The sequence below is a fragment of the Pseudopipra pipra genome, chromosome W (genome assembly GCF_036250125.1).
Source record: "Pseudopipra pipra isolate bDixPip1 chromosome W, bDixPip1.hap1, whole genome shotgun sequence".
Classification (NCBI taxonomy): Eukaryota; Metazoa; Chordata; class Aves; order Passeriformes; family Pipridae; genus Pseudopipra; species Pseudopipra pipra.
Window position 1 is genome coordinate 25653068 of NC_087580.1, and position 69342 is coordinate 25722409.

General features: G+C 53.3%; 2 protein-coding genes and 1 pseudogene across 2 annotated transcripts; 1 reads left to right on the top strand and 2 right to left on the bottom strand.

The window, feature by feature from the left end:
• The first annotated feature begins 13208 nt into the window (after positions 1 to 13208).
• LOC135406406 (uncharacterized) lies at positions 13209 to 15375 on the top strand. Its single transcript, XM_064640801.1, has 7 exons — positions 13209 to 13256; positions 13422 to 13598; positions 13642 to 13881; positions 14040 to 14141; positions 14349 to 14451; positions 14724 to 14780; positions 14930 to 15375. Exons 1-7 carry the CDS (start codon positions 13209 to 13211, stop codon positions 15034 to 15036), a joined length of 834 nt encoding a protein of 277 aa, XP_064496871.1. The 3' UTR covers positions 15037 to 15375.
• A 19775-nt stretch (positions 15376 to 35150) lies between these two features.
• On the bottom strand, positions 35151 to 38777 carry LOC135405600 (maestro heat-like repeat family member 5). Its single transcript, XM_064640307.1, has 11 exons — positions 38582 to 38777; positions 38173 to 38360; positions 37947 to 38084; positions 37706 to 37820; positions 37397 to 37534; positions 36965 to 37141; positions 36695 to 36850; positions 36437 to 36538; positions 36208 to 36310; positions 35913 to 35957; positions 35151 to 35601 (listed from the first exon to the last, which is right to left on the bottom strand). The coding sequence occupies exons 1-11, from the start codon at positions 38717 to 38719 to the stop codon at positions 35510 to 35512; spliced, it is 1392 nt and encodes a 463-aa protein (XP_064496377.1). The 5' UTR covers positions 38720 to 38777; the 3' UTR covers positions 35151 to 35509.
• Positions 38778 to 46270: 7493 nt separating this feature from the next.
• LOC135405562 (solute carrier family 35 member F4-like) lies at positions 46271 to 50966 on the bottom strand (annotated as a pseudogene).
• Between the last annotated feature and the right edge of the window lie 18376 nt (positions 50967 to 69342).

The window sequence follows — 69342 nt, forward strand, 5'->3', positions numbered from 1 at the left end:
CTAGGGAACCCCTGAACTCCTCTGCTAAGCCCTCCCGAGCCCTCCAGCCTTTCCACCCCCAGCCGCGCTCCCCGCAGCCCCCGAGGGGATCCCCAGACCCCGCTCCCCCCGCAGACCCCCCCAGCTCACACACCCAAGCGCAGCTTTTCCCGGGGCCGCCGCCCCCGAATCCTCCACGCGCCAAAGATGGCGCCCTTCGCGCGCTGCGGATGGACACACCCCCGCCGCAGCCAATCAGCGCGCGGCCACGCCCCCTGCCCGCCCTCCGCCCCGCCCCCGCCTCGCGCGGGGCACCCCGGGAGATTCCCCAGTCAGTGCCCGGGAACAGCCCCGGCAGCGCAGCCCCCAAGGGCACACGATGGGCTGTGGGCTGGAGAGGACCCTCCTCAGCCTGGGCAGCAGGGCTGCAGGGGGGATTCCCTGACCCTCCCCAGATGGGCCTTCCTGCCCAACAGCTCCTGCTCCAAAGGGCTCCCACACACCCTGGGCCACTTGTCCCACTTGGGCACTGGAGCTGCCCCAGGGCATCTCTGGGCAGTGGCCAGCTCTGGCACTGCTCTGGCAAGTCATGGCCTGAAGCCACGAGTGTGGAATTTAGGAGACACTTGAAACCTCTGCAAAACAGAACTCTTGATAATTGCTGAAGGCTTCCTGGCCAGCATTGACAGACCTTAGATTTTTTTTTTTTTTTTAATCTCAACAATTTTTCTCCATTTGTTTCATTGACAACACCTTCTATATATTCTATTAAGCTGATTCTTTCATTGTCTACATGAATAGTTTTGTGCAGCTACTTATCAAAGTAAATATCCCATCAGTGAGTCAATTATGGAAACCTGGCTCAGAGGAAGCTGCTGATTTTTGGGGCACCTTTCATCTCTCTAATTTTGCCTCTTTTCTTCTTCCTCTCCCTATTTTTGTCTTCAAAAAGCTCTCCAGGATGTGTGTGCCTGGGAGTATATTCATCCTCTGAGCTTTGCCCTGTGCCATGGGACAGGGGACAAATGCACCTTCCAGAGAAATCTGCCCCTCCTGCTCACAGAAGCCCTCTGAGTGCCCAGGTGAGATGGTGCCCAGGCTGCTTTGCTGGTGTGGAATGAAAGGGCCAGGCCAGAAAGGCAGAGGAGGGTGATGGAGGAGACAGGGCCATTTGCAGGGGATGTGTGCGAGGCTGGGGAGATGAATGTCCCTGGGCCAGTGAAGGCTGTTCCTGGAGTCACCCCAGAAGTGTCAGGGCTCTGACAGGGCTCCAGAGGGCATCCTCAGTGCCCCTCCACCCTCCACTTTTGGGGGGTCCCACTCCCCTCCCACTCAGTTTGGGGTCCCACCACCCCTTCTGTCCCCTCTGACCCTCCTTTTCCCACCGACCTTCCCCTTCCCACCACCTGCTCACCCGAGAGCTCCTCGCCCGCAGCCGGGGGGGCTCCCAGCACCACCAGTGCCCAGAGAAGTCCCCCCAGAGAAGGGGTTGGGTGGGATCCTGGGTGAGCTTTGAGTATGTTTAGGCAGTCCTCCAGAGCCTGTGTGGAGGTTTAGGGGGTTCCCAGCACCTTTCTAAGTGTGCTGGGTGCCTTATTGAGGGGTTAGTTCCCTCCCAGAGCCCCCCCAGAGCGGGCTGACAGGGGGGAACACAGGGGGGTCCCCATTCCCGATCCATCCCGGGGCCGGTTCTGCCCCCCCCCCCAAACTCGGCTACACCCCTTGGGATTCCCCCAAGCCCCTTCCCCACTGCCCCCCAATAACCGGGACTGGGGAGAACTGGGAAGCTTTCCTGGGATCAGGAGTGGCAGCAGGGGAGGGGGGGACACACGACCCCCCCAAAATCCTCACAGGGACAGGAGGGGTCCAGGCTGGGCCCGAGGCCCCGGGGAGGGGCTGCGGCCGCCGCCGGCTCAGGAGCTCTGTGGGGAGAGAAAAGGGGGTGACACCGGGGTGGGGGGTCCCCGGGGGGGCACAGACGCTCTGGGGGGACACACGACTCCCTGGGACCCCCCTCACCTTCTGGCGCAGGTAGAAGCCGAGCCCCAGCGCCAGGGAGACGAAGGCCAAGAGGAAGCCCCCGGCCCCTCCTTGGCAGCAATTGCTCAGGCTGATGGAGCCCGGCAGGGCCGGGGCCGCCGGCGGTGTCCGATCCCGGCAGGAAGCGGGGAGGGCCCCGGGGAGCGGCGGCGGCGGGCGGGGCCCTGGGGGAGCCGCCCCGAGGGGTCCCCGCCGCCCGTGGCACTGAAGGAGCCGCCCCGGGACGGGCCCTGGCGGGGGTCGCCAGAGAGGGGGGGCGAGCTCGGAACGGAATCAGCTCCGGAGAATAAACCAAGGAAAACCAAAGGGCCGCGCCGGGGGAGTCTCCGCCGCCCCGGAGCTGAAAGAGCTGCCCCGCGGGACGGGCGAGGAGGGGCGGCGGTGAAACAGTCGCCCGGGGTGTGGCGAGGGAGGCGGGAATGGGATAAAAGAGAGAGAATAGAGGGAGAAATCGCTTTGTTTCCCCCCTCCCTCCCCACCCCAACTCCCTTTTGTATACAGATAAAACCAGGGATCAGCATGTGCTTCCCTTCCCCCTTTTCCCCTCAGGGGAACAAAAAACAGAAAAGAAAACCTTGGGAAAGAGGGGGAAAAGCCAACGCTGGAAAACTATCTCGTCTAAGATAAGTTGTGCTGCCAAAGGAAACGCTGACTCCAGAGGTGCCCCAGCCCTGCAGAGCCCCCACCCTGCCCACTCACACACTTCAGCTCAACATTGGGGTTTTCCCCTCCCTGGCACTGCCCAGTCCAGCCCCTCCCTGGTCCCTCCATCTCCCTGCCCCTGCCCCAGCCCAGCAGAGCAGCACACTCAGGTCTGGCCCTGCAGCAGGACATGGAGGCCATGGAGCTCAGGGACAGGCCCTCTGGGTCTGCAATGCTCAGCACATCATCAGCTCAGGCAGCTCCTGCAGCCCCAGGGCCAGCCCCGCTCCCCAGCACAGCAGCAGAGAATCGGCCCCGGGCTCCTCAGGCCCCATTTGCCATCTCCAGGGGCACTGGCCACCACCAGCACCAGCTGCAGCAGCCTCAGCCCCTCCAGCCCCCACAGTGGGACCCTGAGGGCAGCACACGGACTCCAGGGAGAAACCAGCAAGGCAAGGACCCTCTGGAGAGTCTGCTCCTTGGCCTTCTTCTTGAGAGCCCTGGAGAAGAAGAGCTGAGGCTTCAGGCTGTGCCCGGAGCAAATGGAGCCCCTTGTGTGGTGGAAAGAGTGCAGTGGAGCCCAGCTCATGCCAGCAGTGCCATGGCCACAGGACTGACCCAGCCCAGCCCAGGGACCAAGGCCCAGAGCACTGAGGCCTCAGCCGAGGCCCAGAAGGGGAGGGGGGCAGGAGAAAAAGAGCAGCTCTCAACAGGCCAAATGCTGCTGCTCCCTGGCACTGCTGCTCTGCTGGGACTCTCTTTCCCTGCCCCTCTGCACACAGGCACTGCCCTGCCAGACTCATCAGAGGTCTCAGAAGACTGAACTGAGAGAAACAAGTCACTGAAGGATCCTTGACTTTGTTTCAATGCATTCCTCATTTACACAGGCTCTGGGTCAAATTCAAGATGTAGGCAGTGACCCAGACATGGGATGAATAATCAATATTCACTGTACACAACTTTATCCCAGGAGAAAACCCACATGAAAACCCTAACCCAGCACCACAAAACCCTGAGCAGGCAGGCTGGAACAAGGAGTCCCATTCTGAATGCTATGGAAGAGAAAACAGGCCCTTTGTGCCTTCAGAAAAGCATCCAGTCATCATTTCCCTCAGGGCATCCTTGAAGCAAAAGATTTCTTAAGACAGATGCCAGAGCTTGGCAGCAGGCTGTCCTCCTTAGCTTGGAAAATCTCTGCTAACTTCCCTAACAATGGTACAAACCCCCCACAGTAATGTTGTCAAACAGCTGCATCTGCAGGATTCATGTTCCAGCATTGCCTAATGCACAATTATCACACCTCTTTTTAAAATTAAAGGAGAGGGAAAAAAAAAGCAGAGGGTGGGGGGAGAGTCCCCACTCCAGTCATCCATCAAGTGTACATCCTGGCCACTGCTCCTAAGGAATTTAATATATGCTAAAGAGATATAAAAAGACATCAAAAGCTTTCAGAAATAAAAGTACTTTAGAAGCTAGATTTCAAGATTGCCAAGTGGGTTTTGGCCAGATTATAAAGTTGACTGAAATGCCAGGATACTGCATTTTGGAAGCGGCAGCAGCTCACATATTGCCTTGTATTAGTGGCTGAAGTGTGTTGCTGATTCCAGAGCTGGACTGTCATCATCTGTGGGGAAGAGTAGATAAATAAATAAATAAAAACTGGCATTCCCTACCAACCCTGCTGCCTTGAAGCACTCTTTTCAAATGCAGCCTCCACAGGAAAAAAAAGTTAAGAGCACTTTCTTTTGATTATAGTGCTTTCCCCAGGCAGGAATTTTTATTTCAGTTAGAATCTTTGAACCATTCCATTTTCAGTGAGGCATTTTTATATTTACAGTTGACATTTTCAGAGAAGAATGAAACCGTTGAGCAACAGCTCTAAAGCATGAAAGTTGCCTGCAGGAAATACTTAAATTATTTTACATCCAAATGGAGCCTGTTGTTTTTAGCTAAAATTTAATAAACCTTAAATCAATGACCTTTCTTTTACTGAAAGCCTGCACTCTAAAAAACTAACTTTCCCAAGAAAAATATTTGGGTGAATAAATGCCAAACAAAGGGCTATTGAAATCTAAACATTTTCTCCATTTATAGCTTGTGAACATTTAGTTCCTAAATTCCCAACTGCTACCTAATGTACAGAACAGTGGTGCCTTGGTTGAATCACATATCATTGATTTCAGAGTGTCACAGGGATCTCATTGACAGGAATCAATTAGAATCCAAAATCAATCAAATATGTTTGTGCACTATCAGTCATCGAATTTGAATATCCCCAAATTAATTGTAAGCATGTGAAAGAACCTAGAAATAAATTTTGAAAAGGTACAGAAATAAAAATCAGTCAACTTTGAGAAGATAATAGTGCATCTGAGCATGTTTCATGCCTGCTGGGGTAAGTTAATGGTGAATCACACCTTCCCTTCCCAGCACAGGCTGAGATATATTCTTTTTGGAACATGAAAATACCCAGGGACTGAAGGCAGAGGACACACCAGTCAATGATCCAGCATTATTTTATGTACAGCCTGTTACACACCCAATATCAAACATGCTGCCAGGATATTACAAAATGCACAAGGATATTACACTCTGAAAAACTGCACATTGTAAGGGAGCCACTGCACTTCAGGGAGAAAGAAAGGAGAGAATTATCGAGTCTCTACCAAAAAAAGCATGAATAGATGTGGCCACATATCCAAAGAGCTGTTCTTGTTGCTGAGAACTCCTCTCTGAACACATTCACTTGTAATTCTGTCAAGGTAATAAACCCTTCCACTCCTTACAGCACACTCAAAAGCACCCTGCTATTTAATGTCAATGGAAAAATGGCCCAAAGTGCCTAAAACATTTCCTTTTGCTCATGTAAAAGTGCTGGCATTTTACTTCCTTCCTGATAAGCCAGTGCCAATGGACCTGATTATTCTTTTCTTATTCAAAGCATATCAGTAGTTCCAAAGCACTCTCCATCTTATCAGGTGTCTGAACAGCACAGTTACTGAAAACAGTTTGTCCTGCTCCTCTCTCCTTCTGCCAGGCTATCAGATAAACCCAACTAACTCTCTGTATTTACACACAGTCAAACATAAGCTGTGTCTTCAACCCACTGTAGCCTGTTTCTGGCATGTTACAGGTTTGCTGCTTTACATTAGTTGTACCCAAAACAGCAGCAGTGAATTAGCTTAGAACAAAAATATAGTCACTCCATGGTAGGTAACACAAAAGGGACAAATGATAGGAAAAAAAAAAAAAGAGACATTTTGTGAAGTAAGAATGATCACTCTCATCTCAGTAGTTCACAGGTATTTATCTGGTGCTACTTGTAAAAGAGCCTGGAAGCAGCAGGATTCAAATGCATTCAAAACAGACCTGACACAGGCCTCAAGAGCAGGAAAAAAATATTTTTTTGTTGTTTATTTTATTCTCCTGTCCTCTAGGAACTGTCTCTGATTTGCAAGGGGTGAAAAAGTGAAAGAAAGGAAAATGGTTACAGCATCTGAAAGCAATTAAATGCCTTTACAGTTTTTGTCTGTGACAAGACTGATTTTCATGATCAAACCTTCATTTGGCTCTAAAAGACCCCCACAAAAACAAACCAAAAAACCACTCTCCCCCAAACACTCTCAGCAACTCTCCTTTTCATTCAGTGTCTCAGATACAGAATTTTCAGTGCTGACTACTGAGGAATAACACAAGATCAACTCCTCCAGAAGGGACACGGCTTTGAAGGTTTTGCTTCCTGCACAGCCCTAGGGAATAGGCACAGCATCTCCCTTCCTTCTTCTCAGGATGACAGGATATCCTGGGAATGAGGGCAGTCTTGGAAGAGTTAAACATTAGCCTGGCTGTGCCCTGGGCACTCTCAGCTGGCTAAATGAAAAGTTCTGGAAGGCCGGGAAAAATCCTGAGTTGCAGCTCTTTGATTAAGTACAGCCTTCTTTAGAAGCTGAAGCTCCAGAGGCTCCTTCCCACCACTTCTCCCACTGACAGCCCCCCTGAGCAATAAAATATCAACTCAAACATAAAAGGACAGTGGCATTCATCCTCCACAAAGACAGGACCAAATCCTGCAGCCAACTTGATGACAGAAAAAAAAATTTAAAAGTAAATAAAGAAAACCCAGAAAATTGCTTGATCCTTTTTTACATTTCCAGTATATGGAGAACTACACTAACTGCCAGTAGCAGAGTGCTCAGAGTACATAAAGGAGTGTGATTTCACCATTTTGTTAAATGTTGGTTTTACTAGATTTTTGTGTCTTTTATTTCTTTAAAAATATTCACGTGTGAGATTGAAAAAAGTGTTTCTTTCAAAAACAGCTCTAGAAACCAACCCAGAAACAGGGGGAAAGGGGTGAAAGAGCAGCAGTCACAGGTACAAGAATGGTCTGAATACAGCAAGTCACCTCCTGCCCACCCATCCTGGTACCTGACGGGAAGGAATTTTGGAAATGCTTAGGAACAAGCTAGCACTACATTTTAGATATGACTTTTTCATCTCTACATCTACAGGACTTTAAACTGTTTCATGTCTGTAAGGGGGGTACTTTTGAATTAGATGATCAATGGAGCATAGAGGCGTGAGAAAGGAATCATATTAGGATGTGAAACCAGCCAGAGTATGGTACAATGTAACTTCATGACACAAGCGAATTGTAAGGTCCATTGTGCTTTTTAGCAAGTCAGCTTGATATCCCCTATTATCAGAGCTGAGTTCTTCCTTGGTTTTGCTACATATTGCAAGATAGATACATCTACCCTTGAAACACAATGGTAGAGGTCATACATAGGGGTGAGAAAGATGATGATGGGAGGAAGATTCTGTGGGCAGGGGTCGCTGGCCCCTTGCCCTACAGCAGGGCATGCACAGACTGTTGCTATCAGGTGATGATCAGGCGGGGTTTGGCTGCCACTCAGGCATCACCTTATACTGGGTACTGGCCCTACGTAGTGTAATGTGGAGCTGATAAAATGGGGTGTCAGGACTGCTGGGGTGAGCGATCCTCATCCTGCCATGGAGACTGTGTTGTTCCACCGGGACGCCCGCTAAGCACGGGCACCGACCAGCTGCTGCAGATCCTGGCAGCCCTGGCCTGTCTGTGTGGGTAAGCACAGTTTATTGAGAGGAAGCAACTGAGAAAGCAAATGTTTTATATCCTTTTTTAATATCCTTGTAATTCCCTTTTTACTAGTTAATATTGTATTAAAAGCCACTCGTAGTATTGTTTTAATATCCTTTAAATGTTCCTTTAATTCCCTTTTTACTAGTTAATACTATAACAAAAGCTGTTCATAGTATTGTATGAATGCCAACTGATAAAGCAGTTTTTTTGTATTCTTTTTTAGCTTTTGATTCTCTTTGCTAGTTTTTATTCTCACTGCAATAAAAGATTTTTTGTAGTGTTGGAATGTCTGTTGCACTTGTCTTTATTCCAGGCATGTATTCAAATGAACTAATACACAGGGGCACAGCTCTTTGGGGCAGTAGACGGGCAGCACCCTTGCCAGGACTCAGGGCAGTGGCAGGTCTCCTTGGGCCAGGACTTGCCAGAGCTGCTGATTTGGGTGCAGCCCTGGCCAAAGGGCTCCCAACAGCATTGGTGCCCTTGCCCACACCTTCCTTCTCGGTGTCAGCCCCCCTGTTTAGGATGGCCACCAGCCAGCACTTCTCCCAAGGAGGCCGTGCCAGCTTGTGTGGAAGGCCCCGTGCCCTTCCTGCTGCGACTGAGTCGGCGGCCGAGGGGGCTCCTTGTGCTGCCGTGAGCAGGCACAGGAGGGGAGTGTTTGCTCATTTCTTGAGCCGTTCCTACAGTTCAGGTCCAGCCAGATCAGATACTTCAGAGAGCGGATTCCCTCCAAGGTGGGGCAGGTTGGCGGGGCTGGGGGAGGCCCCAGGCCACGTGGCACTGTGTCCCAGGGCCCTTTGTGACACGCTGGGCACGGCCGGTGGGATGGAAGGGGGCAGGGTGTCCAAGGGCCCTTTATGACCCGCGGTGACAGAGGTGCTGCTGGTGACACGGCCACAGTGTCAACAGTGCTCCTCGGAGCAGGCGACGGGACAGGACGGGACAGAGCGGTGCTGTGCGGAGCCCCCGCGCAGCCAACTCGTGCCTTACTGACCCGGAGCGTTTTGGAGGATTTTCTCTCTTTCAGGTGACCTCGAGGCATTTCCACAGGACTTGGAGACCCGGAGTTTCTCCGAGGTGTCTCTAAGCCCTGTGGCAGGTGCCCTTGAGACCCTTTTGCAGGACTTGGAGACCCGGAGTTTCTCCGAGGTGTCTCTAAGCCCTGTGGCAGGTGCTCTTCAGACCCTTTTGCAGGACTTGGAGACCCGGAGCTTCTCCGAGGTGTCTCCAATCCCTGCGGCAGGTGGCCTCAAGGCCATTCTGCAGGACTTAGGGCCCGGAGTTTCTCCGAGGTTCTCTTTCTCTCTTGCAGGTGCCCTGGACACCAGACTGTGGCATGGCAGGGAGACGCTTCAGCCTGCTCAGGCTGTTCCGGAGGAAGAAGGAGGAGGAAAGCCCTGGGGCTGCTCCAGCACAGCAGCCTGAAGAGGTGCAGCAGGTGCAGCCCCCGCAGGAGGGTGAGTGCTGGAGCTGGGCCACAGGGCTGGTGGCTGCAGTCCCCTTGACCTCATCCTGTCCCATCCCCTCTGGACATGCCCAGGGAAAGGGAGGGGGGCAGAGGGGCTGAACTCCTGGCAGCCGTGCTCCATCCACTGGGCATCCCGGGGCTGGTCCTGCCTGCTCCTGGAGCCCAGGCCTGGGCTGTGTTCTCCGGCCTCTCCCGCACACCCTCAGCTCTGAGCACGCTCGCTCTTTGCCAGATGCAGACCAGGAGCGGACAGAAGAGCAGCTCCGTGCCCGTGGCCGCTTCCGCAGGGCAGCACAGGTACCTGCAGCCATCCCCGCCTGGGCTGGGCCTGCTCTCACTGCTCAGCCCAGCACCGCTGTTGCGGCCCTCCAGGGGACATCCCTCTCTTCCCTGCCCTTCTTTCTCCTGCAGACATTTATGAAATTCATGGGCAGTCGGCGTAGAAAGGCCAGGATCACACCAGCTGATGTCCAGGCCCAGCCTGACACCATCCCGACCCAGCTGACAAATCCTGATGTCAGCACCGCGTCGACTGCTGTCCCAGCAAAGTGTGACACCACAACCACTGATGACACAACCCACTGGGACACCACGTCCACTGATGATGTGTCACACTGTGACTCTGTGCTGCCTGGTCTCACGGAGGAGGCCGACGCCACAACGACGGAGGGCGTGGCGAGCACTGACGCCGCGCCTGTTCAGCGCCTGGCCGATACCCCCAGCCTGGAGTTTCTTGAGGAGAGAGCTGTCTCTGCTGAAGTAAGCAGCCTGTGGCCCCCCAAGCTGGGTGCGCTGGGCCCCCTCAGCCTTTGAGGCTGGCACAGTGTGCTGGGAAGGGAAGCATTTCTCGGGGGAAGCTGGGCAAGTTGCTCACTCTGGCAGCTCTCCACCTCTCCCCTGTGCATCCTCCAGGCCAGACTGTGGGACCTGGGGACCTGGGGCTGCTCAAGGCATCTCCAGTCCCTGGGGCAGGTGCCCTTGAGGCCAGACAGTGGGACGAGATGAGGCGAGGCATTTCCCAGGCTTCTCTCTTGCAGCTGCCTTCAAGGCACGACTGCAGGACTTGGGGAGCCAAAGCTTTTCCATGGCATCTCTGCTGCAGGTAGCCATAACACCAGATGGAGACATGCAGCAGAGACCCCCCACGGTGCCCAAGCTGGCCTGGGTGAAGGAGGAGGAGAAGGAGGAAAGCCCTAGGGCTGCTCCAGCACAGCAGCCTGAAGAGGTGCAGCAGGTGCAGCCCCCGCAGGAGGGTGAGTGCTGGAGCTGGGCCACAGGGCTGGTGGCTGCAGCCCCCTTGGCCTCATCCTGCCCATCCCCTCTGGACATGCCCAGGGAAAGGGAGGGGGGCAGAGGGGCCGGGGCTGATCTCCTGGCAGCCGTGCTCCATCCACTGGGCATCCCGGGGCTGGCCCTGCCTGCTCCTGGAGCCCAGGCCTGGGCTGTGTTCTCCGGCCTCTCCCGCACACCCTCAGCTCTGAGCACGCTCGCTCTTTGCCAGATGCAGGCCAGGAGCGGACAGAAGAGCAGCTCCGTGCCCGTGGCCGCTTCCGCAGGGCAGCACAGGTACCTGCAGCCATCCCCGCCTGGGCTGGGCCTGCTCTCACTGCTCAGCCCAGCACCGCTGTCGCAGCCCTCCAGGGGACATCCCTCTCTCTTCCTTGCCTTTCTCCTGTAGCTGGTTTGCAGATTCATCACGTGCATTTGGCATGAAGAGGCCACTTTCATGGCCACTGGGGACACGGCAAACTCAGACCTCTTCAATGCCCAGACCAGCGCTACCCTGCTGGATATGCTTGTGGAGAATGGTGTCTACAAAGCAAAGCAAGTAAGCAGCCTGTGGCCAGGGCTCCAGTCCCCCAGGGATGCTGTGGCCCCTCACGTCGGCTGCGCTGGACCCCCTCAGCCTTTGAGACCAGCAGAGTGTGGTGGCAAGGGGAGCACTTCTTGGGGGAAGCTGGGCAAGTTACTGGCTCTGGCAGCTCTCCAACTGTCCCCCATGTCCCCTCCAGGTGCCAGCCATTGTCAGGTGCATCCACCAGTGGCTCACGTCCAATGTGTCTGATGAGCACAGGCTGGACAAGACTCTGGTCCTGCTGACCCAGGCACACCCCACGGATGTCGCAGTGACCCTGCTGCGCTCTGCCCCAGCCTGTGACAGGTATGGGGCCCACCTGCCTTGAAGGCTCACCTGCCTTTAGACCCCATCCCCCTGGACAGCCTGTCCCAAATGGTGTGCCAGAGACATGGAGACTTCCAGGACACTCCAGCTCCTCTCTTTGCCAGCTTTGGCATGTCAGCCTCCAATCCTGAGGCCAACCTGCCTCCCTACCCCACAAGGCACCGTGGCTCTGTCACCTGGGCCCCGCAGCTGCCCAGGCCACAGAGCTGTGTCCCAGACCCCCCTGAGCCAGAGTTGTGACTCCACAGAGCTGCTCGCACCATGTGGAAGACACTCATCTCCTCCAGATGGACTAAGGAGCCGGTGCTGCAGATCCTCTTCCATGTGCTGGAATACTGGCCAGCGCACAGGAGACGCACCTCTGATGGGGATGAGAGGGATGTCTTTGCCCTGGCTGTGAGTTTCTTGAGCTGGCCTCTGCTCGCTCCCAGGTTGCCTCTGGGACGCCTTTCCATCCTCCCTCACCACTGCTTCTCCCTGCCCCAGGCACTGGGCTGCAAGCCTGGCTTAGGGGCAGGTTCAGGGACACCAGGCTGGGGGATCCCCCTGTGTCTCCTCTGGCCTGTCCCTGCCACGCTTGGGCCCTGCCACATGGACATCTGGGCCCTGAGAGCTGTCTCTGGGTGCTTTGTCTTTGGCAGGCAACTGTGGCACTCTGGGAGATCATCCAGCTGTCCCACTCCTGGTGCCCAAGTGCAGTGAAGGACAATTTCCCGCGCCTCCTTCTGACTCTGCTGTTCCAAGTTTTCATCAGCACAGAGGAGATGTCAGAGGAGGTCGAGACCTTCTGGAGGCGATGCCGGGAGCAGCGCAGCCTTCCCCCCAACCCCAACAGGTGCTCCATCCCAGTCCCCTCTCCCTGCCACGCCCTCGGGGCTGGGGCCAGGGCTCTGGGCCTGACCTGGGCTGTGCTCTGCACACAGGTTTGCAGTGCAGACTGTTAAAGCCCTGCTGCGCCAGCTGCTGGATGAGGACGTGTTGATGGCGATCGGTCGCAAGTGTGGCTGGGACATGCTCCTCAAGGCTGACACCCACCACTATGCAGTGGGTCTGCTGGCCAGGTGAGAGCCCTTTCTCCCCACTGCCCCACACCCCCACAGGTCATTTCTGCCCTGTGCACAGGCCACCCCTCACAGTGCCCGTGCTGCTGGGCCAGAGGGCCTTGGCAGCCAGGGATGGCTGAGCAGAGTGGAAAAGGCGGAGAGAGGCGGCTGCACAGGAGGAGCCACCTCCCAAAGTGCCCATGTCCTCTCCTGGGCTGGTGGTCAAAGACCAGGCCTGTGTGAGTCAGTCCCAGGAGAGCTTTGCCCACCTGGCTCAGGGTCTCTGGCACCTTTATTCCCCCTTGCAGGGAGCTATGCCGTGTCTCCTGCTCCTTCGGTCGCAGCATCGCCGTCAGCCTGCTCCCGCGGCTCAGCAGGGGAGAGCCCCTTTGGGAACTGCCTGCCCTGGCGTTCCTGGTGGAGGTGAGCCTGATGGCGAGCGCTGCCTGGCCCAGCTGCCTCCCCCTCTCTGCCCTCTCACAGCCGCAGCCGCCCGGGACGGTGCCTGCACCCTGTGCTGCTGCCTGGGCCCAGCCCCGGGCGGGTCCGGGCTCCTGCCGGCTGGGCACCCCGTCACTGCTCCCTGCCTTTCAGGTCCTGCACTGCCTGATCCCTAGACAATATGGGCCCAGCATCCTGCAGATTATTTCCAGGCACCTGCGCAGTCAGTGCCCGGAGAGGCGTCGCCTGGCGCTCCGAGGCCTGGTGGTGCTCAGCAAGGCTCCCTCAATGGTGAGCAGGGGGCAGGGGCTGAAGCTGGGCCGGCAGCGTGAGGCTGTACAAGGCAGTAGCTTGGCCTTGGCTGGCCTTTGGCAGCTGTGGCAGCTGCTCCCAGCTCTCCTCCTCCCCGTTCAGCTGCCCAACTCCTTTAGGACGCACCTTTGGCCTCTGGGCCCCGCGGCAGCAGCGTGGGGCTGCACCACAGCATTGTGTTCCACACAGGCTAAGAGCATCCAGAGCCTGAATGAAAGCCTCCTGGAGCTACTGCAGGATGCAGACACGGACGCGGTTGAGATGACTCTCACTGTGTTCATCAATGTGCTGGGCTTGAAAATCATCCAAATATCCAGCCCAATAGCCCTGAAGTTGCTTGAGGCGCTGCGGCCACTCTTTGACAACGTAAGGCTCTGTGCCCCTCATCGTGGGCACTGAGTGCTGCCAGGAAACTTGGGGCCCAGTGTCTTTTCAGGCCTGTGCCCCGGTGGGCCTGGAGAAGCCAGTGCTGAGGTCTTTTCCTCTTCCTTTGCACCAGGAGCACAGCCAGCTGCAGCAGCTCTCCATGCTCCTCTTCCGGGAGCTGATGGAAGCGACAGAGAGGAGCAAGAGCCTAAAGCCACACGTGTACCTGAGTCTGGTGCCATTCTACTTCAACTGGCACAATGAGAACCAGCGTGTGGCAGAGGTGAGGACTCATGGGCTCTGGTGTCCCCATGGCAGGAGGCTGCTGTGCCTCCTGCCCTGGCCCATGGTCACCTGCAGCCTCCTCCTGGCCTTGGTGCAGGGATGCGGGTGCTGTGCCCTGGGCTGCGGTGCCATGGCCCGCTCTCTGTTGCTGTGCAGGCCTCTCGGAGAGCACTGTTTGGTGCAGCCAGGTTCCTGAAGTGGAGGGATCTTGAGAACTTGGTGACCATGGAGCAGCCATGGAGGTTTCCCGAGTGCCTGGTAAGGACGGCCCCAAAGCCCCAGCCCCCAAAGCTCCCAGCTGGGAGCACCCAGCCCTCTGCTCCCCCCAAAGCCCGGCCCCAGCAGCTGCTGGCCAGGCCTCAGGGCTCTGTGGGCAGGGGAGCCCCGTGCTGGGGGCTGGGAGTGCCCGACCAAGGGGCAGAGCCTGAGCCCAGCCTTCCCTCCATGCCCTGGCGCTCTTTGCAGCTGGAAAAGGACAGGAGCCGAGTGGGCCAGTACGTGCGCCAGGCCCTGCCGTTCCTGGAGAGCCCAGAGGAGCCCCTGCGAAAGCTGGCCATCAAGTTTCTGGGTGAGCCACAAGGCCGGGGTCCCTCCCCACCCCGCTGCAGCTCGGCCCCAGCCCCGGCTGCTGCAGCGGCAGCAGGATGCGGCCCAGGGCATGTGGAGCCCCGAGTGGCCCCGAGCGCCTGCTGCCGCCCTGTGCCAGCCCAGCCCTGGGGCGTCCCCATGCGGGAAGGCCCCGGGCTCAGCCCTGCCAGGGCAGGAGGCCGTGTGGCCGGGCTGGCAGTGCCACTGCGGGGGACCTGTGCCTCTGGGGCCTGACAGGCTCTGTGTTCCCAGGGATCGCCGCCAGGTCCATGAAGCAGGAGCAGCCAGAGCTGCAGCTCATCTGCCAGGGTGAGCGAGAGCACCTTCCAGCGGATCCCCTTGGGCCCTGCTCCCTCCTGCCCATGGCAAGAGCTGGCTGGGATGGCCCTGGCAGGAGGGGCTCCTCACGTCCCCACACCCCTGGCCTCTCACCTTGGCTCTCTTCCTTTCTCTTCCAGCCCTTCAAGACATGACTGATGACAGCCCTGCCGTCTCAAACCTGGCCCAGGAAACGCTCCACATCATCAGAGCTGTACGGAGAACTTCATTCTTCCCATTCTGGTAGTCTCCGTTCCTGCCTCTTCCAGCCCATAGAGGCATGACAGAAGACATCAGACTCGCCATGGCAGGCCTGGCAATTCAACACTGCTACGTGCCAAGTGCTGTACAGATGGCTCCCTACTGCAGATTCCAGCAGCTCCAAGACTGGCTGTGCAGAGCATGGCAGACCCGGCCTTTTCCGCAGGGCAGTGTCTGCCTGTGCTGCTGCAGCTCTGTGGAGAACTGATGCAGGAAGCTCCATCTCCTGGGGCCACCTGAGCCTGTGGGGAAGATGCCTCTTCCCTGCAAGCACCTCCTTTGAGCTCAGCATGGGAATATTACATCCATGTTATCACATACAGAAGCCCAGGAGTTTTTTTTGGTGCCCAGTGTGCACAGGGCCTTGGAGAAGAGGGGAAAAGGGGTCCTTGTGCTCAGCAACACTTGCCCCGCTGTGCAGCGTGCCAGCAAAAGTGGGCAGAAGCCCCTTGGCCTTTGGTGGCTCTTCTGGAGCCTCAACGCTTGCAGCAGAGGGGAGGGGCAGAGGCTGGAGCTGTGGGGATCCCTGAGCACCTTGTCCTTGGATCTGGCCACAAGCCCTCCCCAGCCAGGAAGCAGCGTCTGTGTCCTGCCTGTGTGTTACTGGCTGGATTGCTCCGGGCTCCCAAGTGCCTCTGGAGCAGCTCCTCTGGAGCTCCTTCAGGGCTGCGCCGCTGCCGGGCAGGTTGGCGGGGCTGGGGGAGACCCGCAGGGGAGGGGGCACTGGGAGGCCAGGAAGGGGTGAGGTGCTGTGGAGGCCCTGATGGGACAAGGGAGAGGGAAGCCTTGAGGGAATCTGGGAGGGGGTGGGTGGCAGAAGGCTGCGAGGGGACAGACTGAGTGCAAAGCCCCCAAACCGTGGTCTGTTACTGTTTGCCTTACATCTTTAATAAGAGCATGTGACAGACTCTCCCAGTAAGGGTCTTGGTCAGGCAAGACCAGGACTGGGAAATCTTTTAAGACTGTCGTGTCCCCTGCGAGTCTCGCCCCCCCCCGCACTCGCGCCCATTTGTCAGGCAAGTCAGGAGAGTGAAAGGTTAAATCTTTTTCCTTATCTGTGAGTTCTGGGTCCTCCTCAGAGTCATCTGACCGAGAAACTGGTGCTGTGGCAGCGGCACCACGGAAGCGAAGTCCACGCAAATGGGGCGTGGAGGAGGAGGCCTTTGTTTCTGGCCACGCTGCGGGCTGTGCGTTAGGTGGCCGCAGTGATGCTGGCAATGAAGGCGGCTCTGGCGGCGTGGAAGGCAACACAGGAGATTGTGGTTGGGGCAGGGCATGGGGCAGGGTCTGCACACAAAATTTCAGCTCCTGCTGTGATAGTGGCTCAGAATCAGTTGCTGTTTCTACACGATTGTCTGTGGAGCTGGAGTGAGCTTGCAAAGCTTCATAAACTGCTCTCCATGTTGTTAATAAAAAGGTTGCTATCTTATCCCCTAGCATGGTGCTGTCCCAGAGTCTGGCACCGATATCATCCCAAACTCTCCAGTCATATACTGTCACTATTTAATGTGGGATTAGCTTTGGATGCTCACAAAAGGAGAAATTCTAAATTTTCTTCCTGTACTGTTTTTTCATATTTTTTAAGGATTTCAGCAAAGGCTCATGAGACAGCTTTATGCTTTTTTGTTAAAGGGGTTCCCATTTCATTCTCAGCTGCTTCCCTTATCGTCCAGCGTAAGGTAATTCAGAGCTCTGTTGTCGCTTCCTTTCAGCGCTTTTTCCTTCCTTGTGTTCAGCTGAGCTACACCACTGGAGAAACAGCTTAGTTTCTTTCATGCTCCAAAGTGGGGTGCCATTTGTGGCGTATTGAGGCACGGACTCAGGGGGGTGAAGCTGAGACAAGTTTATTGGAGTCGCAGCCCTCCTTTTATAACCCAACACCAACAGATAATAATATCTTATAAGGTAAAACTTGTGACCACAGCATTTGACTGGCTGCCAGCTGTCACGGCAGTTGAAACAGGAGTTGAAATGGCAGTTTTAGGAGTTGCAGCTCACCCCTGTAATGAGCCGCTCCATTCTCTACAAAGGTACATTTTATTCTAGGCCCTATTTCCCACAGTGCTGCCCTTTGCCTGTCGATAAACAAAGCAGTGGCTTCTTCCCCTGGGGACTAAAAGTGTCACCTCCCCCAGACTGGGGCCTGGAATTCCAACCACATTCCTGACCTTGGGTTTCATAGTTACCCATCAGTTTGGGGGAGGGGAAAAGAAAAAAAGGTCAAGAGATTACAGCAGCACGGAAACTGGGGCTAAGTGTACCTTCATTTTCTCAAGCTGTTCTGGAGAAATAAATAAAAATAGTACTATGGGGGGGAAAGAAGCTCAAGCCAGGTATCAGTTTACTGAATTTGATAAGGGAATACAGAAGAAGAACATGCCTGCAAACACACATCTGCACTAACTTCTCAAACTGTACAGTGCAAAATCTGACCCCAAGGAGTCTGTACAAAACAGTGGGAATGGAATCAGAGAGGGGAAGGAAGAAATCGTCAGCAGTGCCTGTCCCAGTCCAGGGGCATCACTGAGCAGCACCTACATTTCCATGGCTCTCTGGGCAGGGAATTTTTCCTGTGTGCCAAACAGCACATCTTGAAGCTTCTTCCCATTGAAATACTAGAGACATTTCAGGGCATCTGAACAGCCAGATTCTTAAAGCAGAACTACCTCAAGGCAAGGGAAGAAGTGAGATTCAGTGGCACTTGACAGAAGCTGCCCAGTGCATTGTGTCAAATGGGTATTTACCCAAAGAAGCAACAAGCTCAAGGCATCAGGGAAAGAGCCAGATGATGAAAGGGTGTTAGCTGCTGAGAATTTCTTTGGGAAGAAGTAGACTGTTAACTTGAGATAGAAATTTGCAATATACCATGGAACCTTATTCAAAGCCCAGCTGGAAAATACCTTGTTGTTAAGAGTGTGAAATAAATCCTAAAGTGTCATCAAATATGTGATTTTCTCTTTATTCCCAATCACTGATTAAAGAAACATAACTCAGATGTGATCTCACTCTGTGCTCCAGTGAGATTAACATTAGAACAATATTGTCACTGTCTACTGGTCTCTTGTGCTTCTCACTGGAAGGCACTTGGTGCACCCCTGGATATCCTGCTAATGAGGTAAAAAACTAACCCTTCTAAAGTTCCAGATTTTCCTCACCTGTTTGTACACAGTTGGGCAAACTGGACCAAGTTGTTACTTGAAAGCCACCTGCTGGATTTAGCATTAATTACTCCTTGTTTTGATCTGAGGGAAAAAAGCTCACACAACACAGTCTCTGAATGCTCCTTTGAACTTACCCACAGTGTGTTCACAGAGACACAGAGCAAGGCTTTTAGCTTTTGCTGCTCCCCTCAGTTCCTGCATACAAAGAAATGTCTCTGTGAAATAACAGCAATTGCCTTTCCATGTTACTGAACTACATTCAGTTTATCTGCTCTCCAATAAATACTCCATATTTTCTCCTTGTTTTATTTCCAAAGGCATGGGTATGGGTATTTAGATGACTGCCTTCACTGGTACGGCATAGAAACCGTTCACATGGCTATAAATGAATATTATTCTCCTGACAAAACACCTTTTCCAAAGCCTCTGAAGTAAAGAAAGGGAAAAAAACTCCAGAGAGGAGTGACCCACCAAAAAAGTCTCCTCCCTAAAGATAATTCAGGCACACCCTTCAATATGGATCTCTCACTATCACCCCAAGCTCTTTTTTAGTGGAAGTTTCTGTAGGGAAGCTGAAGTGCATCACTGTCTCAGACAGCCAAGGATAAGGTGACTGAGGGAATTCAGTTGCTCTCTTTAATTAATACAGATTATTTCCCTTTCATTTGGTGAAGCTAATAATATGATTGGTGGAATGTCAGTAAAAATTAAACCATAAACTAGTGCAGTAGCAAAGGGAAAACTTACTTTAGTTATGGAGTATTGCCAGGAGAAATCTTGAAAATCTTACATATATTTACACTGATAAAATACCACATGTACTTCCTGGGATACTGCAAGCTTTCTACAATCCTTGTGGCATGTCTTTACAGAGCAAGAGTTAAATTTTGAGATGATACCTTAATAAATGAGCTGCAGTTCTATTGTTTCTTGAATGTTAAGCACCACATCCTAAACGCAGGAACATGTTCAAGGTCAATGTCCTATTTTAGACCTTTTCATCAGCTGTGATATTATGATAATCACACTTAAAATATTCCTCTAGAAAGAGTAAATTAGCCCTTTTCACTAGAAGGATTCTTATGATCAAAAACAAATCTGAAAGAGAACAAAGACAGATTTCTTTTTTTAGTTGTTTTTTTGTTTTGTTTTCAGCAATGCAATAAATTGCTGTTCCTAACTGGGATGGCTTTTCTACGCAAGAATTTAAAAGAAAAACACAAAGTTCACTTTGTTATGCATTTATATTACTTTTGGGGTTTTTTGGTTTTTTTGGAGGCCTCACCTATGTAAAAATACCTTCCTTAAAATGCATTCATGCTTTCTGCAAGAACCAATCCATTTCAGCTGACATACCCTTCTATCCCAAATAGTGCAGGGAAATGTAATATTCCACTAAAGCAGAAGGGAAAGAAGACAACTGAGCATCAGCAGCTATTCCTAAGCAAGATCAGAGGTTTAGCTCCATCTAACTGAGGGATGAGATGTGTCCCTCAGTGGGTCTCTTCCCACTCTCCCATCAGCCCTTCTACCCGACTGCAAGCTCAAAGTTCTAAAAAGAGAAGAAGAAGCTGGAGCATCAATATTTCCCCAGTGCAAACCCCAATAATTTTTGCTGGGAGCTGACAGGAATTGCTGTTCCACTGCCCTGGGATATCCTGGCTTGAGGCGAGAGCGCAGCCCCGCCCAGAGCCCCCAACCCCTCTGAGAGCTTTTGTAGCCTCTGTTTGTCCATGTCCCTGTGGCAGAGGCTCCCCCGACATCTGCCGTGGAGCTGGTCCAGCTGCTGGACCAAACAAGGCATTGTCCAGCCTGCCTTCCCCCAGCCCCGACCGCCCCAGCCCATCTTCCATCGCTCTGCTTCCTTTTCCTGCCCCTGCTCCCCCTCCGCTCCCTTCCCTCTGGCATTTTTATTAGGAATGTTCTTGCTGTTCTCACTGTCCAAGCATAAGCTGATCCCCAGGGGAGCCTGTGGAATGTAACCCCTCAAGCACTAAATTCCTTCCCCTGTGCCAAAGACACAGGTTTGTTGTTGCTGCCCCTCCCGCCGAGCACCAGCTCCATCTCCTGCTCCTGCCCAGCAGCTTTGCAGAAATCCAGGGCTGGGTGTGGATTGAAGGCTGTGGCAAGGGACAGGATAAAGTTGTTTGGCTTCCACCCTTGGTGTCTCAGTGTTTGTGATCTTGGGAATCCTCACAAACCTGAAACAATGGCAGATAATCTGTTGTTGTAAGATTTTTGAAAAAAAAAGAACAAAGAAAAAAAGAAGAACGAGAAAGAAAAAAAAAGAGAAAAAGGAAAGAAGAAAGAAAAAAGAAAGAAAAGAAAGAAATAAAAAAGAGAAAATAAAAGAAGGCAGAAAAACTAAAACCCAACAAGTCCGGTCCTCCCCCACCGCAGGGAATACAACTCCCACAATGCACCGCGCAGGTGAGGGCGTGGCGAAGGGCGGGCTGGGGCCGTGGCCGCGCGCTGATTGGCTGCGGGGCGGGTCTGTAAAGGCGGAGGGCGCGCGGAGCGAGCGCCATTTTGGCCTCGTGGTCGGGAGTGAGGAGGACTCGCCTGCGGCCGCTGCACTTCGCTGGGTGAGTTGGCGGGGGGGCGGCGAGAGCGGGGTCTGGGGATCCCCTCGGGGGCTGCGGGGAGCGCGGCTGTGGGTGGAAAGGCTGGAGGGCTCGGGAGGGTTTGGCGGGGGTGGTTCGGGGGTTCCCAGGGACGTTTTGAGGGGTCCCTGAAGGGACTCAGGGGGGAGGTTGAAGGTCCCTGAAGAGGTTTGGGGGTCTCTTAGTGTTCTGTTTTTTTTTTTTTTGAGGAGATTTGGTGTGTCCCAGGTGGGCTTTGGGGGTCTCTGAGTAGGTTTAGGGGTCCGGGGGGGCTTTGCAGAGACCTTTTCTGCAGTTTTGGAGTCTCTAGGGGGTTTAAGGGGTCGCAGACGGTTTTGAGGGTCCCTGAGGGCGATTGGAGGGACCCTGAATGGGCTTGGGGGATCCCAGGTGGGTTTTGCGGGTCACTGAGAGGGTTTAGGGGGTGCTGGGGAGGGATGAGGTCTCTGAGGGGATTTGAGGGGACCTTGAGGAGATTTCGATGGGTCGAGGGGGGGATTTCAGGGGGTTTGAGGGGATCTTGGGGAGTCCCCTAAAGCCCATCAGTGGGGTTCGGGGGGTCCCCCAGCCCCCAGGGGAGGGGTCCTATGGATGCCCCTAAATTCGGAGGAGGGAGATATACTACATGCGGGTAAGGGAATCCCAATGCCCCCAGTATATCCCAATCACCTCCCACTGACCCTCAGTATGGCCCAGTAACCCCCCAGTGACCTCCCAATGTATCCCAGTGAGCATCCATTAACCCCCACTATGGCTTGGTAACCTCCCAGTGTTCCCTGGTGTGTCCTGATAATCCCCCAGTAACTCCCCAGTTCTCTGCCAGTGCCCCCCAGTGTGCCCCAGTTCACCTCCAGTCCCTCCCAGTGCCCTCCCAGTGTCTCTCAGTAACCTCCCAGTCCCTCCCAGTGCCCCTTGGTTCCCCTCCGTGTGTCCCAGTATCCCCCAGTAATCCCCCAGTGCCCCCCAAAGCCCCCCAACTGTCCCCAGCATGTCCCCAGATGCCCTTGGCCTTTCTGTGAGCAGGGGGGGAAAGGCATTTTTGTGGTCAGAGGGTCCAGGGGGGGCTCCTGGGGTGAGATGGAGGGTTGGGGACATCAGGGATGGGGTTTGGGAACAGTGGAGAGGGGTTTGGGGACAGTGGAATTGGGGGTGTCAAGGGGGGAACTGGAGCCATGGAGAGGCCCTGGGGGCATTGGAGACACAAGGGGGGTCTCAAGGTGTCAAGAGGGGAACTGGGGACAGCAAGAGGGTCTTGGGGACACCAGGGGGTTCTCAGGACTCACTTGCTGTTGGTGCAGCCCCTTCTCTCGCCCCCAGGCCCCTTTAACCCCCTCAAAGTGTCACCAACCTCCATTTTCCCTTTAATCCCCTCCCTCCACAGATCTCTTTGATGCCCCAATGCCCCCAAAACCTGTTTTAACTTCCCCAAATACACCCAAAGACCCCCAAACCCCCCCAAATCTTCATCCAACTCCTCCAGATCCCTTCAAATCTCCCCCAGCTCCCCCTCCCAAATCCCTTCCAACCCTCCTAAAGAGGGATCACCCACACCCTGGGACAGGAACACAGTGGGCTGTACTGGGGGCACTGGGCTGTACTGGGAGGGCACTGGGGGGAGCTCAGGTGTCCTAGGACAACGTGGCCCAGCTCCAGGAGAGATGTGGGGAGCAGGGAGGAGGTACTGGTCTGTGCTGGTCTGTGGTGGTCTGCCCCCCCAATCCCCAAAGCCCCTCCCCAGCTCCCCCAGGACCCTCCCGCACCCCAAAGCCCCCCAGGCCCCCTTCAGACCCCTGACGTGGTCCTGCTGCCCCTTGAGCATCTGCAGCTCCTGCTCACATTTCACTACTCACAAGGGTAGTGAGAGGAACATATCCCTCAAATACTCAATATACTCTTCATACACAATATCTGTCTGGACAGACAGATAAAGCAATAATCAGATATATTCTGTATCATATATATGGCACATATTCTACAGAATCCATTCTTAGGTGTTGTATGATATATCTATAAGATATTACAAATAATAAGCAATAACAAGGCATTTGTGGTTCTGCCTGTCTCACACACACACACAAAAGTCTGGTTAGTGCTGCCCTCAGGAAACCCCCCCAACCTTGGTCCAGCTAAAGCCGTGGAATTTGTCTTTGTTTCCCTTGGGTTCAGGGTCAGGCTGTGCCTGTGTCCAGCCCAGGGGCTCAGAAAAGCATTTCTCCTGTCCCACTGCAATCTGCTGCTGCAGACAGGACCCAGGCGCTGGTGGCACTGGGAGTGAACAGCAGAGTGTTTCCAGGGGCTCTCTGAAGGAACACAAGTGTCCAAAGAAACCAGCAGAAGTGTCCACAAAAGTCCCAGTCCTTCATCCCTGAATGAGCTCGTTCAGCCCAGGAAAAACTGTCTAAGTTTTATTTCCATGGAACGAACTTTTTTCCACTTTAACACCAGTTTGGTTCCAAACCAGTTTCTTCATTTCCTCCTCCCGATTTCCCTGAAGGACACTGACAGGGGCCATGGAAACTGACAGGGATCACAGAGTTTGTCCCTTGGCCATACAGCTCCTGCTGTTTGGCAGCACAGGAGAGGTTAATTAGAGCCCAGGCTCCAATCCCAGGGCGCCCCTTGAAGACGAGCTTGAAATCAAACGACTTTCCTGCTGGAGGGTTAAAATCAGTCCCCATCACTTTTTTTTGGGCTGAACCTTCATATTTTGGAGTATTTTTTAGCTGAATCTCAACTTTTTGCAGTTTGGGGTGGTGAGGGTTTTCTTGCTATTTCTGAGGGGGTTTTGCCTGAATCTTGTTGGTGGCTTCAGTTTTTCTGGGCTGAATCTTGGTGTTTTGGAGGTTTTTCTGGTCACAGGATACCCGGTGAGTTCTAGAGATGGACTTGGGCAGGAGGAACCCCCAAGCCAACACACTCAGCCCTTGTTTTCCCCCCCATCAGGATTTGTCCTTCCCAAAGCTTGGGCGGATGGAGGAGGAGGCTGCGAGGAAGAGGAAGATGCCTTGGGCCCCCCAGGCAGGTGAGGAGGCAGTCAGTGTCCCTTTGGGCGGGTGTTGTGCTGGCTCTGTCAGCCGAGCATGGCCCCGGCTGCAGGACAACCCCGCTGGCGCCGCCGTCCTGCCGGGGCCGGAGTTGGGGGGATGTCCTTGGCCTTCCCTGTGGGCCGGAGGCAAATCCCCTGCCTGTCCTTCTTGCTTCCTGCCCCAGGCCCCGAGCTGAGGACGGAGAGCCCGGAGGACAAATCCCCCCGTGAGACCCTGGTGGGAGAGGCCGTTTTGAAGGGCTCCCCGGCGCAGGAAGGCAGCGGGGAGGAAAAGGGCCGGAGATCCCCCCGTGTGTAATGATTGTGGGAAGAGCTTCAAGAACAGCTACAACCTGATCCGACACCAGGCCATCCACACTGGGGAACGGCCCTACACGTGTGGGGAATGTGGAAAGAGCTTCAGGGACAGCTCTAGCCTCCGCACCCATCAGCTCATCCACACTAGGGAACAGCCCTACAAGTGCTTGAAATGTGGGAAGAGGTTTAAGACCAGCTCACATCTCTACAGGCATGAGCGGACGCACACGGATGAGAGGCCCTTCCGCTGCACTCACTGCGGGAAGGACTTCAAGCACAACTACCACCTCAGCACCCACCGGCGCATCCACACCGGGGAAAGGCCCTACAAGTGTGGGGAGTGTGGGAAGAGCTTCCCCCACAGCTCTACCTTGACCAAACACCAACAGACCCACCAGTAAGGGAAGCCCTACCAGTGCCCCGACTGCGGGAAGAGCTTCGGCCGCTGCTTCCACCCCGAATGAAGCCCCTGATGGGGAGGCAACCCCTGGAGTCCAGTGACTGTCAGTCCATCCCTTTTGACCACAAAGGGCCAGTCCCCTTTCCCAGGGGCAGCTTCTTCCAATAGAACCCTTCTTGGAGGGGTGTGTGGAGATTCCTGCCTTGGCTGGGGACCCCCCAAGGTCACTGCTGGAGGCTGAGAGCAGAGATCTCCCCACTAGCATTGGTCTGGGGGAGTTCCATCCATCTCTAATTAAGAATTATTGCTTTTTTGCCAGCTTGAGTAGAATTGCTTCAACAATTGCTTTAGTGTAGAGCACTGTCCTATCTTATCCTGCACTCCTGGTAGTTTTAGTGTTTGTCTTGTGCAGTAAATAATTCCGATGAAGATCTTTTGTCTGATCATTTGGAACCCTAAATAAATTCCTTTCTATCAATAGATCTGATTTGCCATCGTTAAAACCTGGGGAACAAAAGTGGTTCAGTCACACCCCTGTAATTCCTCTAAACAAACTGTTGGCATAATCCAAGGCTGAGATTGGATCCATCAGCCCCCAGCACCCCACAGGAAGTTGGGAGCTCAGGGGGGCCACCCCCCTTTGCCAACCCCCCTGTGCCGAAAGACCCCCATGGGACCATCTGCCCCACCAGACCCGCCTTTTCCACCCTTCTCCCTGTTCCTTCCACTTTTCCATAGTCTCCTCAATCCCCATCCCCCCGGATTACTCTGGGGGTCCCAAGCCCCATTTTTCCCCTCCTCTCACATCTTCCACTTCATCCCCTCAATCCCCAGCTTCATCCAACTGAGTTTGGGGTCCCACCACCCCAAAAAAAGAGGTCAGGTGGGGTCCCCCAAATCTTCTCCCCATTGCCCCCCAATAACCAGGACTGGGGAGAACTGGGAAGCTTTACTGGGATCACTGGGAGCAACCGGGCAGAGGCAGAGTGACAGCAGGGGAGGGGGGGACACACGACCCCCCCAAAATCCTCACGGAGACGGGGGGGTCCAGGCTGGGCCCGAGGCCCCGGGGAGGGGCTGCGGCCGCCGGCGGCTCAGGAGCTCTGTGGGGAGAGAAAAGGGGGTGACACCGGGGTGGGGGGACAGGGGGGACACCGGGATACACCGAGACCTGGACTGGATCCATTGGGACCAGAACTGGGGCAATGGGGATCATACTGGGAGCACCTGGCAGCACGTTGGAGGCAACTGGGATATACTGGGAGTGACTGGAACCACAGTAGGGGTGACTGGGAGCAACTGGAACCACACTGGGGGCAACTGGGATCATACTGGGAGCAGCTGGGCCCCTACTGGGGTCATACTGGGAGTGACTGCAATAATCCTGGGAGTGTGTGAGAGGGACTGCAACCATACTGGGGATGAGTGGGATAAAACTGGCTTTGTACTGGAAGTGTCTGGAAGTCACTGGTATCATACTGGTGGCAACTGTGATTGTACTGGGATCATACTGGATCAGACTAGGATCATACTGGGAGCAACTGGTTCTATGCTAGGGGCAACTGGGAGCTACTAGGATCCCACTGGGAGGAAGTGGGAGCAACTGTGACCATGCTGGGCACAACTGGGATCATAATGGGAGCAACTGGGCCCACAGTGAGGGTGGCTGAGGTCATACTGGGAGTGACTGGGAGCATTCTGAGGGCGGTTGGGACCATGTTGGTGCAACTGGGATATACTTGGAGCAAGTGGGATCACACTGGAATTGACTGGGATCATACTGGGAGGCACTAGGACCCCACTGGGGGTGACTGGGAGTGGCTGTGAGCAACTGGGATCATACTGGAAGCTACTGGGAGCAACTGGGAGTGAGTGGGACCACACTGGGGGCAACTGGGATATAGTAGGAGAGACCAGGAGTGACTGGGATCATACTGAGAATGACTGGGAGCGTACTGGGAGTGACTGGGGGGTCACTGGGGAGCATGGGAGCATGCTGGAGGCAACTGGGATATACAAGGAGTGGCTGGGAGTGATAGGGATCATACTGGGAGGGACTGGAACCCTGCTGGGGGCAACTGGGATCCTACTGGGAACAGCTGGGCCCCTACTGGGGTCCTGTTGGGGTCTTACTGGGAGTGACTACAATACTACTGAGAGTGTGTGAGAGGGACTGCAGCCATACTGGGGATGAGTGGGATCAAACTGGATTTGTACTGGAAGTGTCCGGAAGTTACTGGGATCATACTGGGAGGCACTAGGACCCCATTGGGGGTGACTGGGAGTGGCTGTGAGCAACTGGGATCATGCTGGAAGCTACTGGGAGCAACTGGGAGTGAGTGGGACCACACTGGAGGCAACTGGGATATACTAGGAGAGACTAGGAGTGACTGGGATCATACTGGGAGTGACTGGGAGCGTACTAGGACTGACTGGGAGCATGCTGGAGGCAACTGGGATATACAGGGAGTGGCTGGGAGTGACAGGGATCATACTGGGAGGGACTGGAACCATAGTAGGGGTGAATGGGAGCAACTGAAACCATGCTGGGGGCAACTGGGATCCTACTGGGAGCAGCTGGGCCCCTGCTGGGGTCCTGTTGGGGTCTTACTGGGAGTGACTACAATACTACTGAGAGTGTGTGAGAGGGACTGCAGCCATACTGGGGATGAGCAGGATCAAACTGGATTAGTACTGGAAGTCTCTGGAAGTTACTGGGATCCTACTGGGGATGACTGGACTCATACTGGGATCATACTGGGAGCAACTGGGACCAGGCAGGGGGCAAATGGCATCCTCCAGGGAATGACTAGGAGTGACTGGGGCCATACTGGACTCAGACTGGGAGTCCCTGAGAGTGAAAGGAACCATCCTGGGAGTGGCTGGGAGCAACTGGGACCACCTTGGGGGCAACTGGGATCCTATTAGGAGTGACTGGGAGTGACTGGGATCATAGTGGGAGTGACCAGCACCATACTGGAATCACAGTGGGAGTGACTGTAAAGGACCAGGATCAAACTGGGAGTGACTGGAACTACGCAGGGGGGAATTGGGAGCCAGTGGGGCCAGGCTGGAAGCCAACTGGGAACATCCTTGGAGCAACTGGGATCCTGCTGGAAACAACTGGGAGTAACTGGGAGTGACAGGGTGCATGCTGGAGGCAACTGGCATAAACTGGGATTGACTGGGATTATCTTGATGGAAACTGGAACCATCCTGGGGCAAGTAGAAGTAACTGGGTGTGACTATGAGCATGCTGAGGGCAACTGGGATATACTGGGAGTGTCTGCAACCATCCTGGGGGTGACTGGGACCACATGGGGAGCGACTTGGACCATGCTGGGGGCAACTGAGAGCAACTGGGAGTGACTGGATCTACAGTGGGGCAACTTGGATTGACTGGGACCATACTGGGGGAAGATTGGGATCATACTTGGATTGACTGGATCTATGCTGGAGGCAACTGGGACAAACTGGGGGCAACTGCAATCATACAGGGATCATACTGGGATCAGACCAGGATCATACTGGGAGCAACTGGGTCTGTGCTACAGGCAACTGGGAGCAATTGGGATTACACTGGGAGGAACTGGGAGCTACTGGGACCTTGCTGGGGACAACTGTGAGCAACTGGGATCACACCGGGAGGAAGTGGGAGCAACTGTGACCATGCTGGGCACAACTGGGATCATATTGGGAGCAACTGGGCCCACAGTGAAGGTGGCTGGGGTCATACTGGGGGTGACTGGGAGCATTCTGAGGGCAGCTGGGACCGTGTTGGCACAACTCATCACTGGTTGCCAAAGTCATCACATACCTAAAATAAACCTGAAACTCTGCTTTTCAGTTAACCTGCTGGCTTGCAGTCAAATTATCAGGCAATGCAATTACAAACTACTAGAAGAGGATCAAACTCCATTCAGCAGGTGTTTTTTTGGAAAAAATCCTAAAATTTCCTGGTGTTGCCAATCAAAACTACACTTGTTTAAATTACACTTTTATGAATCCCAAAAATCCAGTGGGATTGAACAAGCTCTTGGTAGAAGACAACCTGCTGGCATATCTAAATTGTCTTTGGATTTGCTGCAACATTACAAAACAGACATTAACTTGGAACTGGCAAAATCAGCATGAAAAATCTAATAGACTAATATGGGAGTTGGTTGTTGTGAGGAAAACAAAGTTTCCTGGTCTTCAGCTGATATTGCCAAAATGACAAATTTAAGTATCAACAACAGTATCTCAGATGTATTTTGGAGCTCAAGCCATCCATCAAAGTGTTTACTGGCAACAATGGGAACGCTAATCCTGATTTTCAATCAGAGAGTTTATTCATTGTTCTAACCAAACATACTTGGAGTTATATTTGGGTTTAATAGTGCTAAAAAGCCATACAGATTCTCTGCCAGTAAAATAAGGGACTGGGAAAAACACTGTGACCACTTCTCTCCCCACACCACCCAGTGGCAAACACAAGAGACCCATGTGTAGGCTTGTGTAGGTTGCACTGACAAATATTAATTAGGTGTTTTACTTAGAGAGTCTCTTCACTGGGTAGAAAAATAAATCTTCTGGGAGGAAAATTGTGATTTTCCACAGAAATTTTTGTTGTCGGGTTCCAGTGACAATGCCTAATTAACATCCATTTATATCCCAGCCATTACTGACCTTTCACTGGACTTTGTTAACTACTGAGACAAATACTCAAGACCTCTGTGTTCTTTTTTCACCTTTTAAAATTAGTTTCCAACAGAAGGAGCTGCAAAAACATCCTACAGTTTTCTTCAAAAACTTTAAAGTCAAAAAAAAGGCTATGAAATTACAGGAGAAATCTTAAAACTTTTTCTTCATCTTCTTTTCAGGCAGGCCAAGATTACAACAGTTGTAAAGTGTTCTGCCGTGTGTTCTGTCATCATTTCTTACTTGGTCACCTTGACCTTGTTTATCTGTCCGTCTGCACACACCTTTGGCAGCAACCCTACAGCCCAAAAGAGACAGAACACTCTTCATCAGCAGAATCCATCCCAAGAGGGAATTACCCTCCCACCCTCCCACCTTCTGTATTGGACAGAGAGACTGGTTTTCTTGCTCCTGCGTCTGCCTTGCCACAACTTGGCATGGCAGGAGTTAGCTGGTGAAATCAGAGAAGGGAAGTCCTCAGATGGCAATACTGAAACTACCCAGGAGGATGTCAGTAGAGCCCTGCCTTACATGACATTGTGTGCAACCGCTCATGGGATGAGCTTCTACACACGGGAAACAACCACGGGCACAGGTGTACACACGTACAAAGGTACACGGCAGTGCCCAGGGAGGCTCTTGCACAGCTTCACACTGAAATACATGTGTGCATGTTGTAATGGTTTGAACTAGGTTTTCCCTCAGAGGCTGAGAAGTGGTAACCCCCAGGGGTGGTAACACTTGAGATTTGTCCAATCTGCGCTCCTGAAAAATGTAAACACACCACAAGCTGACTGGAAGAAGAAGGGTTGTAGTTTAGTTGTTTGCAGGAGAGGTGGCCATGTTGTAGAGCCACGAGGAAGGGGCTCGGAGCCCCTTGGAGGGCTCTGACCCCCCCAGCCCCCGGTTGGGGGGACTGCAGAGACTTGGAACAGTCTTAGACTGGGCTAAGTGTCTGTAGTTATGCCAGGAGATGTTTCTGCATTGTGGGCAGCGACCGGCGAAGCAGCAGCCAACACTGACCAGAGAAACGGTGGCAGAGAGCCAGGACAGATAAGAACTGAACCGAAGAAGCAACAAAGACATGCAGCACCGGAGAAAGGACTCCTGGAAGGAGAGCCGAGGAAAAGAGAGTCAGCAGCAGAGTTACAGAGTTTTGGGGGTAAGAACTGACCCAGACCCCCCCAAACTCCTTTGAGACCTCCGAGAAAGGAGGAAGATGATAGACTCTTACTTGAAAGAGCCTTGGAGTGCTACAGCACTTGCAGAGAGGAGCTAAGAAGCTCAAAAGCGTCCTGAAGCTTGACCGGGACGGAGAAGAAATGCGGGGGGAGTTGACCTTGGCCCCCCCGCTGCTGCTGACAAGCCTAGCAGCCTGAGACGGAGCACAGGAGCTCTGGTAGAACTCTTGAGGCAAAGGCTTGCAACTGAATGCTGCCCAAGATGTTCTGACTCAGGGGTGAACCCCTGAGGAAGGGACTTTCACGAAGATGCCCCCGCATTTCGTGATATACCTGCGGTGACGCGAGTCTGGTCCCTGCTGGCAGCCCACAGGTGAGGCCTTCGCTTGGACCGAAGGAGAGCCGAGGGGCTTGGAGACCCCCTTGTGTGTATTGAAAAGGGATCCAGCTACAACAATCCAGTTGCAACTCTGCGTGGAAGACGGATGAGGAGAACCTGCTGCCTTAGAAGATACTGCTGTTCAGAGACTGGAAAGGGATCTGTCCTTCTTTCCCTCCTGGACTTTTATTTGGAGGGGAGAGGAGATCTGATCCATTGTAAATACTTATGTCATGGTAGAGATAGTTGTGATCATGTGTATAATGTATTATAATATTTATTTGTACAGTCTTTGTAATATATTCCCTTTTCCCCACTTTGAGTCTGGCGTGTTTTGTCTGGAAAAACCCATCCCACATTAGGTTGAGATGGGGAAGGGGGCTTGGACTAGGGTATTAGGATTTGGGAAAATCTCAAACCATGACACCTGTCCCATCTGAGCTCCAAAAAATCTCCCACACTTCTTTTCTCCAGCTAATAGGGACAGATCAAAGAACTTAAAAGCCTTGGAAGGAGGCCTGTCAGAAGTCTGCTAAAAGACTCTACAAGTTTGTCTGGCAGAAGGGTTGCTTCCCTGTGAGGAACGATAACATTGCTGAAGCTGTTCCACCTGCTCTCTCCAAAGGAGGCAATGGGAAGCCCCCTGCTCTGTCTGAGGCTGGAAGGAGCCTTGCCTTGGTGCTCCTGCAAAACTTGGAGCTCTCAAAGAAGAAAAGAGCATGGGCAAGGGGGCAAGGAGGAAAGGAGGTGGCAAACCAGGGGCACTCCGCTCCGGTCTGGGCAGAATAGGAAAGATGAAGGGTTGAGGTGAGAAGAGTGGTCTGGAAAAGGACAAGAAAAGAAAAAAGGAAAGAAACAAATGCCCAGAAAAGGCTGCAAGCTCTCATCCAGCCTCAGCACCATCCAGCTGCAGTGGACATTCAGAAGACCACATCTCAGGCATTGAAACCTCACTGGGACGATGTCAGCTAAACAGTGCCACAGGGAAAGCAGGACTTCCTTGTTCCCTACCCAGTTCAGCCCATCTTGCTGTGAACTTCGCAAAGCAATTCCAACTCTTTTAATTTCAACTTTATTAGGTGCCATCAGAGCCCCAAAGAAACGCGCCCCAAAACAAAGCCTGCACGCCGAGTGCCAAAAACCTTAATCAGCTGCAATTAATGCCCAACCGGCAGAGCTGTTCCAAGGAAGTTTTCAGAGGCGGAGCCAGCCCATCCCGATGCGCTCCTCCCTGTGGGCGGCTGGGGCAGCACTGCCCTGGGTCACCGCTCTGGCCGTGCAGGCGCCGAGATGCCGCCGGGAGGAGCAGGGGCAGGCTCAGCCCTCGCCGGGAGATGCGGAGCGGCGGGTTTGGAGCCCGGCGGGCGGGGCGGAGGTTTGTCCCGGCCTTGTCAGCGGCTGTGTGTCCCCGCCGCGCTTCTCGGGGCTGGGCAGCGGCTCCTCCCGGCGGCAGCTCCCGGCTCCTGCCGGCCCGGCCTGGGCTAAAGCGGGGCGGGACGGGAGCAAACTGAGACGGGAGCCCGCCCATCCCCAGCCCGGGCCCGCCCGTCCCCAGCCCGGGCCTGCCCCCGCGGCTCCTCCCCGCCTGGCACCACCCCACGCCCAGGTGTGCCCAAGCCCAGCCCAGCCCAGCCCATCCGAGCCCAGCCCGGCCCAGCCCATCCGAGCCCAGCCCGGCCCAGCCCATCCGAGCCCAGTCCAGCCCAGGCAATCCAGCTCTCCATCTTCCACGACACGCCCGTCGGCTACGATGACTTGGTGGCCAACTGCACCTTGCCCTTGCAGCACCTCCTGTGCTCCGCCGGCCCCCATGACAGCTTCGAAGCCGCTCGTTCTGGAGGAGAAGCTGAGCCGGGCTCCTCTTGCAATGAATAAAGGCTCCCGAAGAGGACTGGTAGAGCTGGGGCTTTTCCTCGCATGCCTGTGTTGCAGCTGCGTGCTGTGTGTGTGTCTGCATGGACACAGGGCTGTTCCTTCCCGCAGCTCTTTGTGCCCCTCTGCTTTAGGTTGCCTTAGGCTGCTGTTGCAGCTGATGCGTTTGGGGAGCTGAAGAGCAAAAGGTCTCAGGTGCCGTAGCTGGAGGGTGCAGGCGCTGGAGCAGGGGCTGTGAAGTCTCTCTGCTTTGGAGACTACCAGAAGACTTGGAAGAGTTAACTTGTAAAGTACACCTACAAACTCAGACGAAGGAGTCCATTCCTCCTCTTGCTTAGCACACAGAGAGGTACGTGGAGACTGGGATAGCTGGGGTTGTGTTTCTGCTCAGCTCTCCACATGCTTGCACAAGAAGAGTTTGATGTGTGCATGTGAATTTCTCTGCCTTCTGAACAGAATGGCAGCACTAGTCTTGGGTCTGTTCCGTACACTCTTGTGCTGGGTGAACACAGTTTCACTCCGAGCTAGTTCTGGGTTATTGCCAAGACAATGTCACCTGCATGCAGCCCAGAGAAGCTCCTTTATGCCTTAATCCTGATGGTAAGGGAGAGAAAGAGCAGAGGCTCTAAAGTTGTGCCTTTGTTTCCAAGACAGTAAAGGAGGAGCAAATGATTCCATTGATCCAAACAGCAGTTTGCTTGTAAGAGTTAGGGGAAAAAAAAAAGGAACCAAAAAAACCCTACATTTCTTCTGAGTAGAGAAGGTGCAGAGGAGACGAGAATTTTCGAGGCCAAGATAGTTATAAACATTTGGAGGCCAAGAAGCTCAGTGTGTGCAGTCAGGTAATGAGCACAATAAAATCAGGTGGGGAGGAAGGAGAGCTGAGTGTGTAGAGAACAGATCAACATCTTGATCCTATGGCAAGGAGATGGCTGGTGCTTTCTGCTGTCAGCCAGGGTCTGTGGCTGAGGTGTGATGCTTGTGCTTTGGGGTGCTTCCAGGGGTTGATGAATAGGTGTAGAGCAGATTGGTGGTATTTTTGTTGTTGTTTCGGAGTACTCAGGTACCCTGTGGGTAGGCCTGAGGTTGATGTCCTGAAGGTGTTGTCTCTGAGACAGTCAGTGCTGCGACTGAGTGTGGGACAGAAGGGCCCCAGCCCAGCTGCAATGGCTAAGTTGAGGTGTTGCCTGAGGCAGAGCAGAGTTGCTGGGGATTTGCTGAGTGGGTTCGTGCCCAGCTTGCCAGGCTCCCTGTGGCACTGGAGAGAAAGTGCTGGTGGGACCTGTGCTAAAGCAGTTTTAAATGTGTCCCAGAGCCCCAGGGACAGGGGCAGCCTGAAGTGCCCTTGTCCCTGTGTGTGTGTGCCCATGGCACAAGGGGCGAAAGCAAGGCAGGAGCAGGCCCATGAGCTGCAGGGCTGAGGTTTGTGGCGATTGAGTTCCACAAAGATGCAGGTCAGGGGGAGAAAGCAAGTGTTTATTAATGTAAGGTGAAGGGGAGGGATGAAGCTTCTTAAGCTAAGGGGAAAGGGAGGGGTGAGGTGTGGGCAGGAGAAGGGAAGGGGAGGGGAAGGAAGAGAAGGTTTGGGAAGGGAAGGCTTGGGAAGGTTTGAGAAGGGAAGGTTTGGCAAGGGGAGGAGAGGGAAGGTTTGGGAAGGTTTGGGGAGGGGAAAGGAGGGGAGGGAAGGGGAGGGAAGATTTGGGGAGGGGAGGGGAGAGGATGGAAGGTTTGGGAAGGTTTGTGGAGGGAAGGAAAGGGGAGGGAGGGGAAGGGAGGGGAGGGGATCTGATATTAATCTAAGGGGAAGGGGAGGGATGAATCTTCTTAAGCTAAGGGGAAAGGGAGGGATGAAGTGTGGACAGGGGAAGGTTTGGGGAGGAAAGGGAAGGTTTGGGAAGGGGAGGGGAAAAGAGGGGAGCTGATGTTTATTAATCTAAGGGGAAGGGAAGGGATGAATCTTCTTAAGCTATGGGGAAAGGGAGGATTAAGTGTGAGCAGGAGAAGGTTTGGGAAGGTTTGGAAAGGTTTGGGAAAGGGAAGGGAAGGTTGGGGGAGGGAAGGGGAGGGGAGGGGAGGGAAGGGAAGGTTTGGGAGGGAGGGGAGCTTGTGTTTATTACTCTAAGGGGAAGGGGAGGGATGAAGCTTCTTAAGTTAAGGGGAAAGGGAGGGATGAAGTGTGGGTAGGAGAAGGGAAGGGGAGGGGAGAGAAGGTTTGGCAAGGGAAGGTTTGGCAAGGGAAGGTTTGGCAAGGGGAGGGGAGGGAATGGAAGGTTTGGGAAGGTTTGGGGAGGGAAGGAAAGGGGAGGGAGGGGAAGGGAGGGGAGGGGATCTGATATTAATCTAAGGGGAAGGGGAGGGATGAATCTTCTTAAGCTAAGGGGAAAGGGAGGGATGAAGTGTGGGCAGGAGAAGGGAAGGGGAAGGGAGAGAAGGTTTGGGAAGGGAAGGCTTGAGGAGGAAAGGGAAGGTTTGGGAAGGGGAGGGGAGAGGAGGGGAGCTGATGTTTATTAATCTAAGGGGAAGGGATGAACCTTCTTAAGCTAAGGGGAAAGGGAGGATTAAGTGTGGGCAGGAGAAGGTTTGGGAAGGTTTGGAAAGGTTTGGGAAGGTTTGGGAAGGTTTGGGAAGGGAAGGTTTGGGAAGGTTTGGGAAGGTTTGGGAAGGTAAGGTTTGGGAAGGGAAGGGGCTGTTCATAGAGGTGGGCAGGCCAGGAGCTGCCTGGCCTTGCCAGCTGGCTCAGTTGGGCCCAGCATCAGCTGAATCTCCAGCTCCCATGAGAAGTGGTCTCGTCCCTTGGTCTTCCAGTGCTGTTGGAGGGACGCAGGTTGTCTGGCTGGAGATTACTTTGTTACTGCCCGTCTGAAAGCGGACAAGAATTCAGTCCGCATGGTGCAGTAGGACGGGCAGTCGTCCTGGCTCATGGCTTCAAAGGCTGGAAGAGAGAGGAACGGAGCCACGGTCAGAGCCTGAATGTGTGGGAACCTGAGGAGCCCTTCCTGCCAGGGCCATCCCAGCCAGCTCTTGCCATGGCCAGCAGGGAGCAGGGGTCAACAGGATGAGCGGGAAGGTGCTGGCCCCCAGTCCTCTCCCTGCCCCTGAAATGTGTCCCTGCTCTGCCCACAGCGCCCCTTGTCCGTGCAGGGAGCAGAGCCCCGCGTAGGCAGGGCAGGGATTGCAGCTCCCTGCCCAGGGTCTGTGCTCCCCCCTGCCAGCCCCCAGTGAGAGCCCACTGTCCTCACTCACCCCTCATGAGGAGCTGCAGGTCTTGCATGTGCCAGGCAGCAATCCCTGGGAACAGAGAGCGTGTCAGGGCCCCAGCAGCACAGCTCCCCCCCACGGCCTCCTGGCCTGGCAGGGCTGAGCCGGGGCCTTCCCGCATCAGGACACCCAAGGGTGTGGCTGGCAGAGGGCGGCAGCAGCCGCCAGGGCACTCGGGGCTCCCCAGCACATCCCTGGGCCGCATCCTGCTGCCGCTGGAGCAGCCGGGGCTGGGGTTGAGCTGCAGTGGGGAGGGAGGGACCGCGGGCTTGGGGCTCACCCATGAACCTGACGGCCGCCTCTCGCAGGGGCTGCTGTGAGCTCTGCAGGTAGGGCAGGGCCTGGTGCAGGTGCTCGGCCCTTCGGCTCACATCCTTGTCCATCTGCAGAGAGCAGGGGGGTGTCTGTGGCTGCAGCAGTGGCAGGGGCACAGGCCCAGCCCCGCACACTTGGCATCGGGGCCTGGGGGCTTGTCCAGCCTGAGACTGGGCCTTCGGGGTCATCCTTACCAGGCAATCGCAGAACTTGAAGTGCTGCTCTTTCCTCAGCAGCTTCTCCAGGTCCCTTCTCTTGAGGAACCTGGCAGCGCAAAGCAGCACTTCCCAAGAGGCCTGCAGAGCAGCAGAGAGCGGGACATGGCACCACAGGCAGGGCACAGCCCCTGTGTCCCTGCATCAAGGCCAGCAGGAGGCTGGAGCCCTTGAGGCCCCAAGGCAGGAGACAGCCCAGCCCTGTGCACAGGGACACCAGAGCCCACGAGTGCTCACCTCTGCCACGCACTGGTTCTCGTCATGCCCATGGATGAACAGTGGGACCAGGCTCTGGTGCACCTGTGTCTCCAAGAGCTGTGTTCCCTCTTCCACCAGCAGCTCCATCACCGTTTGGAAGAGGCGAATGGAGAGCAGCTGCACTTGGGTGTTGTCCTGGGATAAAAGAGGAGAAAAAGACCTCAGCACTGGATGCTCCAGGCCAACCAGGTACAGGCACAGGCCTGAACATCCACTAAGTGCCTGGAGGTGGAGGGCACAAAGCCTTACATTGTCAAAGAGTGGCCGGAGCGCCTCAGCCAGCTTGGGGGCAGTGGAGACGAATGCCCGAATGTCTTCATCCTGGAGCATACCCTCAAACACAGAGAGGGTCATCACGACCAGCTCTCCATCTGCATCAGGCAGCAGCTCCAGGAGGTGTTGAGACAGGCTGCAGATGCTTTGGGCCTGTGTGGAACACAGTGCTATGCTGTCAAGCCCTGAACAGCTGCCCCACCAACAGCTCTCTGGCGATGCAACCCCACGCTGTTGCCCCGGGGCCCAGAGGCCAAAGGCCTGTCCCACAGGGCCAGGGCAGCAGAAGAGGAAGGCAGGAGAGCTGGGAGCAGCTGCCACAGCTCCCGAAGCCCAACCAAACCTAAACGTCTCCCCTCCCCAGCCCCAGGCTGCCCGTGTGGCTTCAGCCGGGTGTCCCCTTCTCACCATTGAGGGATCCACAGCAAGCACCAGGAGGCCTCTGAGCGCCAGGCGCTGCCTCTCTTGGCACTGGCTCCGCAGGTTCCTTGAGAGGATGGGCAGGACACTGTCACAACATTTACTCCTGTCCAGAAAGTCCAGGACCTGGAAGGCAGAGAGCAGTGACGGGGTGCCCGGGTGGCAGGAGCCCGGACCCGCCCGGGGCTGGGCCCAGGCAGCAGCACAGGGTGCAGGCACCGTCCCAGGCAGCTGCGGCCGTGAGAGGGCAGAGAGGGGGAGGCAGGCGGGCCAGGCAGCGCTCGCCATCGGGCTCACCTCGACAAGGAAGGCCAGAGCAGGCAGCTCCCAACGGGGGTCCTCAGTGCTGAGCAGCCCCAGGAGGTGGATTGCCATTGGGGAATAGAAAGGGAGCAAGATGTGGCGCATCTCCCTGTCAGGGGGAAAGAAGGAAGCATGGAGCCTGAGAAGGGTGGGCAAAGCTCTCCCAGCAGGCTGTGTGGGGTGCCCCGTGCCCAGGGCAGAGATGATGGGGGCAGCAGGGACAAGGGTGTCTCACCTGGCCAGCAGCCCCACTGCATAATGCTGGGTATCAGCACAGAGGAGCGTGTCCCAGCCACACTTGCGCTCCACTGACACCACCTCATTGTCCCACTGCAGCCGGCAGAGCAGGGCCTTGATGGTCTGGACCAAAAACCTGTGTGCAGAGCAAAGGCCAGGTCATGCTGGGAGCCCTGGCCCCAGCCCTGAGAGCATGGCAGGGAGAGAGGACTGGGATGGAGCACCTGTTGGGCTGGGTGGGAAGGTGGTGTTGCTCCAGGCATCCCCTCCAGAAGGTGTTCACCTCTTCTGGCACCTGCTCTGTGCTCATGGACACTTGGAACAGCAGAGCCACGAGCAGGCGGGGGATGTAATTCATGACTGCATCCTGGCACTTGGGCTCCTGGATGATCAGCCACAGTGCCAGGGTTGCCTGCAATCAAAGCACACAGAGACAGCGCTCAGTGCAAGATGTCCATGTGTCAGGGCTCAAGTGTGGGAGGGAGAGGTCAGGGGAGAGGCAGGGGGAGCAGCCTGCCTGTTGTTCCTGAACCTGCCCCTCAGCCAGATTTGCAGCCCAAGGCCTGAGGCAGGGAGATGCAGGGGTGGGGGAGGTGACATGGGGAGGAGCAGAGACCACTTCTAGAAACTCACAGCCAGGGCAAACACGTCTCTGTTGTCGCCATCGGAGGTGGACATTCCATGCACTGGCCAGTCCTCCATCACTCGGAGTAGTGTTGGCAGCACCTTCTCCACTGCTGTTTCCGAGGAGCCGATGCTGCTCCACATCATTGCAGCAGCTCTGTGGAGCCAGAGCTCTGCGTCAGGGGGGTCTCAGCCCCAGCACTGTGGCCTGGGCATCTGTGGGGGCCCATGTGACAGAGCCACGGTGCCTTGAGGGGCAGGGAGGGCATGTGGCAGTAGGATTGGGGGCTGGCAGGCCAGGGATGGGAAATGGAGGGGCCCAAGGGTCCTGGAAGTCTCCATCTGTCTGGCAGACCACATGGGACAGGCTGTAGAGGGTGATGGGCTGTAAGGGTTGGTGATCCCTGAGCCAGCAAGGCAGCTGGGCCCTGTACCTGTCACACACTGGGGCACAGCGCAGGAGAGTCATCACTACATCCTGTGGGTGTGCCTCAGCGAGCCTGCAGATGTTCTTGTGCATCGTGACACCTGGAGCCATGTGGGAGGTGAGGCACTGGTGCATGGATCTCACGATGGTCGGCACCTGGAGAGGCAGTGGGGGACAGTTGAAGAGGTGCCAGAGGGAGCAGGTTGCCCAGTTTCACCGAGAAATGCTTCCCTTCCCACCACACAGTGTGGCCTCAAAGGCTTAGGGGCCAGCGGACCTGGCATGAGAGGCCACGAGACCCCTGGGGCACTTGAGCCCTGGCCACAGGCTGCTTACTTACAGACACCTTTCCCCTCCATAAAAATCTGGAATGGCAGCTGTATTGAATTTCTGTGGCCAGGTCTTGGTTCCCGACCACGAGACTGGAGGCCACAAAACTCCAGGGCAGGAGGCAGCTCAACCCCTGCCACGGGGACCCCAGAGCCCACAGTGCTCACCTCTGCCACGCACTGGTGCTCATCATAATGCAGGAAGAACCACAGCACCAGGCTCTGGTGCATCTGCATCTCCAAGGGCTGTGTTCCCCCTTCCACCAGTACCTCCATCACCATTTGGAAGAAGTGAAAGGAGGACAGCTGCACATGGGTGCAAAAGAAGAGAAAAAGATCTCAGCACTGGATGCTCCAGGCCAACCAGGCACAGGCACAAGCCTGAACATCCACAGGGCACAAAGTTTCCTGGCAGCAGCCAGTGCCTGTGGACTGGGGACACAAAGCCTTACGTTGTCTAAGAGTGGCTGGAGCGCCTCAGCCAGCTTGGGGGCAGTGGAGATGAGTGCCCGAATGTCTTTGTCCCGGAGCACAGTCACAAACACAGAGAGGGTCATCACGACCAGCTCTCCGTCTGCATCAGGCAGCAGCTCCAGGAGGTGTTGAGACAGGCTACAGATGCTTTGGGCCTGTGTGGAACACAGTGCTGTGCTGTCAAGCCCTGAACAGCTGCCCCACCAACAGCTCTCTGGCGGTGCAACCCCACCCTGCTGCTCCGGGGCCCAGAGGCCAAAGACCTGTCCCGCAGGGCCCAGGCAGCAGAACAGGGAGGCAGGAGAGCTGGGAAGAGCATCCACAGCTGCCAGAGCCCTGCCAAGCCCAAGCTCCTGCCTTCCCCAGCCCCAGGCTGCCTGTGTGGCTTCAGCCGGGTGTCCCCTTCTCACCATTGACAGATCCATCCAGAGCACCATGCGGCCTCGGAGAGCCAGGCGACATCTCTCTTGGCACTCGCTCTGCAGGTGCCTTGACAGGATCTGTTCAACACTGCTCTGACATCTCCTTCCATCCAGATAGTCCAGGAGCTGGAAGGCAGAGAGCAGTGACAGGGTACCCGGGCAGCAGGAGCCCGGAGCTGCCCAGGGCTGGGCCCAGGCAGCAGCACAGGGTGCAGGCACCGTCCCAGGCAGCTGTGGCTGTGAGAGGGCAGAGAGGGGGAGGCAGGCGGGCCAGGCAGCGCTCGCCATCGGGCTCACCTCCACAAGGAACTCCAGGGCAGGCAGCTCCCAACGGGGGTCCTCAGAGCTGAGCAACCCCAGCAGGTGGATTGCCAGTGGGGAATGGGAGGGGGTCAGTTGACGGCGCATCTCCCTGTCAGGGGGAAAAGCATGAACCCTGAGCAGGGTGGGTAAAGCTCTCCCAGCAGTGACTCACAGAGTCTTGGTCTTTTCCCAGCAGCCCTGGATGGGACGTGGGCACTATGGCAGGTGGCTCCTCCTGTGCACCCGCCTTGCGCAGCCTTTTCCAAGCTACTCAGCCATCCCTTGGGGCCAAGGCCCTCTGCCCTACACCCATAGGGGCTGTGTGGAGTGCCCTGTGCCCAGGGTAGAGATGATGGGAGCAGCAGAGACAAGATTGTCTCACCTGACATGCAGACCCACTGCATAGTGATGGGTGTCGGAATTCAGGAGTGGGTCCCAGGCAAGCCTGCGCTTCCTTGCCATCCAAATATCCTCCCATGGCAGGTGGCAGAGCAGGGCCTTGATGGTCTCTATCAAAAACCTGTGTGCAGAGCAAAGGCCAGGTCACGCTGGGAGCGCTGGCCCCAGCCCCGAGGGCATGGCAGGGAGAGAGGACTGGGATGGAGCACCTGTTGGGCTGGGTGGGAAGGTGGTGTTGCTCCAGGCATCCCCTCCAGAAGGTGTTCACCTCTTCTGGCACCTGCTCCGTGCTCATGGACACTTGGAACAGCAGAGCCACGAGCAGGCGGGGGATGTAATTCATGACTGCACCCTGGCACTTGGGCTCCTGGATGATCAGCCACAGTGCCAGGGTTGCCTGCAATCAAAGCACACAGAGACAGCGCTCAGTGCGAGACGTCCACGTGGCAGGGTCCGAGTGTGGGAGGGAGAGGCCAGGGGGGAGGCAGGGGGAGCAGCCGGCCTGGTGCCCCTGAACCTGCCCCTCAGCCAGATTTGCAGCCCAAGGCCTGAGGCAGGGAGATGCAGGGGTGGGGGACGATGGAGAGCCACTGGAGAGGCGACATGGGGAGGAGCAAAGGCCACTTCTAGAAACTCACAGCCAGGGCAAAGACATCTCTGCTGTCGCCATCGGAGGTGGACATTCCGTGCACTGGCCAATCCTCCATCACTTGGAGCAGTGTTGGCAGCACCTTCTCCACTGTTGTTCCTGAGGAGGCGATGCTTCTCCACATCATTGCAGCAGCTCTGTGGAGCCAGAGCTCTGCGTCAGGGGGGTCTCAGCCCCAGCACTGTGGCCTGGGCATCTGTGGGGGCCCATGTGACAGAGCCACGGTGCCTTGAGGGGCAGGGAGGGCATGTGGCAGTAGGATTGGGGGCTGACAGGCCAGGGATGGGAAATGGAGGGGCCCAAGGGTCCTGGAAGTCTCCATCTGTCTGGCAGACCACATGGGACAGGCTCTGCAGGGGGAGGGTTTGTAAGGGTTGGTGATCCCTGGGCCAGCAAGGCAGCTGGGCCCTGTACCTGTCACACTCTGGGGCACAGCGCAGGAGAGTCATCACCACATCGCATGGGTGTGTCTCAGCGAGCCTGCAGATGTTAGTGTGCGGAGACACGTGGGAGGTGAGGTCATGGTGGATGTACCAAACGATGGCCGGCACCTGGAGAGGCAGTGGGGGACAGTTGGAGAGCTGCCAGAGGGAGCAGGTGCTTCCCTTCCCACCACACAGTGTGGCCTCAAAGGTTTAGGGGGCCAGCAGACCCAACTTGAGAGGCCACGAGACCCCTGGGGGACTTAAACCCTGGCCACAGGCTGCTTACTGGCTTCCAACTGGAGACACATTTCCCCTCCAAAAAGTGCACACTGGGAGCATCAGTCACACTCTCAGCTGGCGTGGTGGCAGCGTTTCCGATGCCCTCACTCGTGGCGTCACCCTCTGCCATGAGGTCACTTGTTGTGGTTTCAGTGTTGGTTGTGTCATCGGTCACGGCAGTCTCAGGGTTTGCTGCGTCATCCATCGGTGCCTCATCAGAGCTTGCTCTGCCCTCAGTCGGCATCGGTGTGATGTCAGCCTGTGCCACGAGGTCAGTGTTGGAGCCGGTTGTGTCACCAGCCAAAGCGGTGTCAGGCTTTGCTGTGCCATCCATCGGTGCCATGTCAGAGTGTGATGTGCCATCAATGGCCATCGGCACCATGTCAGCCTTGGCCATGACATCAGTCGCTGTGGTGTCAGAGCTGGTTGTGTCTTCAGCCAAAGCGGTGTCAAGCTTTGCTGTGCAATGACTGGGTTCTGTGTCATCCTTTGCAATGGGGTCGGCCAGTGCGGTGTCAGGGTTGGCCGTGTCCTCGCTCACAGCGGTGTCAGAGGTTTCCATGAGATCAATCGGCGCGGTGCTGCCATCAGGCTTCTCCTTGAGCTCAGCTGGCCTGGTGTCAGGCTCTGACACGAGCTCAGGTGGTGTGGTTCTGGGTGTTCTACGCCGAATGCGCATGATTTTCAGCAATCTCTGCAGGAGAAGAAAGGGTAGGGAAGAGAGGGAAGTCCATGGGAGCGCTCCACCAGCAGTGCCAGGCAGAGCAGGGACAGCAGGCCCAGCCCAGGGGGGGATGGCTGCAGGTACCTGAACTGCTCTGCGGAAGCGGCCACGGGGGTGGTCCTGCTCCTCTGTCCAGTCCTGGCCTGGATCTGTCAAACAGCGAGCGCAGGTGGAGCTGAGGGGCTGCAGGAGAGGCCAGGGAACACAGCCCAGCCCTGCACTCCACAGGCAGGGCCGGCCCTGGGGTGCCCAGTGGCCCCTCTTTCCCCCTCCTTTTTCCCTGGACGTGTCCAGAGGGGACAGGAAGGGGCCAAGCTGGCTGCAGCCACCAGCCCTGTGGTCCAGCTCCAGCACTCACCCTGCTGCAGAGGTTCCTCAGCTTGCTGTGCTGGGGCCACCCCAGGGCCACTCCTGTTCTTCCTCCTCAGCAGCCTGAACAGGCTGAAGCGTCTCCCTGCCATGCCACAGTCTTGTCTCAAGGGAACTTGCACGAGAGACGCCTCAGAAAAGACCTTGTTGGGCAAATTTCACAAAATGGCCTCGAGGGCACCTTCCACAGGGACTGCAGATGACCTAGTCCCGTGGTCTGGCCTCGAGGGCACCTTCCACAGGGACTGCAGATGACCAAGTCCCGTGGTCTGGCCTCGTAGGCACCTTCCACAAGCACTGGTGATGCCCAGAGAAGCTCCGGGTCACCAAGGCCTGTGGCCTGGCCTCGAGGGCCACTCCCACAGGGAGTGGGGATGCCTCGGAAAAACCTCCGGGTCACCAACTCCTGTGGTATGGCCTCGAGGGAACTTGCAAGAAAAAGAACTCTCAGAATCGCTTCGGGTCAGCAACGAATGAGTTGGCTGCGAGGAGACTCCTCACAGCACCGCTCAGTCCCGTCCTGACCAGACGCGTGCTCTGAGCACTGTGGTGCGGCCACATTGCCGCCCAACACCTATATCAGGACGTGTCACAAAGGGCCCTGTGACACACGGACACGGGCCCTGTGGCCTCCCCCAACCTGACCAACCTGCCCCAGGTTGGAAGGAATCCATTCCCTAAAGCATCTGAGACAGCTGGACATGAACTTTAGGAATGGCTCCAAAAAGGAGCAAACACTCCCCTCCTGTGCCTGCTTGTGGCAGCAGAAAGAGCCCTCTCAGCTGCCAACACAGCAGCAGTGGGAAGGGCACGGGGCCTCCACAGAAGCTGGCATGGCCTCCTTGGGAGAAGTCTTGGCTGGTGGCCATCCTAAACACGGGGGCTGTGACACAATGTGTGGGCAAGGGCACGAACGCTGCTTTGACCCCTTTAGTCGCAGCTGTACTGAAATCAGCAGCAACTCATTTGCCTTCAAATGGTCCATTGAGTGTCAATTTCAAAAACTAAACAGAAGCAAAAAACCCTGGCATTGTTTGGTTTGCAAAGGGTTTTTTATTAAGGGATAAGAATAGAATAATTCCGGTAAGGGATAAAAGCCCTCAAGGAACAAAAGTTCCCTCAGTCTTCCAAAAGCACCCCAAACAAGGGATAATATTGCAAAAACACTAATCCTTCCTCTGCTGCAGAGAGCTAACTGGCCAGGAAAGCTTTGAAGGGCTCAAAAATACAAAGCCAAATCTGTATTGGATGATTTGGAGTTGAGAGAGTAAGTGCTCCAGCCTTTCTAAGGCCTTCCAACTCATCCTAGGGACACTCAGGTGGGTGCTTTCAAGTTCAGTGACGTTCCTTGAAGGATCCAGTCCTGTGCCTGAAGATGCTTCTATGAGTCTGCTTGCCAAAAAATCTTCATCAATGCATACTGACTGAAAGTTTTGTTTTTCCCGTGTGTTCAGTTTGGCAGGAGCTAAAATTTCAGTAAAACACGTCCCCTAATCTAGTAATGTAAATGAATATATCAACTCCAAAACCAACTTGAGGTGGTGTCCAAGCTGCCATATGTTGTGTGCTCTTAGCCCATCGGTGTTTTACCATCAGTATCTCCTGTTCCACAGACTTCACTTTTTTAGGATACTTTTCTATGTCTAGCTCCTTTCAAAAGCAGCAGACAAGGAGCTGTAAAAGTGTACCCAAACCTTACACTTCTGGGTTTAATGAACAGGAAGCAGTTGGTTTGGGTTGGTTTCTACAGCCCTAATTCTTCAGCCATGTGATAAAGGAGCCCAGCTGTGGGTTTTTTAAATATACACAAGTATTTTATCAGCTCTGCTTGTTGCAAGGAACAGTTTGGACACGGACATTAAAGGATAAAATAAAAACCTCAAAGGGAAGAATAAAATCTAAAAGTGCCTTTGTTATTATTTACATGACTATTTTTTCCTGGCAGAAACATTATCTATGTAAAAAAAAAAATACCCAAAAGCAAAATACTCCTTCTAGCTGCTAAGCAAACTTACAAACTGTGGGCAGTAGAGCCAGCAGAGCTCAGCAACCTGTGATACTTTCCAGTTGTTTCTATTCTCCCTTTAAAAATAAAAAAGAAAAGGGAAAAAAATGCTTGTCTGCATATCAAGTGCTCTCAAATAAAGACAGTCTTCCATGGTCAGTCCTAGGAACGCTGTAAGCCAGCCTAAATTACACAGCAATAGGCTTAGGGAAGGGACTGGAAGGTTGTTTGATTTGTTTTGGTTTTTGAAAGACTTTTCCACAGTGGAGGTTAAGAAAAATATTGGTTTGTCCCAAAGCCCTAGAAAATAGGAACTGAAAATAGGAATTTCCCAGGGACGCTGGCAATCTGGGGTGTTCCATGTCTCCTGAGAAGCTTGTTGTGCAGCTGGGAGTGCAGCTTTTCTGGGGGAAAAAGAGATTAATAAAATAATTTTTGGCTTTACCAAAGGCATCCAAATCCCAGCACCAATTCTAGAAAGGTGGTGTTAGAAAGAGGCACAGCTCAGCGTGGTTTGGGATGGAGGCTTCATGTTTTGCTGATATTTTCTGATAATAATTCCACATGTAAACGAGAACATCAGGGTCTTTCACAAATGAATTCTCAAAAATGCCAGGAGAGGTTTGAAATGGTTTTCCAAACCTAGTACCTTGCTGAAAGGTCACCTTATTGAAGGCAAGTTGAGATGTTCAATTCTGAGATTTGGCTGGAAATATCCAAAATTTGTATCCTTGAGAATGCCTCTCAAGGCAAAAGCAAAAAGAGGATAAATGATGTAAACTTGATCCACATTTTAAACCTACCACTTCACTGAGACGCCAACAGAAATGTCTTTTTTATTACAAAACATTTTATTGTAGTTATTTACACCCGTTCCTCGATAAGTGTATAAATGTAAACATTTATTATAGCTGTATTTCTCTTATCTTACAGTCCATCCCTTGTTCAGGTTAAATGTCATTTTTTTTTAAGCATACAGGTGGTGAGGGGATTTCAGCTATATTCACAGAATATACATCTGCGTGCAGGGGAGGTCCACCAGCCCTAAGCCAGTGGTACAGACACTGTCCCGGTAGCTCTGCTCCTGCTCCTCGTGTGTACGCTGGACTCTGGGATCTCGTCGGCGTGATCCTCACTTTTCTTCCCCTTCAGGCTGTTGATGAACCTCACGGTTATCTCATCCCATTCCTCGGGGAGCAGCATGAGCAGGAAACCAATGCAGATGATGATGGTGGCTCCCAACCTCACCACGCTGAAGATCATTTTGTGCTTCACCAGATCCACAGCTGCAGGGAAGGAAACAACAACAACATCAAACCAGCAGTGGGATGTGTCACCAAAACCAGGACAAATCAAACTCTGTAGCTATTTTTTTAGTATTGGAAAGCAGGCATTACTTTATTACCTTGTTATTTCTATGCATTTATATGCTTTAATAATAATCTATTACCAATATTATCAGGGTGCTTGTGGGGTCACTTCACCAGACACACACACCCACTTTCAATACTTTTCACTATTTTATGCATTTTTAGCAAACAAAAGAATTAATGCTCATTGGCTGTAAATTTCATAATCCTCTTCATTAATTAGTATTCTATCTTCTACTGGTTATTGATTGCTCGCTTCACATGCTAATTAATCCGCATTTTCAGTCTTTTTGTTATCTTTTTCCCAGACAGAGCGTTTCAGCACAATTTCTGAATTGTCTTTGTTAGTTTTTACCTTGTCTCTGATTTCCAACATATGGATGATGGCATCAGAGCAGCCTGGCACGTCTCTGTGACCCATGTGCTGCACTCTGGCTGTGACAGTGGCCATGTAGCTCTCAGATCTTCAGAGTGAGCAGCACCCTTAGTTCAGAGAACAGCTTTGACCTGATAGCACAGTACTGGAAGTGCCATATCTCTTCCATCTCTCACCACCTCATGCAGGCTCTGAGGAAGCCTTGTGGGATCCAAGCCTCAAGGTTTCCATGTGAAAGGGTCTATGAGAAGCAGCTGAGGGAGCTGGGGGGGCTCAGCCTGGAGAAAAGGAGGCTCAGGGTGACCTTCTCACTCTCTACAACTCCCTGAGAGGAGGTTGTAGACAGGTGGGTGTTTGCCTCTCAGGTAACAAGTGATAGAGCAAGTGGAAATGGCCTCAGGTTGGATATTAGGAAATATTTATTAGTTGGAAGAATGGTTAAGGGCTGGACCAGGCTCCTCAGGTAAGTGGTGGAGTCACCATCCCTGAAAGTGTTCAAGAAGTGAGTAGATGTGGCACTTCACTGTATGGTTAACTGGCCATGGGCATATTTTGTTGAGGGTTTGACTTGGAGGTCCAACCTCCAATCTCCTTGGAGATATTGAAGGTCTTTTCCAACCATAATGAATCTATGATTCCATGATTTCTTCTCTGAGAGGGAAGGCACTTTATGGAAACTCTTCCTCTTCAACAGTTTGCACCAGCAGAATGTTTCCTTGGGCTGCACAGACCAGGGACTGGGAGAGAGCAGCACGTGGGTCAGAGAGCTGGAGTCGGTGCCTCCCAGACCCACAACCAGCACCAAGAGGGCACCTGAGCCCTTGGGCAGCCTCCTTCAGGTACTGATTGTTCTGCAGCTCTGACCTGCATCCCCCTAAAAATAGATGTTTCTTTGAAAACATGCTCAAATCCCAGGAGCGGCGAGGCTGAGAAGGTGGAAGAGCAGAGGCAAAGGCTGTTCAACAAGACAGGACTCTGGATTAAATTCCCACGTATACCCCCTGCCCTGGTGACAACAGATTTTGAGTATTTGGACAATAAACTGCTTGTGCTGTCTGTGTGCCCGTGGGGTTATTTTTCCACCACCAGCCGTGGTACCTGCATTTCCAGGGACGCTGAGCACTGTGCCGATGGAGATCAGGATGGGGTATGTGAGCACGACACCAACGTTAACCAGGATATTGAAAGCCAGGGAAAAACAGAGCAAATCATACATGATTACAGGGAAAAACACTAGAGTGAGATATTTCTCTTCCACTTCACCCTGCAAGTGTGATATCAGTATCCACACCACAATTATGTAGTTGTCACAAAGTGAGTGATTTTGGTTTTTTTATTTAGGAGTGTGAAATGAGGGGAAGTTCTGACTGGTGTAATGGGAAGGGCTGGATGGCCTTTCACAAACTGTAATACCAAGGTTATCACACTCATATTTCATGGCTTTTCCCAAACTTTAATCAGATACAAACAACCTGTTTTTGCTGCCAGAAACCTTCATTTGTTCCCCTAACAGAAGGGTGGTGATCCCAGCTTGCTCTCTTGGCTGAGGTTGTGTTGTCCTTGTCTCAGTGGGACATTTCCCTGACAAAAGGCTGCAAACCCTCCACCTGGACCACACCCCAAAGGTGACAGCAGCAGGAACTCATACTCTAAAGGGCACTAAACACAATTAGCTGACGAATTTAACTGCAAATTAAGCAGACTGGGGCAAGACCACAGCCTTGGTGCCATGTTGAAGGCAAAATGAAATCTGACAGATATACAAATATTCAACACCTTAAATTTATGCATTAGTTTTGTTTGGTTTTTTTACATGACAGCGTTACCAGCCAGCTACAATTTCCTTGGGAGATCAAAAGCAAGCTGCAGAAACTTTCAAAAATTTTCTTCTGGTCACTCAGTCCTGCTGCTGAGTCCCCTACACAAAAGGAGCAAAGGGTTGCTCCTCCTTGTCTGCTCCATCAGGTTGTTCCCTCATGGCTGGGGTTATACACTTTGGTAGATGGATGGGTGATAAATTAGCCCCGTTTTTTGTCCCTCAGGTGCTCACAGAGGAGCTGAAATTCTGGTTCAAGGCGCTCACAGAGCTCAGCTGTCAGCCCAACCACGTCTCAGGATGGGCTGTGTACCAGGCATTCTCTTTGCTTCCATTTGATAAACGTGTAGTGGAGACAGAAACCTCTTCAATTATGAAATAATAGAGACTTCACTAAAGGAAGGGATGTTGTTATATCTGGAAATTAAAACGCCCCCGGGCTGAATCCAACAGATACTGTGCCTGGCTGGAGAATGGCAATTCTGGCTCAGGAAGAGGGAGCGTTATGGAAGGGCTGTGTGAGCCTTGCCCAGCACCTGCAGCACCCACAGAAAGGTGCCCCAGCACTGGGCATCCATGTGTCAGTGCACAAACACCCCACAGAGTGTGCTAGGAAGACACTGAGAACACACAGCCCTTTGAAATGGGATTTAGAGCAGCCAAGCTATTCCAGAGACAGGGGAATTGGTGTGGAACTAGAGTAGGGATGAAAAAGTGAACCATTATTATGGCTGCTTCATGTTTACTCCCTGCTATTACTATCACTATTAATTATTATTTATAATTATCGCTTATATCTTAATTATTAATTATATATTAATAGTATTATTTCATTAAGAATAATGAAAAATATAAATCATTTCCAAGGAGTACCAATTTGCATTGGGACCAGACTAAATCTGTGAGAGAACTCTGATGTTTAGGAGGACAGGGGGAAATTGTTTGTGCCAGAGGCTAATTTTGTATTGGTGGGGAGAAAAGAGCTGGAAAAATGAGTATTTTTTTTTTATCACATACCTAACTAGAGGCCAGCTACTCCACACAGGTAACCCCAGGGTACAGCAGAGAAAGGGTACCAGTACTCCACTTTTTTAAAATACAGTGTGATTGGGGTGACAGAAATGAAGATGAAATTGAAGAAGCCCAGGGTGGACACAAAATGAGCTGCTTACCCCAAGTTTGCACTTCCAAGGAACATTTTAAACAAAATCTGCAAAGGAGAGGAGAGAAGAGGGGTTTAGAAGTCACGACAGTCATGGGAGCAAAGTTCTCCTGCACAAATTCATTACCAATGTGAGCAAACTCTGTAGCTGGGAGGCAAATTCTGATCCCACTACAACAAACTCCAAAATTTACACATACTTCACCCTCCTCAAGCCAAAGATAAACACAGCCACGCTCAGCCCAACCTGTTTCTGAGACATGACTCTGCCTTGTCCATCCCTCACCTTCCAGAGCAGCCACTGCTTCCAAGCATTCTCAAGTGTGCTGAGCTCACACCAGGGCTCCAAGCCCAGCAGGAGCCCAGAATGTGCAGTGCAGGGGTGAGCCCTGAATTCCCACTCGGGGAAAACAGCACATCCCACATCCAGGCTCTCCATTCCGCACGGGGAAAGTCCCTTTGAAACAGTGTTTTTAAACAGCGTTGGCATGATTAAAAAATTATCTGAAACTCCCTATAGCATAGCAATGAAGATTTCATTAAAGACTCATAAAGCAAAGCCACCCTGAATATTTGGCAGGTGACAACTAATTACCCTCATCGTGGATTTCCTGACGTGGTGACATCACCTGGTCACAACATGAATGATGCAGGAAATAAAACATTTATTTTACAGCCACTCTCTTTGTACTTGTGCATTTTTAACAGCTGATAATGGTGAATATAAGAATCCAAACGAACAGTCGTGACCTACCTTATACAAGGCAGATGTGGAGGCTGATCCCACAGCATATGCCACCCCAGTGATTGAATCTCCCTGGAAACCATCTGCATTTGCCATCATCACAATTCCTGTGATTGCCATGATTGTTGCAACTATCTGCACAGACAAAGCAAAGCAGTGTAAAGTTCAGAGCTACTTCAGCCTGTGGGAAGAGATTCTCACTGTGTGGGGTTCTCATGAGTGTCACTGGCTACTTTTTCTGACTTGGAGCATTCTTGTTTTCCCTTAAATGGGAAAAATTATGGGAGAAATGTAAAGCATAATGAAAGTGTGTGCACTGGTAGTGGTATGGATCTATAGCATTGCAAATTCTGCTGGGACCTACTGACAGGACCTGCACCATTACCTGTTTTATCAGCTAAACATTCCCTTTGGAAAGATTGCTCCAAGATCAAGAAATTCTAAGACATTGTGTTACATTATGCAACAAGGGAAGTATTTAGCAACACCCCAAATTTGATCTGAAATACAAACATTAGATGGCCAAACGTTCTGGACATTAGTCCAGGGGAATGACTCCTGTCTTGTGGAATGCCAGAGTACCACTGGGAGCTTTTCCAGGCTGTTCTGGCCAGCTTTCTTGGACAGACATGACCTAGTTTCTCCATGAAACCTTTACCTTTGTGCTTAGGTTTCTGGCCTCATTTGGAAATCTCAGACAGGGCATCTAAGAAGCTTCAGAGAAAAAGAACAGGAATAATTAACTACACCATATCTGAAACCCTGGGTCCTGACTCCAAGGACCTTAAGAAAGTGACAGCGAGCCCAACATGTTTTATTCTTTGGAAAACTCCCCATCTCCACCTAATTGCCCTCAGCATGTAAATAAGGAGTGGGAATTTCAAACACAATGAAGACCCAACTTCCATTGAGTGCAGAGGAAAAGGTGTTTCCTGAGTCAGTGTACAATTCCTGAGCCAACACCAAAGGGAGATGGGCACTTGCTTCTTGGAAAACATCACTGAACACCAATTAAGAAATATTTGGTACTAGACAAACCTAACCTTCACATGCTTCAGCCCACAGACTTTAAAGGCATCTTGATCCAATCATGTGCCCTTCTGCAGAGCAGCCTGACTTTCAGAGCTCACAGTTTGACCAAGAGTCCCAGAAAATGCATTGATATTCCTGCCAAGCACTTGTGAGCCAGACTGAGGCAGTGAACACAAAAATCCCACAAAACAATTTTAACAGAGCCAGTCAGTCCCATGATTCAAGGGACACACAGGACAGGGACAAACACCTGACCCAGGTAAAGGTGTCCATACATGGGGAGACAATGGGAAACTCCCACAGTAGAGACTACAGGTAGAAATGTTAGGGCTCCTAAATCTCATAGGTACCCAGGCCAACATCTTCACAGAGGAACACATCTCCTGGTTGCAGCTTTAATTACTTCCCTCTCACCATTATCCCTATTTTACCAGTACCTGAGGCACACAGGTACCCCCCTGGCATTGCAGTGGCTGTGCCAAAGGCAGTCAAAAATCACACTGCATGTCTGTGTTCCACCTTACTTCCATTTAAAACATCCAAGCTCCAAGATACAGGTCCACAAAGCTGCCACCTAAGCCTGAAGATATCACTGATACCTCCAAATTCACCATGAAATGGCACTTGAAATCCAAGTCCCCCAGCTTAATGATGTGGGCTGGAGTCACTTGTGTAATCACAGTCTCTCAGTGGTTTGATGAGATCTGAAAGGGCTTTAGCAAGAAGGGACCAAGACAGCTTCCCTCCTCTCCTTCCCAGGATCCCAGAAGTCAGGCCATCCTGGGAGACTCCACAGAAGTCCCAGCCTTGAAGCAATGCTGAATTACACTGAAGACCCCTCAGACATCCATGGCCTCTCCTCTCAGTTTCCAGAAGCCCCCCTTTCCCTGCTCCACTGCCTGACTGGGTTCATCGCAGGCTGCACTAAACACCTTGCCTTGCACGTAATTCAGATGCAGCATTTCAGCTGTCAGCTGGAATATTTCAGCTGGAATGTTTTATGCAGTTTGTCTCACAAGGCAAACCAGAAGAGTCCAGTGCAGTTAACCTCTCCTTCCAAGGGAAAGGATCAAGATGTCAGGGTTGACAGAGAACCTGTCAGCAGCCTGGCTATTAGTGACGAGGAATTTAAACAACTTTTAGGAAATATTTACTGTAATGCCAGATGGAACAAACGTAATGCAGCCCAGACCAGAGGTCACCAATCAAAATGTGTGTAGTGTCACCAATAGCATGTTACAGCATGCACAGTGTCTTCAGTGTCACCAATAACACTGTGTGCAGTGTCTTCTGTACTACCAATTAAAGTGTCTACAGTTTTTTGTGCTTGAGACTTTTGACCAATTGTGTTGTGGCACGATAGTGTACAAAGAGTATAAAAGAAACACTTGAGAGCAATAAACAGCTTCCTATTCACCTTACACCTGCACTACGTCTGATATCAGTGTCGTTTTGGCCGTTCCAACTTTATCAGCGACAGAATGTGACTGTGAAATCCATCTAATAAACCTCATAAGAGTGGAAGACTTAAAAGTAAATCATTCCCAGAGTTTGTCTCCTTAAGATGTTTTGAGTGTCAATGAACCCTTTGGCATTGAATTCCTGAACTGAGGATCTGAAGACAGAACAAGCCTCTAGAAAAGCAAAATTTATCAGGAAACCTCCAAGTTGCTGAAGATATCAGCAAGCCCCACAGAGGTCATCAATGAAAAGAGACCGTGGAGGGAATGAACTGGGGCAGGAGGAATCCCAGTCCATGGGGGTTGTGGAGGGAGCTGAGTGTCCCTCTGGCCCCAGCTCTGCAGAGCCACAAGGAGACACTTCTGTTGACTCAGCTGAGTCCCTTCCCTCAGTGCAGGTGAAGGAGATCCCTCCTGAGCTCTGTCTGGGTTTCCTGTCTAATGATGGGACATGAAAAGGGGACTCTTGGACTTAACTCTGTGTCTGGAGAAATGACCCTGCTGAAAGAAGTGTCTGAGCCCAGGTGAGAGAAGGCACATCATTATTTCCTTCAGCTGTGTGCCAGCAGGTTCCCCTGGAGCCCCAGGGAGAGATGGAGGGAGCCCAGAGGGGCAGAGCAAGGGCTGCCTGGGGCTGTTGCTGTGCTGCTGAGCTGGGCCAGGCTCCTGGCACACAGGGAGCTCCTGGCAAGCAAGAAGAGCTTCAAAGAGACAGCTCTGCTGGTGAGCAGCTCCTCTGCACAGCCCAGCAGGGCTGAGGGCACTGCCTGCAACACCCAGGGCACAGGAGAGAAGGCAGAGAGATGAGAGGCAGCCTGGGCTGGGAGGTGACTGAGCTCTCACTACAGGAGAAACCTTCCCAGGATTTGAAGGAAGAATTCTCTGGCTGTAGAAATGTTCAACTTCTCTTCCTGGAGGCATCTCCTAAAGCTGGCACATCCCACAGCTTCCAGGATCTTTCAGCAGGACTCTCCCAGTTGCTGCAGTGCAGGGGAAGTGGCCATATGGCAGAGCAGGGCAGGAGCTGCAGGCAGCAAGGGCAGAGAGGAGAAGGGAGCAGGAGGTTCCAGGGATCCTGGGGTGGGAGGACAGGGCAGAGCTGCTCAGGGCAGGAACCTTGCCAGCCCTTTGCCACGGTCAGGCTCTGGCTGCAGAGCAGTGCAGGTGAGTTCCTGCAAGTGCCTCTCCCAGCTGCCAAATGGCAGCAGTGGCAGGAGCTGTCAGGATGGCTCTGCTGGATTTGCTGGGGTGCATCAGGAGAAGCTGCTGCAGAGCAGGACTTGCTGCTGCCCCATCAGAGGCCCAGGGCAAGAAGGTTCCCTGTGCCAGGGCTGGCTGTGGGGTGGGAAGGTGGGGGTGCAGCCAGGGGTGCCCAGGGCTGTGGTGCAGAGCAGGGTCCTGCCCCCAGGGCTCTGTGTGCTGGGGCAGGGACTCTGCTGCCTGCCAGGGTCAGCCCTGAACTGCAGGGTGTCTGGGTTCTGCTCTGCAGCCCCTGCCCAGGCAGAGCTGCCCCTGGGCACTGGGCTGGGGATGGCTCTGGCAGCACTGGCAGGGCGCTGAGCTGGGCACAGGCAGGGGCTGCTGGCAGGAACAGCTCCTCACCCAGAGACAGGCAGGCAGGGAGAGGCAGCTGCTGCCACAAGGGCTGGGCAGGGGGATGGGGGCCACTCCCTGCTGTCCCTGTGGCACAGACCCCTTCCCTGAGCAGCTCCTGCCTGGGCTCCTTTCCCAGCCTAAGCAGAGCCTGTGCCCTCAGGCCCACGGGGGCTGGGCTGTGCATTGCCTTGCTGCAGCCAGAGCCCAGGCAAGGACAGGGCCCTGATTTCCAGCTGTCTCTCTGTGTCCCTCCTCCCTTGGCAGCAGCACTGTGGCATTTCCCTGCCATCCCCTGCTGCCTGGGCTCTCCTTGTTCTCACCATTGGGTTTTCTGAGCCAGTGTGGGGTTTGGGGGTGGCAGATTCCTGTCCAGACACAACCCCTTTGGGTGCTGCTGTGGGGATGTGTCTGTGGGAGCCAAGTGCCCAAGTGCCCTCCAGGCACCTTCAGGGTCTTCAGCTGTTTGCCTGGGTGTCCGGCAGGGCTGCAGGTGCCCTCCAGAAGGGCACAGCTCTGCCACAGTATCTCTGTGCTGCACAGGATCCCCATGGAGAAAACTTCTCAGTGCTAAATCCATGGAAATGCTCTGGGCAGCTGTACTTGGAACTGCAATGATCCCTGTGTGTGGCAGTCTGGGAGGAGAAAAGAAGATCCTAATCAGTCATCCTGAGTAAAGGCAAGGATTCTTTCAATCTGCTCTTTGAACCAGGATTCCTCTGCTCCTAGAAGTGCCTAGTTTCTTTTTTAAGGGAATTCCTAAGGGCCATCTCCCTTCAGCTCCAAGCTGCCAGCCAGGAGCAGCTGTGAACAGGAAAGATAGCCAGCTCTCGTCTCTGCACCAAGAGACCACCCCTTTGCCTCTCAGGACTCACAAAATTTCCCCTGGAGCACATTAGAAATGTCAGAGATTTCAACCATCCGAACTCACTCCTGGCAAGAGGAACTGGAAAATCAAGTACCCAAATCCCCTATCTCTGTTCTGTGCTTGGGAAACTGTGACCAGCAGTTCTGGAACCACTTTGATACATCACAAGTGCATTCAATTGGAGGTCACCCTGTGCTCCAAGTTGCCTCTCACTGCACAGCAAGAAGGATTCCTCGGGAGCCCATTCCAGGGTCCCTGCTCTCAGTGCCCCCTTCAGCCAGCAAAACCCAGAGCTCAGGGAGAGGGATGCAGAGAGATCTTCCTGAAAAGAGGCCCTGAATGTTGAATTGCTGTGAGACATGCAAGATGTTTTGCTGATTGAATCTGGCCTAATTCAGTTCTGCCTTTTTTCTCCTCAACAGAAAACAATAAGCTGAGGCAGTAAATGTCCAACAGTAGCTCCCTCACCCAGTTCCTCCTCCTGGCATTTGCAGACAGGCGGGAGCTGCAGCTCCTGCACTTCTGGCTCTTCCTGGCCATCTCCCTGGCTGCCCTCCTGGCCAACGACCTCATCCTCAGAGCCGTAGCCTGCGACCACCACCTGCACACCCCCATGGGCTTTTTCCTGCTCAACCTCTCCCTCACAGACCTGGGCTGCATCTGCACCACTGTCCCCAAAGCCATGCACAACTCCCTCTGGAACACCAGAACCATCTCCTACAGGGGATGTGCTGCACAGGTTTTTCTCCTCATATTCTTTCTTGGAGCAGAGTTTTCCCTCCTCACCATCATGTACTACGACCGCTACGTTGCCATCTGCAAACCCCTGCACTACGGGACCCTCCTGGGCAGCAGAGCTTGTGCCCACGTGGCAGCAGCTGCCTGGGCCACTGGCTTTCTCATTGCTCTGCTGCACACAGCCGGTACATTTTCCCTGCCCCTGTGCCAGGGCAATGCCCTGGGCCAGTTCTTCTGTGAAATCCCTGCCATCCTCAAGCTCTCCTGCTCACACTCAGACTACCTCAGGGAAATTGGACTTATGTTTTTTACTCTCTCTTTAGAACTTGGCTGGTTTGTTTTCATTGTTTTCTCCTATGTGCAGATCTTCAGGGCTGTGCTGAGGATCCCCTCTCATCAGGGACAGCACAAAGCCTTTTCCACGTGCCTCCCTCACCTGGCCGTGGTCTCCCTGTACCTCAGCACTGCTACATTTGCCCACCTGAAGCCTCCCTCCATCTCCTCCCCGTCCCTGGACCTGATGGTGGCAGTTCTGTACTCGGTGGTGCTTCCAACAGTGAACCCCCTCATCTACAGCCTCAGGAACCAGGAGCTCAGGGAAGCCATAAGGAAAACGATGACTACATGTTTTTTTAAGAAGCAATAACCTGCCTCTTTTCTCCTGCAGAACACTCATTGTGTAACACATTTTGAGTACAGCCTGCCTTCTAAAGATTTTCGTAGTGTTTGGGGTGGGGGGGCTTTCCTGTTTTTTTCCTCTGTTCATGCCATTAACACTGAAATTTTATTCTTCATCCCATATATAATTCACTCTCTACCTCATCTTTTTTCACCCACAAAATGTAGAAATCAGAAATCATGCTTTGTGTGCATTTAAACAAAATAAAAGTTTGTGCAGCAAGGTATTTGTCAAACATCCTCCCTGTTTTAGTTTTTACATGAGGAATCACAATCTCTGAGTGTAAGCAAGGACACAAATGATTTTTCCAGATTCTTCCTCCAAGACTTCCCCTGAAGCTGGAGGGCATTTCCATGTTTGCAGATGTGGAAGGTAAAAGAGTCCCAGCACTGCCAGGGAGCCCCAGAACTGGGTCTGTTCAGAGCTGCTCTCTTTGCACTCCCACCCTCTCCTTTCCTGTCCGTGCCCAAGGCCTGAGTGCTCTGGCAGCTCAGTCACTGTCCTGCTGTGGGTCAGGCCTGTGAGCACAGGCAGGGACAGGCCCTGGGCACTGCTGGGACAGGGCTGGGCTCCTTAACATCATTTCCATCAGCAAAGGGGTTCCCCTCCAGGCACTTCCTGAAGGCTGAGGTCTCTTCCCAACTCTGGTATCAAGAAGAAGTCCCTGGATTCCTTCTGTTCCATGAGGTTCCCCAGTGTCACAGTGGCCTCTTGATTCCATGAAATTCCACTGTGGCCCAGGGTTTCTCTGTTTCCAAGAGCCCCTGCAGTGCCACAATGGCCTGATTCCATGGGTTTCTGCAGTGTCACAATGGCCCCTTTATTTCAGGAGGTTGCCCACTGTCCCTGGGTTCCTTTGGCTCCATGGGGCCCTGGAGCGTCCCAGTGGCCTCTTGATTCCAAGGGTGTCCCCAGTGTCACAATGGCCTCATAATTCCATGAGGTTCTGCAGTTTGACAGTGGCTCCTTGATTCCATGAGGTTGCACAGTGTTATCACAAAGCTGAGCCCATCCTGATGAAAGTTCTGAGGAGGTTGGGAAGAACTGGGACAAAAGAGAAGGAAAACTGGGTAAGGAAAGAGGGGCTTGACCAACAGAGAGGAAGGATTTTGATGAGGTAAAACCAGGTTCAGGGAATTCTGAGGGTGCTGAAACACTGACTGTGCAAACACTCCTGTTAGGCCTTTACTCTCTTTGTAACCTGAAGCCCCAACACTACCTAAAAGTGCTGCCCCTCCCATGGAAAGGAATCCACTGCTCTAATTCAAAGCCAGAAAAAATCCAATCCCAGAACTCCAGACTCTTATTTGTACTCCAGTGCCCACCCCATTACCAAACCTGTATTACCAGTATGAAAAGCCAAGCTTTAATCCTGACCCAGCCCAAAAAGCTCTTCCCCTAATCATGAACTGCCAGCAGAACAACAAACCTCCCAAAGTTCTGCCTAATCCCCACCCTGAGATCTAAACCCCAAGCCCTGACCATTCAGCACCCCCACAGCCCTTGGGAGCAGGGCAAGGACCTGCAGGGCCCAGAGCAGGCCCAGGGGGTTGGCAGAGAAATGGGAGGTGACCTGGATCTGCTCAGCTCTGCAGTGAAGCCCAGGAGAAGGGCCTGGGCTCTGGCAGGGATGTCCTGTGGCACAGGGGCTCAGGATCCAAGTTAAGAAGGCCAAGTGCACATGGCAACAGCCAGAGCTGGTGCAGAGACATCAGGGAGGGTCTAGAAATGCTGCTGGGAGGGGGGTGGGAAAGCAGGAGGGGTGTGTGCAGCCTGCAAGGCCAGAGCAGCAGCAGGGCCAGGGCAGGACAGCCTGCAGGAGAGATGGCCAAGGGCTCTGGCAGGGCTACAAGGCCCAAAGGCACCCAGGCCTTTGTCCCCTTGCCTCTGGCAGCTGCCTCTGCCACTCAGGCCACCACAACCAACTTGCCTGGCAGGTTCTGCCCTTGGTTTCTGCCTCGGCCCTCCCTCAGGAGCCTGGCAGGGGTTGCCCAGTTTTGGGCCTTTATTGTTCCTCCCCCTCCCATCCCAGTGCCCCCCAAACAGCCCTGAGCCAGCCGGGAGGGACAGGATCTGCTGGGCCAGGGCCTGGGGCTCAGGTCTTGGCCTTTGTGCTCCACAAAACCAAGGCAGGCTTTGCTCAGCATTGTGAAAACACTGAAAACCAAATTATTTTTCTTTCTTTAATTGTCTTCAAGTCTTCAAGACATAAACAACTAATTAGAGTTGTTTTGTAGTTTAGCTAAGGCGGAAGATTTTAAAGTGGAAGTCACAAAAATATATTTTTTGATGAAAGGGAATGATTTACACAGAGCCTTCGGATGTAAGAGGGTCAGGACGCAATGGATTTTGACACAAATATAAGGGGGCAAAAGAGATTACTAGCATTTAATTATTGACCAGTTGAGCAGCTCTCAAGTGGTTCAATAGCATTTGCTACAATTTTAACACTTACTGAATTATTGATTCCCAATAACAACATTCCCACCACAGTCAATTCACACCCACACCCAGGCAGAGATGTGTGGACACATCAAGAGCTGGGTGTGCAAAGGTCCCTCTCCAAAAGTGTCCTTGTGGTCAGAAAAAGACTCCCCCAAATCCCTTTGTGTTTCCCAACAGACAAGGGTCACTACTGGAGGAGTGTTTGTTGAGGGGGATCAGAATTGTCCTGGGCATCAGCAAGGGTCTTTGGAGTGTTGGAAACTGGAGGGTTCCCGAGCTGGGAGAGGCTGCCAGAGGTGTCCCAGTGAGAGGGAGGTGCTGGGGAGCTGCCAGGGCCTCCCTCAGCCCCGCTGGTTGTGGGCTCCCAAGGGGACTGGCTTTAGTTATCTGCTGAATTTCCATCCTGGTGTCAGGAATGACTGGAGTTTGCAAACTATTTGGGAATTGTATCCAAACTCTTCTCTTTGGGTTAGGATTCAGGTAGGGCACAGACACCGGCGGCAGCCGCTGTGGCTCATGGAACCGAGTGGCCATTGGGACACTGCAGGGCCTCCTGGAGTCCAGGGGCTGGTGGGACACGGGGGAGCCTCTTGGAGCCAAGGGAACCCAGGGATGTTTTGGAACATCCTGGAATCAAGGAGCCTTTGTGACACTGCAGGCCCCCATGGGACTAAAGGAACCCTGACAGTATTTGGTACCTCGTGGAATCAAGGGACCGTTTCTGGCAGGATGCTCTGATAATACCTAAATAATGGTCAGAGAATGCAAACAATGCACACTCTCTGTGATGAGTTACTGCTGGTGTCAAGACACTGTTTTTAATGCTGAATTATGCTAAACCCAAAATGTTTCATGAAATTTCAAACACAGATCCTGCTTTTTGAAGCAGGATTTGACAGACAAGCTGCTTCCTGGCCTGCAAATATGTCTGGCAGTCAAACCCTTGATAACTATAAAAACCCCGTCCAACTGTCATGGGGCAGATTCTTCCACAGACTTTCTTGAAGTGTGTGGAGCTTGTGCCATGAAGCAGGGTCAGCTCTTCATGGTCACTACCCAGGGGTTAAGTGAAAGAGAGAGAACTACTCCCTATTGTTGTGGGGTGAGTTACATCAATCTCTGCTTCAGGATTGTTTCTTTTTTTGGCTTTGATCCAACTGCTTTATAGAATGACTTTGATAGACTACAATATCCTATCTTACACTATACTGCTAGGAGTTTTTTGACTTTTATACTAGGCAGTAAATAATTCCGATTGAGGTCTTTTGTCTGTTCACTTGTCTGGTAAATTTTCTGTTCATTTGACATAATAAATCATTCATTTTAAAAAAATATTTCTGATTTGCCATCACTAAAACTTGCAGGACAAAGTAATTGAATTACACCTCTAGAATTCCTTCAATTAAAACCAAAATCTGAGCCTGAGATTGGGTCCAGCCACAGCCAGGCTCCTCTCTGAGAAGGAATTTAGAAAGCAAGAGGGTCCTTTCTGCCCCTCGTAGCTCAACGAGACGGCTTCTGCCATCAACTTTGTCTAAGCCTTCCACCCCCCCAGCCCCAAGCCGTGACACATGGGCATGTCTTGTGCATGCAGTGCAAACATGGACTCCTGAGCTGCTCATTTGATGTCCCTCCTTGGAGGGAAGAACAAGCCCAATGCCTGGGGTGAGAGGCCAGTGCTGGGAGCGGCGCTGGCTGTGCCAGGGCACTGCTGGGTGCCCCCACCCTGAGCACTCCCACCCTTGTGCTGGTCCCTGCTGTTTTCCTCTGCAGGGCGTTGTGTTGGGCACATCCTGGAGAGCAAAGTGGAAAGCAGATGGAAGCTTTGAGGCCCTGACCTGAGGAGATACCCCTGCATGATGGTAGTGCTGCTGCAGAGGTCAGCTCTGTGCCAGCAGTGCCCGTGGCTGTCCCTGCCTGCAGTCCCTGGACAGTCCTGCAGCAGGACTGGGACCGACTACCAGAGCACTGAGGCCTCCAACAACACAGGGCTCTGCAGGACAGTGTGGAAGGGAAGGGAGACGAGGCCATGGAGGAGAAGGGCTGCTGCTCCCTGGCAGTGCTGCTCTGCTGGGACTCTTTTCTGGCCCAGCTCTGCACAGAGGCCCCGACCCTGCAGCTGCAGAGAAGTCAGAGAGGAAAGATGTCAGGTAAACAAGCCAATGCAGAGCTCTTTATTTGGTTGAAGCACACAGTGAGTACAATTCCCAATTTTTAGAGCCTCTGGGCCAGGCTAGAAAGGGTAATACTGAGTTGAAAATGGTGTTTATATATATAAAACATATATATAAATCTTCATATATATAAATATTTTTTGGTGTGAACAAATTCTCACAAAAATAACACCCCTACCAGGAGCAAAATTTGTGGTGGGCCTTTACTGAAGCACATAACAGGATTGGCCTTTAATGAGGTACATACCATGCAGAAGAAGGAGAGTTTATTGCTTCTGAAAAACACCCAGTTATCAGTTTCCTTATGGCATCCTTGAGCTCCTGGTTCCTCAGGTTGTAGATGAGGGGGTTCAGTGATGGAGGCACCACTGAGTACAGAACTGACACCACCAGATCCGGGGATGGGGAGGATATGGAGGGGGACTTCAGGTAGGCAAATGTGCCAGTGCTGAGGAACAGGGAGACAACGGCCAGGTGAGGGAGGCACGTGGAAAAGGCTTTGTGCCGTCCCTGCTGAGAGGGGATCCTCAGCACAGCCCTGAAGATCTGCACATAGGAGAAAATAATGAAAACAAAAAAAAAAAACAAAGAAAAAAGAAGCACTAACCCCAATGAGCCCAATTTCCCTCAGGTAGCCTGAGTGTGAGCAGGAGAGCTTGAGGATGGCAGGGATTTCACAGAAGAACTGGCCCAGGGCATTGCCCTGGCACAGGGGCAGGGAAAATGCATTGGCTGTGTGCAGCAGAGCATTGAGAAACCCAGTGGCCCAGGCAGTTGCTGCCATGTGGGCACAAGTTCTGCTGCCCAGGAGGGTCCCGTAGTGCAGGGGTTTGCAGATGGCAACGTAGCGGTCGTAGCACATGATGGTGAGGAGGAAATACTCTACTGACATGAAAAAGAAAAGTAAAAAGAGCTGTGCAGCACATCCTGCATAGGAGATGGTTCTGGTGTCCCAGAGGGAATTGTGCATGGCTTTGGGGACAGTGGTGTAGATGGATCCCAGGTCTGTGAGGAAAGGTTGAGCAGGAAGAAGCCCATGGGGAGTGCAGGTGGTGGTCGCAGGCTACGGCGCTGAGGATGAGGCCGTTGGCCAGGAGGGCAGCCAGGGAGATGGCCAGGAAGAGCCAGAAGTGCAGGAGCTGCAGCTCCCTCCTGTCTACGAATGCCAAGAGGAGGAACTGGGTGAGGGAGCTGCTGTTGGACATCTGTTGTTCTTTACGACAGGTCTGTTTAGAAAAGGAAAGCACAGGGAAAAATTAAGACAGCCCTCTCTCAGCAAAGTCAGTGCAGTTTTCAGGGAAATCCCCTCCAAATTAAGGCAATTCTTTTCCCTGGTTTGTGCTCTCTGAGGGTGCTGTGAGTACGAGGAGCTCTGCCCGTGTGCTGCCGAGGACTCAGTTTTGCTCTGCTGCAGTGCAGACATGGAGCTGGTTTGGGACAGCTCTCATGATCACAGGGGTTATCACAGGGAATCCAGTTTTGATGGAAAAGTTCAATTCCTGTACTGTTGTCTTGGAGCAATTTGGGCTGCAGAAGAGAGGCACAGAGTACCCTTAAAATAATTTTGACTGGGGTTTTTTGTTAGAGTCATAACATCTGGTTTTTTAAGGGCAAAATTTTCCAATTACAAATCTGTCAAGTATTGAGACAGGACAGGCAGAAGGGCTGAGCTCTCCGTTGCTTATTGCAGAGCCAGGAGAGCTGCAGTGCCTCTCAAGCTGTTTACCATCTGCCCTGCACTTTCGCTTGGGCTGCCTTGAAGATGACTTCACACACAGATTCATCTTTACAAACCCCACCACGATCTGTGCTGAGAGCAGGGCAACGCTGCTTGAAAGGGCAGCTCTGTGAAGTGTCCCCTGTGCCAGCCCAGAGGTGCAGCTGTGCTGGACAGAGCAGGACAGGAACCCAGAGAAGCCAAGGGCTGGGACAGGAGAGTGTCAACCCCCAAGGGAAGGCTCAGCACTGCCCAGGATCCTGTGCTCATTTCTGATCCTGTCTGAAATATTCATGTCTGAGAGTAAAAGAGTTGGAATTTCAGTGCAGCCTCCTGAACTGAGAGAACAATGTCTATGCTACAATGCCTATGTAGGAAACACACCTCAGGACTAATTCTTTTCCTGTAGCCCCTGTCTTTTGTGAGCTTTGCAAAAAATTCTCCATTCAATATGGTGTAGTGGTCTGGAGATGTGAGCTGGTCTGACCCTGCAACAGCAAGACATGGAAAAGATCCTCCCTCAGCTGCTAGGTTTGTTCCTTGCCCACAGCCCTTCTGCCCCAGCCCTAGGAGCAGCTCCCCGGGCCGGCTGAGAGCTGCCCCTGGCAGGTAGCAGAGTCCCTGCCCAGCACAGCACCCTGGGCTGCAGGACCCTACTCTGCCCCACAGCCCTGGGCATCCCTGGCTGCAGCCCCGGCTTCACAGTTCTTCCAAAGTGACCCAAAAAAGCCCCCTGCTCACCCACCCCATCAGCTAGGGCTGGGCCAGCTTTAGGAGATGCCTCCAGGAGCTGCCCCTGCACTGCCCTGCAGCCACAGACTCACCGTGTGCAGCCCTGCCAAGATTCCTCCTGCAGGGAGCTCTCAGCCCTCCTGCCAGTGCTGAGCCCCTTGAAGCTCTGTCTGTGCCCTGCTGGTGTCCCTGAGCTGCCCTGGCAGTGCCCTCAGCCCTGCTGGACTGTGCAGAGGAGCTGCTCACCAGCAGAGCTGTCTCTTTGAAGCTCTTCTTGCTTGCCAGGAGCTCCCTGTGTGCCAGGAGCCTGACCCAGCTCAGCAGCACAGCAACAACCCCAGGCATTTCATGATCCTCCAGGTGGTTTGAAGTTGTTTACATGAGACTCAGTCCCCGAGAGGAAGTTCAAACAACTTTTCAAGAAGTCAAAGTGAGATTGAAACACGAAAGTTTCTTGTAGTGCTAATGAGTCTCACTGAGGGACACAACTGAGAACGTGTCCCCAGGTTCCAGTTAGAGCAGAAAACTGCAGACAGTGATGACAAGGATGGACAAGCAAGGGAAAGGTGGCTCTGATGCTGAATAAACCTTGACTTGTTTCCTTAATCCAAAGGGCCAAACCCTGATCCCCAGCCCTTGGGAAGGCAGATACTGTCCCTGCCTCATTCCTCAGGGCTCTTCCTGGGGCACTGGGATGTGGGATGTGCAGTGCCAAGGGCAGGACCATGGGGTGGCACCTGCCAGGCTGCTGAGCAGGGACAAGGAGGCCATGAGGCCCCAGGGCTGCAAGGGCCACTCCCCTCCTCCTGGCCTCAGGGGCACAGACAGCAGCCATGGCCAAAGGCCTGCAGAAGGTGGCTCTGTCAGGGCCTTTCAGCTTCTCCCCATCCCTGTCTCCTCTCCAGCCCAGGGTGTCCTACGGTGTCCATGCCCTGCCCCTTTCCCTGCAGGCTGTCGTCATTCCCCCGGCTGCCCCACCTGGCTGGCACCTTCCTGCACTGACATCTCTGCGTCCTCCCTGGCTCTTCCTGCACACACAAAGCCTTGGGCTCATCCAGACTCCTTCTTTGTGACATATTGTACCACAACACTGACCTCAGAGGGAAATTTCTGACTTCTTGTCACCAGTCTAGGCCACCCCAGCTGCCCTTGGTGGCACTAGTTCTTTCTTAGGCTGTTTTCTGACAGGAAGAAAAGCTTCACCAGCTCTGACACCCCCCTTCCAGACCTCTCAGGCTACTCCTCTACTGTCCTCAATCTTCACACCACTGACCCCTGAGTCCTCAGCCTCTATATACGGGTCATGTGCTTGAGGCCCCAAATTCCTTCCTGGGAGATCTCTGGGACCTCTCCAAGGTTTTGGAAGATGACAATAGAGTGCTCTTATCCCAGGAAACACAGAGGGACACTTTTTTCCAAGGGTTGTCTTGGCAGAATGAGGCACAATCTCTTTACACTTTCTGGCACAAGGGAGCTCTGAACTCTGGGTATGGAGGGAGGTCCAAGTGCCAACCACTGGAGTGGGAGCTACAAATCATCAGGGCTTGTGTTCTTTGGAGGGCCAGACACTGGGGAGAGCGGGGTGTGTGTGTGCCCATGTAAGGACTTGAAGGGCACAATGAACTGTCTCAAAACACTGTCAAAGCAGGAAAATCCCATAAGGCGCCACAAGACATAAGCACTGGTGGCAAACAGGAAGGCCTTTAATTCCAAGGCCTAAAGGGAGGTGAAACTTTGGAAGTAGCCCCCAGGACAGAATTGCACTGTGCAGAGTGTGGGAAAGAGCAGACAGCCCCAACAGGAAGACAGGGTTGGTAAGGCAGGTCTGGGGAACCTATCCAGACAAACATTCCCACCTGCAGACTGGAAGCACACCGGGCAAAACTCCCACTGTGGCAAGCTGTGGGAAAGGAAGCAAGTCCTTTTAGACGTGCCAGCCCAAGCTGTGGGAACAGCATCTACCCCCCTGAATAGCCGGGGCCTGGGCTGTATAAAAGTGATAGCCCAGAAGCACAACTTGGGGACCCTCCACCGAGCAGAGCAGGGTGAAGAAGGACAGGTGGGAGCCTCAGGGCTCCCATCATGGTGTGATACATTTACTTCATCTCTGTCTCTCTCTCACTTTCTTCCCATCACCCCCTTCTTTTCTCTCTTTCTATTCTTTCTCTCTCTCCCTCCTATTTACTGTTAAATCAAAGCTGGACTGCTGACTTTGGCACATGGTCTCCTTTGCAGCTGAATTTGGGCAGAGGTGTCTCTTAATAATAGGAACCTGAGAGTATCCATGAGGTTTTACAGTGTGGGAATGGCCACTGGATTCCATGAGGTTCCACAGAGTCGCAGGGTCCATTTGGCTTCTTAAGGCTCTGCAGTGTGATAATGGACCCTTGATTCCATGAGTTTGCAAAATGTCTCAGGACTCCTTTGGTTCTAGGAGGCCCCACATATCACAGTGGCCCCGTGGTTCCATGAGATTCCACAGTGTCCCAGGAATCCTTTGGTTCCATGGGACCCTGCAGTGTCACAGTGGCCCCTTGATTCCATAAGGTTCTGAAAAGTCTCAGGGTTCCTTTGGTTCCATGAGGCCCTGCAGTGTCACAGTGGCCTCTGAGTCCCCAAGGCTCCTCAGTGTCACAATGGCCCCTTGATTCTATGAGGTCCTGAAATGTCTCAGGGCTCCCTTAGTTCCAAGAGGGCCTTCATGGCACAATGAACCCTTGGTTCAAAGAGGTTCCACAGTGTCCCAGGGCTCCTTTGGCTCCAGAAGGCCCTGCAGTGTCACAATGGCCCCTTTACTCCAGGAGGTTCCACAGTGTCCTTGCCGGAACACACAGGGCTGTAATGTTGTCACCCCTGCAGAGCTGCCTCCGGCTCTGGGCTCCAGCACAGGAAGGACATGGACCTGTTGGAGCGAGTCCAAAGAGGACCAGCAAGAGGATCAGAGGGATGGAGCAGCTCTGCTGTGAGGAAAGGCTGAGAGAATTGGGATTGTTGAGGCTGGAGAAGAGAAGGCTTTGGGGTGACCTAATTATGGCCTTCCAGTGCCTGAAGGGAGACAACAGGAAAGATGGAAAGAGACTGTTTACAAGGGTCTGGAGTGACAGGACAAGGGGAATGGTTCACACTGAGAAAGGGAAGGGTTAGATGGGATATTAGGAAGAATTTCTGGACTGTGATGGTAGTGAGATCCTGGCACGGGTTGCTCAGAGAAGTTCTGGCTGCCCCATCCCTGGAAGTGTTCAAGGCCAGGTTGGATGGGGCTCTGAGCTCTGAGTCTAGTGGAAGGTGTCCCTGCCCATGGCAGGGGGTTGGACTGAGATGCTCTTTAAGGTCCCTTCCAACCCAAACCATTCCATGATTCTGTGACTGGTGGGGGATGTGGTGGTAAGAACTGTCTTGGGCACAGAGACTCCAAAATGGGAGTTTTCCATTCTGGGTGGAGGAAGGAGGGGGCAGCAGAACTGACACCCTGGACTGCTGGTGGTCAGACTTTGTCCTGTTTGGGAGACTGACTGAGCTGGGTGTGAGTGTGGATGTGCAGGAAGGCTCTGCAGAGGGATCTGGACAGGCTGGATCAAGAAGGCCAAGTGTCAGGGCCTGCCCTTGGGTCCCAACAACCCCCTGGAACTCTCCAGGCTGGGGGCAGAGGGGCTGGAGAGCTGCTCAGCAGGAAGGGACTTGGGGGTGCTGCTTGACAGGGGCTGGATATGAGGCAGAGTGTGCCCAGGGGGGCAAGAAGGCCAAGGGCATCGTGGCCTTTGTGGAGAAGAGTGTGGCCAGCAGGAGCAGAGAACTGATTGCCCCTCTGTGCTGGGCACTGGGGAGGCCCCACCTGGAGTGCTGTGTCCAGTTCTGGCCCCTCAGTGCCAAAAGGCCCTGGAGGGGCTGGAGCGTGTCCAGAGAAGGGAACGGAGCTGGGGAAGGCTCTGGAAAACATGTCTGCTGAGGGACAGCTGAGGGAACTGGGCTTGTTGAGTGTGGAGAAGGGGAGGCTCAGGGGGGACCTCATTGCTCTCTGCAATGACCTGAAAGGACGTTTTACTGGGTGTGGGTGTCGGTCTCTTCTTTAAAGCCTTTAGTGACAGGAAGAGAGGAAATGGCCTTAAATTGCATCAGGCAAGGTTCATATTAGATATTCCAAAACCCTTTTTCCTCTGAGAGAGTGCTCGGGCATTGGAACAAGTAGCCCAGGGAGGTGGTGGAGTCTCTGGAAGCATTCGGGTGGCATCTGGATGTAGCGCTTTGGGATGGGGTTTAGGGGTGATTCTGGTGGTGCTGGGTTGACAGTTGGACTAGAAGATCTGGAAGGTCTCTTCCATCACTGATGATTCTGTGATTCTCTGACCTGTCATCCCTGTTTGCAGGTTTGTGCTCTAAAAAGACCCTGGGGATGTTTTCTCAGCTGGGTCCACAGAGATTGTTTTGTGTGAGCTTTTTTCCTCTACCATCAAAAATAGGAGTAATTAATGCTCAATCCAGCAGATGGATTAGCAGGATACCCAGGGGTGCACCAAGTACCTTCCAGTGAGAAGCACAAGAGACCAGGAGACAGTGACAATATTGTTCTAATGTTAATCTCACAGGAGCACAGAGTGAGATCACTTCTGAGATATGTTTCTTTAATTAGTGTTTGGGAATAAAGAGAAAAATCACATAGTTGATGACACTCTAGGATTTATTTCACACTCTTAACAATAAGGTATTTTCCAGCTGGACTTTGAATAAGGTTCCATGGTATATTGGAAATTTCTATCTCAAGTTAACAATCTTCTGTTAACTTCTTCTTCTCAAAGAAATTCTCAGCAGCTAACACCCTTTCATCATCTTGCTCTTTCCGTGTTGGCTTGGCTTCTTTCCTGTTTTATCCCTTCTCAGCCACTCATGCCAGAGGCAATATTGAGGAAGGAACTGGGTTTTAAAAAAGAGAAAATGCAAGAACTTCCTTCAGGCAGTCAGTTCTTCTGGGCAGGGCCGTCTGACTCCTGGTGTGTTTCTCTCCATGTGCTCAGCACCGGCACAGGGCACACTGAGGGAGGTCTCCAAACTTTCCTGTAGGTG

Excerpts from the sequence above, each read along its gene's own strand:
- LOC135406406 (XM_064640801.1), top strand. The coding sequence starts at position 13,209 with ATGGTGAGCAGGGGGCAGGGGCTGAAGCTGGGCCGGCAGCGTGAGGCT. Across the intron at positions 13,599-13,641 it reads TGCGGCCACTCTTTGACAAC|GAAACTTGGGGCCCAGTGTC; the intron begins GTAAGGCTCTGT and ends GAGTGCTGCCAG. Across the intron at positions 13,882-14,039 it reads AGAACCAGCGTGTGGCAGAG|GCCTCTCGGAGAGCACTGTT; the intron begins GTGAGGACTCAT and ends GTTGCTGTGCAG.
- LOC135405600 (XM_064640307.1), bottom strand. The coding sequence starts at position 38,719 with ATGATGTGGAGCAGCATCGGCTCCTCGGAAACAGCAGTGGAGAAGGTG. Across the intron at positions 38,361-38,581 it reads GAGACGTGTTTGCCCTGGCT|GCAACCCTGGCACTGTGGCT; the intron begins GTGAGTTTCTAG and ends CTTTGATTGCAG. Across the intron at positions 36,539-36,694 it reads AGAACCAGTGCGTGGCAGAG|GCCTCTTGGGAAGTGCTGCT; the intron begins GTGAGCACTCGT and ends GCTGCTCTGCAG.